Below are 72,089 nucleotides of genomic sequence, written 5' to 3'. Positions count from 1 at the left end.
CCAATTAATATGTTTCCAACGTAGAACTGGTTATACGAAGACATGTAGCGGAAACAGGAAACGGAAATGCCCATAGTTAGAATTTCGATCAGCTATCACTGCCACCTACCGATGAGTACCCCCTGCGTCAATCATTAGTCGACTATTCTAGGTGACAAATAGGAGCCGATAAAAAAACCCTAAAATACTGCACGCTTTCAACCGACTAAAGATAGTAAAATAGTTTTAAAAAAAATCTATAACAAATCTAATCAATACAAACGAAGTCAAAGTAACTGAAAATACAGCGTGTACACACAAACTAGAATATGCGCGAAATACAAAATCTGCCAACAATCCTAGCACACAAATGTCAAGAATGATATCTGACGAAACCCCAGCACAAAAATACACCGGATGTTGGATTGAAACTAGTGAATGAATTACATACACTTTGGTGTCTCAAATGATCAGTTACTAAAACACTTCATAGGAATGTGACTATCGGGTCACAGGACGTGCATGCTCGTCTGATTTCTATAGTAAATAATTAAAAGGACGTCTGGATAATGAAGTTTCTCCAGTTACTGTTAGGTGTGGCACACGATACGACTGTTAGGTGTGGCACACGACCGGACTGTTAGGTGTGGCACACGATCTGACTGTTAGGTGTGACACACGGTCTGACTGTTAGGTGTGACACAGAGTGCGATTATTAGGTGTTAGGCCTCCCCCACCCAAACCCCCAATACTTGCTGCTGGTAATAACTTGGTACTTGGTGATGCCTCGACCAGAAGCGATCAGGCCCTTTATAAGGGCCCTATGGGCAACCTAGGGAGACACTACAGCATCGTAAAGGTCTGAAATTAACGAGCTACTCTCGATTCACTAATATCAAAACCTATATTAGCTCGGCCATTTACCTTTCGACCAACCGTTCAAAATTGCGCCAAATTCCCTCAATCAAAATTGCGCACCCTTTTCTCTTTGGCATTTAACTGCTCCATTCAAATTCCATAGCACCACCACCACCCCCACCCGCCTGCTACCGATTTGATCGGGCTGCTGGTGCTCCCTTGCACCTGCCAGTGCAGGCGGTCCCTCCTCTCCCCCCCCCCCCCCACCTTTCCTGTCATGGACGGAGGAGCCGGCCAAGACCCGCTCTTGTGCCCACGACAGTTGTGCGCTACAACAGCTTGTTCTGAATGTGCACGTAAAACCCTATGACATGACATGACATAAGCCACCTCTACTCTCTAAACACTATATTTCGAATACCATGGCGACTATTTCACGTGTATTATATAATTAGTCCCTCAGTTGAATAACAGACGTATTTAAATAATCATGTTAACGGGCTAATACGTCTTTGATCAGCACGATTACTGAATTATGATATTGATGTAACTGACACTGAACGTTGTGTTACACACGTCGAGACTTAGGCTTTCATTTGTTCGATATGATATCAGACGACGGTCGCTGATCTAGCAGAGCGCTGTTGACAACATGCTAGTATCACTCAAGACTTTACTAGAACTTTCTGTAAGATCGTCCAGATGAAATGGCCACATTAGCCGCTGGTCAGTCACAATGGTATATAGATAATCGATTGACGGAATGTAGAATGGCCAAATTATTGAATGAAGCACACGAAAGGTTTTTTAGCAGTTAGGCCGATCCATCTATTATGGATAGCCTGCTTAATTAAAGATGGCGCGGCAGGAGCGATCCATTTCTTCTGTGATTGGAAATTGAATCGTAGAGGCGATACAAACAAGAGCTTCATTACTAGATTTAGGTATAAATCACGATGGCCAGACAGCTTCTCCAATCGTCCGGTCGCCACGTGGCCAAATTCTTCACGCCATCCATTCCAGGGCTTTCTTCTATACTTGTATATAGAGGTGGGCAGATTTCTAGATTATTTCCGTTTCTAGGGCTACATATCAATATAGGACATAACCAGGTCCTCTCTCAATTAGAAAGGGTGTTCGGTTTGGAGATGTTTCACTGTATATCGGGTGGGGTCCCCTACCCCCACCCCACCCACCCGATACAACGATAACTCTATTAAATAGGGAATTATTTAAACAGCATGGAAACTGTAACTTCGATATTTCAAAGCCATTACTATATGGATGTTTGCTACCTTCAGTGAAATTTAAGTCAGTGTGTCAAACAGATACAATGTCGTGTATGTAAGGTGGACTGGTTTCGGGAAACGCCTAGCCGTGTCCCAAATTCTCCACACAGTCCATACCAGCGAAAGAATATAGATACACATATATGAAGCCGGACTTTGACGCTTATAAATTATTGTTTATTAAGAAGTTGTCACATCTCGGCGATAAAATAGCCGAATAATATATATAATTAATTACTTAGATATGCTAATTGCTATCTCCTTAATATTCATGAATTAGTTACCTCTTGTTTCGTGGATATTCACAAGTTCAGCAAGCATGACCGCTCACACAGGCTTTTACTGGAAAAGATAGTGTACACTATGCCAGTATTTAGTAAAAAGATAGTCTAAGCTATGTCAGTATTTACTGGAAAAGATAGTCTAAGCTATGCCAGTATTTAGTAAAAAAGATAGTCTAAGCTATGCCAGTATTTAGTAAAAATATAGTCTAAGCTATGCCAGTATTTAGTGGCAAAGATAGTCTAAGCTATGCCAGTATTCAGTAGCAAAGATAGTCTAAGCTATGCCAGATGCCAGTATTTAGTGGCAAAGATAGTCTAAGCTATGCCAGTATTTAGTGGCAAAGATAGTCTAAGCTATGCCAGTATTTAGTGGCAAAGATAGTCTAAGCTATGCCTGTACTTAGTGGCAAAGATAGTCTAAGCTATGCCAGTATTTAGTGGCAAAGATAGTCTAAGTTATGCCAGATGCCAGCATTTTGTGGCAAAGATAGTCTAAGCTATGCCTGTATTTAGTGGCAAAGATAGTCTAAGCTATGCCAGTATTTAGTGGCAAAGATAGTCTAAGATATGCCAGTACTTAGTGGCAAAGATAGTCTAAGCTATGCCAGTACTTAGTGGCAAAGATAGTCTAAGCTATGCGAGATGCCAGTATTTTGTGGCAAAGATAGTCTAAGATATGCCAGTATTTAGTGGCAAAGATAGTCTAAGCTATGCCAGTATTTTGTGGCAAAGATAGTCTAAGCTATGCCTGTACTTAGTGGCAAAGATAGTCTAAGCTATGCCAGTATTTAGTGGCAAAGATAGTCTAAGATATGCCAGTATTTGGTGGCAAAGATAGTCTACGTTATACCAATATTTACTGGAAAAGATTATGCCAGTATTTAGTGGAAAAGACAGTCTACGTTATACCAATATTTACTGGAAAAGACAGTCTACGTTATACCAATATTTACTGGAAAAGATTATGCCAGTATTTAGTGGAAAAGACAGTCTACGCTATACCAGTATTTAGTGGAAAAGACAGTCTACGTTATACCAATATTTACTGGAAAAAATAGTCTACGTTATGCCAGTATTTAGTGGACAAGACAGTCTACGCTATACCAGTATTTAGTGGAAAAGACAGTCTACGCTATACCAGTATTTAGTGGAAAAGACAGTCTAAGCTATACCAGTATTAAGTGGAAAAGACAGTCTACGCTATACCAGTATTTAGTGGAAAAGACAGTCTACGTTATGCCAGTATTTAGTGGAAAAGACAGTCTACGCTATACCAGTATTTAGTGGAAAAGACAGTCTACGCTATACCAGTATTTAGTGGAAAAGACAGTCTAAGCTATACCAGTATTTAGTTGAAAAGACAGTCTACGCTATACCAGTATTTAGTTGAAAAGACAGTGTACGCTATACAAGTATTTAGTGGAAAAGACAGTCTACGTTATACCAATATTTAGTTGCAAAGATAGTCTAACCTATACCAATATTTAGTGGCAAAGATAGTCTAAGCTATACCAATATTTAGTGGCAAAGATAGTCTAAGCTATACCAGTATTTAGTGGCAAAGATAGTCTAAGCTATGCGAGATGCCAGTATTTTGTGGCAAAGATAGTCTAAGCTATGCCAGTATTTAGTGGCAAAGATAGTCTAAGCTATGCCAGTATTTTGTGGCAAAGATAGTCTACGTTATACCAATATTTACTGGAAAAGATAGTCTAAGCTATGCCAGTATTTAGTGGCAAAGACAGTCTACGCTATAGCAGTATTTTGGTATTCATGTTCCATGTAATAAACGTTGTTGACCCAATGAACACGATTGCAAGTCTAATTACAGATTTCTTTCACTGCGAAGGAAGCGACTTAGGAAACCTACAAGTCAGGCTATGGTTTGGATGACGTTTTATCATTTTACTGTTCGTTCAGTGAGTTTTGTAACCGATTTGGAATGAACAAACATTGGTAAAGAGGCCAGCAATCCTCCTAATCATCGTAAAAGTAATGTCAGAACTTACCGATTGTTTCGTCTAGTCGTTATCTGTGTGGCAGTACTGACGAGACATGATATTCTGGTGGGAGAAATAAACGTGAGATCAGGGTAGTTTTAATTTAATCCCGACGTCAATAAACACACGCATACATTGACTAATTTACGCAATTACGCCGATTTTATAACCACAGGACATGTGTTAAAACGAGATTGCTGCGGCCGCGGTTTTCTTCATTTTTTTATTTTATTTCCACTCCCATGTACACAGTGATTGGTATCCCCCAGACGGTTGCCATATAATCTTCTACTGGGAAAGTGCCTTAGGAAAACAAGACCCAAGCAAAGGCCCGCAAAATGAGAAAATATTAATAACGAACTCAGACGGTTTGTTGACAGAACCAGCTGTAACCTTGACCACTAGTACAATACCAGAACTGTATCGTTTTGCTTAAACATAAAACACGTCTGATAAGACAAATTAAATAACTACTTAAATGTCTTGCTTTCTCGCTACTTTATTTTCAATAGGAGATAAAATAAGAACCACATGTGTCATTCATGATTCACCGATGTTGTTTGTAATACCATTAATTAAAACAAAAACCCCGATCTGTGTCAGAACCTATTTGATTACTATAGAACATCACTGATTTTAATCTTTCATATTCATATACTTACCTTTGTACACCCAGGGGCGAGACGTTGCCCAGTGGCAAAGCGTCCACCTGATGCGCGGTTGGTCTGGGATCGATCCCCGTCGGTGGACCCATTTAGCTATTTCTTTCTCTAGCCAGTGCACTACGACTGGTATATCAAAGGCAGTGGTGTGTGCTATCCTGTCTGTGGGATAGTGCATATAAAAGATCTCTTGCTACTAATTGGACAGTCTACCAGGTTTCCTCACTAAACTTTGTTTGACACCCAATGGCCGATGTGTATTTTTGTCTTAGGGTGTAGTTAAACATTCATTCATTCACTGATTGTAAATACATAAGCTATAAGGCAATGCTACTGTTAGAGTTGTGGGGATCTTACTGACACGTTAATCTAACTGATGCTCGGTCGGCAATGACAAGGGCTAAGACCGAGTAGTAGTGTAGCAGTTAACGGCTCAGATTTACGAGAATTCTTCACATAATAATAAAAGCCTTTAAGTTGGTGTGCATGTACTTGCATGGTGTGCACGTATTGCATGGTGTGCACGTACTTGCATGGTGTGCATGTACTTGCATGGTGTGCACGTACAGAATTGATTGGTACCCAAAAGGGGAACCTGCGTATGTGCGGTCTAAATTGTTATTATTATCTGTATCGGATTAAAATGACGCTTTCCACGCAAAGCATGGTTGCTATTTGCTAATGTAGATGTTGATTCATCATTGTCAAACGCTTTAGCAAAATGTTTTTAGTATTTACATAGTGTCATGTTTGTAATTAAAAGCGATGCGCTAAGCAGAGAATCCAAAAACACATAAGGTCGCAGCTGAAATGCAGATTGTGGCGGGATGGCGTAAACATTCATCGATTGATACGCTGCAGGTAGGAGTTTTAGCGACATATGTTACTATTGTCGTCCATGGGGTTTGATTTGGTAGTATACACCCTAAAGAAATAACAGTCAATTTTGTATCGTAAATGTTTTAAAATCAGTTCAGAATAAATCAAACATGTTTAACTGTCATAATTAGACAGGGGTGTTTTGTTGAAACTTGGTTGCAAGGAAAATGACCGACATAGATAACCGATTAGAAGTAAGGAGTGTTATCGTTCCCCTGGTGATTGGATCTATCTGTTTGCACGATTTTATGTGAAGGCGTGTTTGAAGTGGACCATCAATGATGTAAAGAGTTAATGAATAGTTCACTCACGGCAGAAAATGTTTTTCCCTTCTTAAAACTGGAAACGCTCTCTCTCTCTCTCTCTCTCTCTCTCTCTCTCTCTCTCTCTCTCTCTCTCTCTCTCTCTCTCTCTCTCTCTCTCTCTATGTGGGAGTGGCAAAGGGTTCGCCTAATGCGCGGTCGGTCTAAGATCGATCCCTGACGTTGGACCTATTGGGCTAGCTCTCTTTCTGGCCAGTACACCATCTTATCTGCTGGAAGGTGCATATAAACAAATCCCTTGCTACTAATGGGGAAAATGTAGCGGGTTTCCTCTCTAAAACTATATGTAAAAATTACTAAATGTTTGACATCCAACAGCCGATTACTAGCATATCAATGTGTTCTAATGATGTCGTTAAACACAACAAATACAACTCTGTCTCTTGTCTCTTTCTGCCATACGTACACAACACTGCACACACATTATTTATTGGTCTCTTCATTTACGAAGAGCTAAAAACTACTATACGTCGGCGACTTCCCTCCATCTCTAGCTGACACTACGAGCCGATGCGCCGTACATCACACAATTAATACTTAGAACAATAATGGAGCAATATATCTCTGTAGCACATATTTCGGTCAGCATGCGCGCCGCGGAGTGTTGCTCTCAACACAATAACACAGATACTTTACTTTGTACCGGCTCATTTATGTCTTTCAGTGTCTTCTACGACAGATATATGTTATACGGAGGCTTAAATAATCCACCTGATTCACTATTGATTACTACCAATAACGAAGATTGTACGGTTTTTAGTAGACACTTGGATCCGACATTGCTGCAAGCGACTGAACTGGAATGAAAAAAAAAGTAGCTTGATGGAAGACACCAAATAACAAGATTATAAAAATGGGAGAAATGCCGATCTTTAAACCGTGTATCAAATGTAGCACTGTCTGCTGTAATGTTTGTTATATTGTTAAGTTTGATAAATAAATATTTAGTTACAATTATTGGATGGGAAAGCAAACAGATATTTGAATGTTTAATTTGTAGCTATCATGCGCAATTTATGTCTTAATACGGAATCAAAATGGTTTTACAATACGTCATACAGCGTTATATATACATCTGCACTAGTTGAAAGGACGCGACCAGGGAGGAGGGAATAGAGGACATTTCCCACAATGACCCCCCCCCCCCCCCCCAATCACCTTTTATATTTGCCTGCCGCCCCGTGACACATATAAAATACATTGTGGGTGCCACTCCAATATAAAACCCTGATTTCGCCAGTGACGTATACCATAAAATAACCACTACCACACGTTAACTGTATACCATCAAACAACCACACGTTAACTGTACACCATAAAACAGCCACTGCCACACATTAACTGTACACCATAAAACAGCCACTGCCACACGTTAACTGTACACCATAAAACAGCCACTGCCACACGTTAACTGTACTCCATAAAACAGCCACTGCCACACGTTAACTGTACACCATAAAACAGCCACTGCCACACGTTAACTGTACACCATAAAACACTGCCACCACTGCCACACGTTAACTGTACACCATAAAACAGCCACTGCCACACGTTAACTGTACACCATAAAACAGCCACTGCCACACGTTAACTGTACACCATAAAACAGCCACTGCCACACGTTAACTGTATACCATAAAACAGCCACACGTTAACTGTATACCATAAAACAGCCACACGTTAACTGTACACCATAAAACAGCCACTGCCACACGTTAACTGTACACCATAAAACAGCCACTGCCACACGTTAACTGTACACCATAAAACAGCCACTGCCACACGTTAACTGTACACCATAAAACAGCCACTGCCACACGTTAACTGTACACCATAAAACAGCCACTGCCACACGTTAACTGTACACCATAAAACAGCCACTGCCACACGTTAACTGTACACCATAAAACACCATAAAACACCACTGCCACACGTTAACTGTACACCATAAAACAGCCACACACGTTAACTGTACACCATAAAACAGCCACACACGTATACCACAAACACTGCCACACGTTAACTGTACAGCCACCACGTTAACTGTACACCATAAAACAGCCACTGCCACACGTTAACTGTACACCATAAAACAGCCACTGCCACACGTTAACTGTACACCATAAAACAGCCACTGCCACACGTTAACTGTACACCATAAAACAGCCACACGTTAACCACACGTTAACTGTATACCATAAAACAGCCACTGCCACACGTTAACTGTATACCATAAAACAGCCACTGCCACACGTTAACTGTACACCATAAAACAGCCACTGCCACACGTTAACTGTACACCATAAAACAGCCACTGCCACACGTTAACTGTACACCATAAAACAGCCACAGCCACACGTTAACTGTACACCATAAAACAGCCACACGTTAACTGTACACCATAAAACAGCCACTGCCACACGTTAACTGTACACCATAAAACAGCCACTGCCACACGTTAACTGTACCAGCCATAAAACAGCCACTGCCACACGTTAACTGTACACCATAAAACCACTGCCACACGCCACTGCCACACGTTAACTGTACACCATAAAACAGCCACTGCCACACGTTAACTGTACACCATAAAACAACTGTATACCACTGCCACACGTTAACTGTACACCATAAAACAGCCACTGCCACACGTTAACTGTACACCATAAAACAGCCACTGCCACACGTTAACTGTACACCATAAAACAGCCACTGCCACACGTTAACTGTACACCATAAAACAGCCACTGCCACACGTTAACTGTACACCATAAAACAGCCACTGCCACACGTTAACTGTACACCATAAAACAGCCACTGCCACACGTTAACTGTACACCATAAAACAGCCACTACCACACGTTAACTGTACACCATAAAACAGCCACTGCCACACGTTAACTGTACACCATAAAACAGCCACTGCCACACGTTAACTGTACCCATAAAACAGCCACCACACGTTAACTGTACACCATAAAACAGCCACTGCCACACGTTAACTGTATACCATAAAACAAAACTACCACACGTTAACTGTACACCATAAAACAGCCACTGCCACACGTTAACTGTACACCATAAAACAGCCACACCACACGTTAACTGTACACCATAAAACAGCCACTGCCACACGTTAACTGTACACCATAAAACAGCCACTGCCACACGTTAACTGTACACCATAAAACAGCCACTGCCACACGTTAACTGTACACCATAAAACAGCCACTGCCACACGTTAACTGTACACCACTACCACACGTTAACTGTACACCATAAAACAGCCACTGCCACACGTTAACTGCCACTACACGTTAACTGTATAAAACACCATAAAACTACCACACGTTAACTGTACACCATAAAACAGCCACTGCCACACGTTAACTGTATACCATAAAACAACCACTACCACACGTTAACTGTACACCATAAAACAGCCACTGCCACACGTTAACTGTATACCATAAAACAGCCACTGCCACACGTTAACTGTATACCATAAAACAGCCACTGCCACACGTTAACTGTATACCATAAAACAGCCACACGTTAACTGTATACCATAAAACAGCCACTGTACACCACACCACTGCCACGTTAACTGTATACCATAAAACAGCCACTGCCACACGTTAACTGTACACCATAAAACAGCCACTGCCACACGTTAACTGTACACCATAAAACAGCCACTACCACACGTTAACTGTACACCATAAAACAGCCACTGCCACACGTTAACTGTACACCATAAAACAGCCACTGCCACACGTTAACTGTACACCATAAAACAGCCACTGCCACACGTTAACTGTACACCATAAAACAACCACTGCCACACGTTAACTGTACACCATAAAACAGCCACTGCCACACGTTAACTGTATACCATACCATAAAACAGACACTGCCACACGTTAACACTGCCACACGTTAACTGTACACCATAAAACAGCCACTGCCACACGTTAACTGTACCCACACGTTAACTGTACACCATAAAACAGCCACTGCCACACGTTAACTGTACACCATAAAACAGCCACTGCCACACGTTAACTGTATACCATAAAACAGCCACACGTTAACTGTACACCATAAAACAGCCACTGCCACACGTTAACTGTACACCATAAAACAAAAACCACTGCCACACGTTAACTGTACACCATAAAACAGCCACTGTATACCACACGTTAACTGTACACCATAAAACAGCCACTGCCACACGTTAACTGTACACCATAAAACAGCCACTGCCACACGTTAACTGTATACCATAAAACAGCCACTGCCACACGTTAACTGTATACCATAAAACAGCCACTGCCACACGTTAACTGTACACCATAAAACAGCCACTGCCACACGTTAACTGTATACCATAAAACAACCACTACCACACGTTAACTGTATACCATAAAACAACCACTGCCACACGTTAACTGTACACCATAAAACAGCCACTGCCACACGTTAACTGTATACCATAAAACAGCCACTGCCACACGTTAACTGTATACCATAAAACAGCCACACGTTAACTGTACACCATAAAACAGCCACTGCCACACGTTAACTGTATACCATAAAACAGCCACTACCACACGTTAACTGTACACCATAAAACAGCCACTACCACACGTTAACTGTACACCATAAAACAACCACTGCCACACGTTAACTGTACACCATAAAACAGCCACTGCCACACGTTAACTGTACACCATAAAACAACCACTACCACACGTTAACTGTAGATCATAAAACAACCACTGCCACACGTTAACTGTATACCATAAAACAGCCACTGCCACACGTTAACTGTATACCATAAAACAGCCACTGCCACACGTTAACTGTACACCATAAAACAGTGCCACACGTAACTGTACACCATAAAACAGCCACTGCCACACGTTAACTGTACACCATAAAACAGCCACTGCCACACGTTAACTGTATACCATAAAACAGCCACACGTTAACTGTACACCATAAAACAGCCACTGCCACACGTTAACTGTATACCATAAAACAGCCACTGCCACACGTTAACTGTACACCATAAAACAGCCACACGTTAACTGTACACCATAAAACAGCCACTGCCACACGTTAACTGTACACCATAAAACAGCCACTACCACACGTTAACTGTACACCATAAAACAGCCACCGCCACACGTTAACTGTACACCATAAAACAGCCACTGCCACACGTTAACTGTATACCATAAAACAGCCACTGCCACACGTTAACTGTACACCATAAAACAGCCACTACCACACGTTAACTGTACACCATAAAACAGCCACTGCCACACGTTAACTGTATACCATAAAACAGCCACTGCCACACGTTAACTGTATACCATAAAACAGCCACACGTTAACTGTACACCATAAAACAGCCACTGCCACACGTTAACTGTACACCATAAAACAGCCACTGCCACACCATAAAACAGCCACTGTTAACTGTACACCATAAAACAGCCACTGCCACACGTTAACTGTACACCATAAAACAGCCACTGCCACACGTTAACTGTACACCATAAAACAGCCACTGCCACACGTTAACTGTACACCATAAAACAGCCACTGCCACACGTTAACTGTACACCATAAAACAGCCACACGTTAACTGTATACCATAAAACAGCCACACGTTAACTGTATACCATAAAACAGCCACTGCCACACGTTAACTGTACACCATAAAACAGCCACTACCACACGTTAACTGTACACCATAAAACAGCCACACGTTACTGCCACACGTTAACTGTATACCATAAAACAACCACTGCCACACGTTAACTGTACACCATAAAACAGCCACTGCCACGTTAACTGTACACCATAAAACTGTTAACTGTATACCATAAAACAGCCACACGTTAACTGTATACCATAAAACAGCCACTACCACACGTTAACTGTATACCATAAAACAGCCACACGTTAACTGTATACCATAAAACAGCCACTGCCACACGTTAACTGTATACCATAAAACAGCCACTGCCACACGTTAACTGTATACCATAAAACAGCCACACGTTAACTGTATACCATAAAACAACCACTACCACACGTTAACTGTACACCATAAAACAGCCACTGCCACACGTTAACTGTACACCATAAAACAGCCACTACCACACGTTAACTGTACACCATAAAACAGCCACTGCCACACGTTAACTGTACACCATAAAACAGCCACTGCCACACGTTAACTGTACACCATAAAACAGCCACTGCCACACGTTAACTGTATACCATAAAACAGCCACTGCCACACGTTAACTGTACACCATAAAACAGCCACTGCCACACGTTAACTGTACACCATAAAACAGCCACTGCCACACGTTAACTGTACACCATAAAACAACCACTGCCACACGTTAACTGTATACCATAAAACAGCCACACGTTAACTGTACACCATAAAACAGCCACTGCCACACGTTAACTGTACACCATAAAACAACCACTGCCACACGTTAACTGTACACCATAAAACAGCCACTGCCACACGTTAACTGTACACCATAAAACAGCCACTGCCACACGTTAACTGTACACCATAAAACAGCCACTGCCACACGTTAACTGTACACCATAAAACAGCCACTACCACACGTTAACTGTACACCATAAAACAGCCACTGCCACACGTTAACTGTACACCATAAAACAGCCACTGCCACACGTTAACTGTATACCATAAAACAGCCACACGTTAACTGCCACACGTTAACTGTACACCATAAAACAGCCACTACCACACGTTAACTGTACACCATAAAACAACCACTGCCACACGTTAACTGTACACCATAAAACAACCACTGCCACACGTTAACTGTACACCATAAAACAGCCACTGCCACACGTTAACTGTACACCATAAAACAGCCACTGCCACACGTTAACTGTACACCATAAAACAGCCACTACCACACGTTAACTGTACACCATAAAACTGTACCACTGCCACACGTTAACTGTACACCATAAAACAGCCACTGCCACACGTTAACTGTACACCATAAAACAGCCACTACCACACGTTACCTGTAACTGTACCATAAAACAGCCACTGCCACACGTTAACTGTACACCATAAAACAGCCACTTAACTGTACACCACACGTTAACTGTATACCATAAAACAGCCACTACCACACGTTAACTGTACACCATAAAACAGCCACTACCACACGTTAACTGTACACCATAAAACAACCACTGCCACACGTTAACTGTACACCATAAAACAGCCACTGCCACACGTTAACTGTATACCATAAAACAACCACTGCCACACGTTAACTGTATACCATAAAACAGCCACACGTTAACTGTACACCATAAAACAGCCACTGCCACACGTTAACTGTATACCATAAAACAGCCACTGCCACACGTTAACTGTATACCATAAAACAGCCACTGCCACACGTTAACTGTACACCATAAAACAGCCACTGCCACACGTTAACTGTATACCATAAAACAGCCACTGCCACACGTTAACTGTATACCATAAAACAGCCACACGTTAACTGTACACCATAAAACAGCCACTGCCACACGTTAACTGTATACCATAAAACAGCCATACTTTAACTGTACACCATAAAACAGCCACTACCACACGTTAACTGTACACCATAAAACAACCACTGCCACACGTTAACTGTACACCATAAAACAGCCACTGCCACACGTTAACTGTATACCATAAAACAGCCACTGCCACACGTTAACTGTACCATAAAACAACCACTGCCACACGTTAACTGTACACCATAAAACAGCCACTGCCACACGTTAACTGTATACCATAAAACAACCACTGCCACACGTTAACTGTAGACCATAAAACAGCCACTGCCACACGTTAACTGTACACCATAAAACAGCCACTGCCACACGTTAACTGTATACCATAAAACAGCCACTGCCACACGTTAACTGTATACCATAAAACAGCCACACGTTAACTGTACACCATAAAACAGCCACTGCCACACGTTAACTGTACACCATAAAACAGCCACTACCACACGTTAACTGTATACCATAAAACAGCGACACGTTAACTGTACACCATAAAACAGCCACTGCCACACGTTAACTGTACACCATAAAACAGCCACTGCTACACGTTAACTGTATACCATAAAAGAGCCACACGTTAACTGTACACCATAAAACAGCCACTGCCACACGTTAACTGTATACCATAAAACAACCACTACCACACGTTAACTGTATACCATAAAACAACCACTACCACACGTTAACTGTATACCATAAAACAACCACTACCACACGTTAACTTATACCATAAAACAACCACTACCACACGTTAACTTATACCATAAAACAACCACTACCACACGTTAACTGTATATCATAAAACAACCACTACCACACGTTAACTGCTTCACTTTTAAAATGATTTGAAAATGCAAATGTACATGCATGTGAATAATTAACTGTATTTAAAAACCAAACATACACACAAACGGAAAACCCCAACAACCCCAAAACAATAAACAATTAAAAACCAAACATACACACAAACGGAAAACCCCAACCCCAAAACAATAAACGATTAAAAAAACAAACATACACACAAACGGAAAACCCCAACCCTAACAAACAATTAAAAAACAAACATACACACAAACGGAAAACCCCAACCCCCAACAACCTAACAAACAAATGCAAAACAAAAAATATATTAGCCCTCCAGTTGTTAACTCAACTTCAACAGGTGGGGTTAGGTAATCTAATTCCATGAGGTTAAGTAAACTAATTCCGGCTTCTTAAACGATGTGCTGAACTGTCGTCAAACACTCCTCGTATTAAACGGTGTGTGTTGTGTCGCAGTGGCAGCCCCTCGCACTGACGTGCGAACATATGGGAGCGTACCGATTGGGCTGTGATCAATACAGTTTTGTTTTAGAAATCCCACGGAATCCGTCTTATTATATTCTGGCCATAATATGAGACACTTAAAAGTTTCATCAGTCAGAAATAATGAAGACGATAAATCATGGCCCCGTCAGACTGTTAGTTTATCCACCAGGAGCACGCACATCTTATTATGCCGTCCATACTAAATGAAATATCAAACAGTTGGTGCGGCGCTTTTTGGTGGAAACTCATATCAACTGACCTTGCGTGTTTTGTTATTAACGCAATTAATCTGCCGGACATTTGATAACTAACAAATAACGTTGCGGTGTCGGTTTACTATGGTTCTGTGGTCACAGAGACAAATCGTTAAAACACCTAGCTGTAGGGTCTTCCACGTAAAACAAACTCTGGACACAACAGGTCATCTAGCGAGGTACTTCTCAAACAGCTATAGGTAAGGCAACCAACACGGTGCACCATGCCACTGGCTCGTTCGACTGTATTTCTACTTTTACTACATTCTTAGTACTGACCATATAGACTGGTGTTCAAGGAAGAAGAAAGCAAATGTTTTAACGAGGCACTCAACGCATTTACGTACGGTTATATGGCGTCAGACATATGGTTAAGGACTACACAGATATTGAGAGACGAAACCCACTGTCGCCACTTCATGGGCTACTCTTTCCGATTAGCAGCAAGGGGTCTTTTATATGCACCATCCGAGACAGGATAGCACATACCACGGCCTTTGATATACCAGTCGTGGTGCACTGCCTGTGATGAGAAATAGCCCAATGGGCTTTTTTTTCTTCTTTTTTGTTGTGTCAAATGTCAAACATAATTATCTTTGTTTGACACCTAACAGCCAATGTGTATTCATGTGCTGGGGTGTCGTTAAACATTCATCAATTCATTCAGTCAGTCATTGAAATGTCAAACTATATCTTAGTGTGACGTCAGGTACAAACGGTCAAGAAACTATAATGATATAACTAGATTTATTAAAAGTTACTAAGGTGCACACGTTGCGTTTTGCGGAAACATCGTGAGCCATAAGCTAATGATAGTAATCAAAATCAACAACAGCAAACAAAAAACCAACAACAAAAAACTAATCTTAACGTTTTACATGATTGTAATCCGATTGCATGAATTGCTCAATGACTGAATTTTCAACGACACCCAGCAAGAAAAATAAAATAATAATAGGTCAAATGCATCGGTCAGAAATTCACTGATGATAGCCTCACCCCCAACAGTGTAATAAATAAATAACTTACAGATAGAGTTTTTAATTCTAATTTTAAACAGTGCATAAAAAACCCAAACATTATCCTTCTTTTATATAAACAGTCCTGTTTGCAACAATACCGGCCTCGGTGGCGTCGTGGTTAGGTCATCGGTATACAGGCTGGTAGGTACTGGGTTCGGATCCCGGTCGAGGCATGGGATTTTTAATCCAGATACCGACTCCAAACCCTGAGTGAGTGCTCCGCAAGGCTCAATGGGTAGGTGTAAACCGCTTGCACCGACCAGTGATCCATAACTGGTTCAAAAAAGGCCATGGTTTGTGCTATCCTGCCTGTGGGAAACACAAATAAAAGATTCCTTGCTGCCTGTCGTAAAACAGTAGCCTATGTGGCGACAGCGGGTTTCCTCTAAAAAAAAAACAGTGTCAGAATGACCATATGTTTTACGTCCAATAGCCGATGATAAGTGATAAGATAAAAAAATCAATGTGCTCTAGTGGTATCGTTAAATAAAACAAACTTGACTTTGTTTGCGACACCAGCAGCCTTCTTGAGAGACAAAAAGCTAAGATGGTTTTACGCCCATGCGGGTTTTGCGAGATGTACCGACTGCACCGCTTCAACTGCTGAAAAAACATTCCCATCCACTACAAAGCAATTTAGTTTGAATGAGAGCAAAGACTAAAAAAAGATAAACTCTGTCAGAATTATAAACAATGATTAAACGCACAATGACACTTGTCAGGTACTTTGATGAACCGGTGCGCGGATTTGAAGAGTTGCGATGATGGATGCATGAACTACACGCACACAGAGAAAAGCATACACGTCTGCCCCGCACCACATTATACCGCACTTACGGCACACAAAAAATGCATCTATTGGAAAACACGCGGTGATTAATTAAAACTGCCAGGATTTATTTTCCATCGTGACAAGTATGAAAAGTAAATAGCTGATCAATATTTCCGGTAGATTTGAGAAACATTTTGGGTAATAGATCACGCCAGGATGTTGACAATAGCGTATGCATTGCTCGTAGCATGGAGACATGCAATACCCCGTTTAACTTGCTGAAGTGGGTCCAGAGGTAACAGTACATCTGTAGAAACTCAGAAGCGGGTACAGTGACCTTAGTGACACAGGAGTGTGTACAGTGACCTTAGTGAAACAGAAATGGGTACAGTGACCTTAGTGAAAAGAAGTGGGTACAGTGACCTTAGTGAAAAGAAGTGGGTACAGTGACCTTAGTGAAAAGAAGCGGGTACAGTGACCGTAGTTACACAGGAGTGGGTACAGTGACCTTAGTGAAACAGAAATGGGTACAGTGACCTTAGTGAAAAGAAGCGGGTACAGTGACCTTAGTGACACAGGAGTGGGTACAGTGACCTTAGTGAAACAGAAATGGGTACAGTGACTTTAGTGAAAAGAAGTGGGTACAGTGACCTTAGTGAAACTGAAGTGGGTACAGTGACCGTAGTGACACAGGACTGGGTACAGTGACCTTAGTGAAACAGGAGTGGGTACAGTGACCTTAGTGACACGGGAGTGGGTACTATGACCTTAGTGACACGAGAGTGGGTACAGTGACATTAGTGACACGGGAGTGGGTACTGTGACCTTAGTGACACAGGAGTGGGTACAGTGACCTTGGTGACACAGGAGTGGGTACAGTGACCTTAGTGAAACAGAAGTAGGTACTGTGACACGAGAGTGGGTACATTGACCTTAGTGACACGGGAGTGGGTAATGTAACCTTAGTGACACGGTAGTGGGTACTGTGACCTTAGTGACACGAGAGTGGGTACAATGACCTTAGTGACACAGGAGTGGGTACAGTGACCGTAGTCACACAGGAGTGGATTCAGTGATCTTAGTGACACAGGAGTGGGTACAGTGATTTTAGTGACACAGAAGTGGGTGCAGCAACCTTAGTGAAACAGAAGTGGGTACAGTGACCGTAGTGACACGGGGGTGGGTACAGTTATCTTAGTGACACAGAAGGTGCAGTGATCTTTGACACAGAAGTGGGTGCAGTGACCTTAGTGACACAGAAGTGGGAACAGTGACCTTAGTGACACAAGTGGGTACAGTGATCTTAGTGACACAGAAGTGGGTACAGTGACCTTAGTGAAACAGAAATGGGTACAGTGATCTTAGTGACACGGAAATGGGTACAGTGACCTTAGTGACACAGAAGGTACAGTGATCTTTGTGACACAGAAGTGGGTACAGTGACCTTAGTGAAACAGAAATGGGTACAGTGATCTTTGTGACACAGAAGTGGGTGCAGTGACCTTAGTGACAGAAGGTACAGTGATCTTAGTGACACGGAAATGGGTACAGTGACCTTAGTGAAACAGAAATGGGTACAGTGATCTTTGTGACACAGAAGTGGGTGCAGTGACCTTAGTGACACAGAAGTGGGAACAGTGACCTTAGTGACACAGAAGTGGGTACAGTTGTCTTAGTGACACAGAAGTGGGTACAAGAGATGATACGTTTTTAAACAACGAGATGCAATATAAATAGTTTCTAACGGACATGAATGTATTGTATTTCTTACATATCTTTAAAAAAGCAGTTTTAAAGTAAATTTAAGCGCCTTTCCCAACAATAACATATTTACCGCCCTAGTCCTGGTCGTTAACGTGTGCATCAGTTGTACGTCAGAGAGTGATCGAGTTCGATCACACTTTTTGTTTTGACAGTGACAAGGTTGTATGTCTTTAAAATGCTATCGCACATGATAGGTGTTAACAATATGTGTTGTCAAAAATAACGAATGATGTTCTTTACCGAGCGTGTGAGGAGATGAAATTCATTGATTTGTGTTACGATATTTATGCTCAGATATTACGAAATTTAGCGCATTTTGGTATCTCTTAATTCAAGGGCCATAACTGTCAAAATCGCCATGCAAGTCAATCCATTCTTGATATGTAATAGTACGTGATAAGACTATAACAAAATTCCCAGCTTAATAGCATGAGGCATTCGAAAAACGTCCGAAAAGCTATATTGGTGTGCAAACCAGTCACTTCTGGCCGTTCTGGGAAGCTGTAGTAGTTGTGATCAAAATGGCCGGTACTTGTAGAATCTCAGGCGCTTTCATAGGACAACCGGGTCCTGGTAGGAGCCAGCAGACTGCCTCTTTGCAGTGTTGGTGCGATCACGTAGAGACATGTTTGTGACAACGGGCCAAACTTACGAAGCCTGGTTATTTTTTTCTTAAAAGCTGGTGTTTAAGCATTGTAAACGTATGTAGTTACACGCGTGTAAGACATAAACAGGTGTTTAAGCATTGTAAACGTATGTAGTTACACGCGTGTAACACATAAATAGATTTTGTAAATTCGGCTCATAGCATTATTATATTTGTCATAATTCAGGATATTCGCTTTCGATGACGATTTCGAAGAGTTCGTTGCTTGATGTATTCAACCAATGACGCCCAGAATGACACCAAGTCTCAGTGTAATATCGGAGGAGGTCATTGCCATCCTGAGGCCAAAAACAAAGAGTGCTGAACCGGGTCTTCGATAGTTGCAATAGAATTTGCAATGTGTATCTTAGACGTATGCAAGTTCTATTTATTAGATAAAAGCGCCTTCAGGACACGGAAGCGTTTAATACAAAAAAACATTAATGATTACACTACATCTCTCTCACGATGGCCTTGCTTGTGGTTTAGGTACAAATAGTGCAGTCATTGTCGCCATAACAACTAGTCAGTATTAATGAATGTGTATACGAATTCATTTATGAGACAACATCGTGTGCGACATTGCTTTCTATTAAATGTAATTTCAGGAAACAATAATAAAAGCATCATTTGACCCTTACATTGTTTCGGCAGTCTAATTATTGCCGAGAGACAATACAGTACCAAATGCAGCAGAATTCTTCTGCTCTGATGAAAATAGCAAACAAATGTGCACTGTAGTTTTTTAACAACACAATTACATTGTCTTTCAGGTTTTTTCACAAACTGTTCTGGATTAGTATTATATCCAGCGGGAATCTGTAAGGAACAGCAAAGCCTAGATTGGATTTAGTCACGTCGCTGGTAATTGTCATTGTCAGTTCTCCTCTTGACAAACCAAGAGGCATGTAGCTCAGTGATACAGATTGTCTGACACGTCAATGGTCAGGGGATCGACCGCACACTCGTGACGTTAAAGTCAAGATAACATATCGAATGTATGCAATGGTCGGCCACATACGCTTGAAATGAATGAATGTTTAACGACACCCCAGCACGAAAGATACATCAGCTATTTTGTGTCAAACTAAGATAATGAAAAAATGACGAACACATTTTAAATATACAATATCAGGTTACTACGTTTTGATAACGATGTAACAAACGAGCTTCGGCAAACATGTTACCGTTATTATCAAAACGTAGTAATCTGATTTGTGTGTTTTTTTATCATGCAAACTCTTTAAAGTTATATTTTGTAATATTTTTCAGTCAAAATCGGTATAAAATACTTTGATTATAGTTCAGTCTATTGTGTCACATTACATTATTTGTACCCTTTTCTGTGAAAATAAACTTAAGTTTATGTGTGACCTAAAGAAGATCTACCCATTGGCTGCTAGTGCCTGTGACGTCAGACGCTGTTCCGATGTAAACATTATTTGCAGGAAGCTACTTGCTTTTTTTGTTATAAAATGTTTAATTCAAATCGATGACTAGTTCCGAATGAGAGCGAATAATGTAGAATTGAAAAATACGAGGTAATTTGATGTTACGAGAAGTGTAAATGTTATATTTATTTATGCAGGAAACAACCTACCTGAAAATTGACAAAACCTGTTATGCGCAGAACTCATTTACTAGTAACCTGACAACATATAGCAACGCCAAGGTTATCATGCTAGCAACAGAGGTGTTGTCAGGAAGTGACATAACACTTCGAATTATCATGTAGGGCTTATCAGGTAACATAAAGGATGGTTGCATGATAATTACGGTTATACGGCGTCGAACATATGGTTACTGATCACACAAAGGAGTGGAAACTCGCTGCAGCCAAGTCAGGGGCTACACTTTCTGACTAGCAGCAAAGGATCGTTTACATGCACCATCCCACAATTATCTCGGCTGTTGTTACACCAGTGGTCATATGGTTAGCGTTAAAGTAAGTATAACCCGAATGTAATGTATGTACTGGTCTATGGTTTGTAACGAATGAATGAATGAATAAATGAATGAATGTTTAACGACACCCCAGCACGAAAAATACATCGGCTATTGGGTGTCAAACTATGACAATGCAAACAAAGTGATGATCAACATCAATATAAAAATTCTAAATTTAAATAAAAACAGTGTAAAGAACTGTGCAAAAATACAAATATCACAGATAGATACTGACTTTTACTCAAAATTTCAATTACATCTCGAAAAAAACAAGGGGATTTGTGCCATTCTCAAAGAGAATGTTACCCCCCTGCACCACGGTGAGATTACAGCACGCGCAGGGGGTTTGTAACGATTTTATAATAAAACCAACGCTAGGTTGTATTAGTCCCCTGCCAACCCACTCGGAGAAGACTCAAGGTTTCATTTCCGTCCTTCAGTGCTTCTGTTTGTGTGTCCGTCTGACCCACATATATTTTTCTGAACTTTTGTTTTCGTAATGTCTCAAGATACTGAGATGAAATGTTTCTCAATCATGTGCTTGTACAGATCACGTTTGTCTTTCGTGGCGATTTACCAATTTATTCACCGAGCTTAGGAGATACAAACATGTATTGGGCCAGGTAAGGGACATGTATTGGGCCAGGTGATGGACATGTATTGGAGCAGGTAAGGGACATGTATTGGGCCAGGTGATGGACATGTATTGGGCCAGGTGATGGACATGTATTGGGCCAGGTAAGGGACATGTATTGGGCCAGGTGATGGACATGTATTGGACCAGGTAGGGACATGTATTGGGCCAGGTAAGGGACATGTATTGGGCCAGGTAAGGGACATGTATTGGACCAGGTAAGGGACATGTATTGGGCCAGGTGATGGACATGTATTGGACCAGGTAAGGGACATGTATTGGGCCAGGTGATGGACATGTATTGGACCAGGTAATGGACATGTATTGGGCCAGGTAGGGACATGTATTGGGCCAGGTAAGGGACATGTATTGGACCAGGTGATGGACATGTATTGGGCCAGGTAAGGGACATGTATTGGGCCAGGTGATGGACATGTATTGGACCAGGTAGGGACATGTATTGGGCCAGGTAAGGGACATGTATTGGGCCAGATGATGGACATGTATTGGACCAGGTAAGGGACATGTATTGGGCCAGGTGATGGACATGTATTGGACCAGGTAAGGGACATGTATTGGGCCAGGTGATGGACATGTATTGGACCAGGTAATGGACATGTATTGGGCCAGGTAGGGACATGTATTGGGCCAGGTAAGGGACATGTATTGGACCAGGTGATGGACATGTATTGGGCCAGGTAAGGGACATGTATTGGGCCAGATGATGGACATGTATTGGACCAGGTAAGGGACATGTATTGGGCCAGGTGATGGACATGTATTGGACCAGGTAAGGGACATGTATTGGACCAGGTAAGGGACATGTATTGGACCAGGGAAGGGACATGTATTGGGCCAGGCAAGGGACATGTATTGGGCCAGGCAAGGGACATGTATTGGACCAGGTAAGGGACATGTATTGGGCCAGGTAATGGACATGTATTGGGCCAGGTAAGGGACATGTATTGGGCCAGGTAAGGGACATTATTGCTTTAGCAGTACTGTCAGAATGCTTGTTGTGTTTTACCTCACTGAAATACAGTTTACAGATCACTAACATGGTTCCATATCCATTATTAATCAACTGTAATATAATATATATATATATATATATATATATATATATATATATATATATATATATATATTCTAGTGGTAGTAAAACGCATTAAAGCAATGCCAGAGCACGTGCGTAGGTTTTATTAGAAATTCGTTACAGGTCAAGATCAATCCATGGGCTAGCATGCTTAGTCAGGTGTTTGTATCCGACTGGCTAGAGAACATAGACGTAGCGTGTTTCGTGTTTCAATATCCAGGGCAATGTTAAATACTGATATTCAGTTTCTTTTCTCTTAATAAAGGTCAAAATAATTATTATAACAAAGCACATGGCAAATAGCTGAATTTCAACAAGCGGCATATGTTCAATTTTGATCGATCGATTGTTTTGCTAGTAATTATTCACGGAATATCACAGAACACACTGGACCAATTCTGGACACTCCACGGCTCAGCTTTGTTTAATAGTTGGCTGTGATATCATTGTACGACACGCCACATCCTGTATAGGGTTTTAAAACGTAGTTTTATTTTATAATATACGTCGATACGAACATGTGTTAGCTGTCATAGTTATTAAGATACGAATTTTGATTTCTGATTCAAAACAGATTCTTTAACCATCCTTTGGATACTATTAGACGAAGCATAGTCAGTTCGTACATGTGGAGGGTTATAAAATAATGTTGTTGAATACTGATATCACGTCTGACATATTAACTGTTATATTATAGAACGAAATGACTATGGCAATATAGAAATGTGTGTGTGGCGTTAATACCTGTGACGTTCTATAACCTAATTCTAATACTAAATGTCCTCACCACAATACTGTCTACACTGTGCCGCAGCAGACATTTTCAAACGTCTTTGTGGCCCGCCAACACAACTAAAAAACCAAACAAAACATAACAATGTTGAGATGTTTCGCATGAAGGTCTTCAGAACGAATGGTGGGTGTGGCAGATATAACTCTCAGCCCGTGTGAGTTATATCTCGTGACATTTAAAACTACTAAAACGTTTTGTGATCTTATTTTAAATTTTAAAAAAATGTTATGTTTTGGCTTGTACGTTCTGAACATAAAAATAGCATATCAACTAAGGGCAATTATTCTGAAATAAGCCGAGAATATTTAAGAATTTGAACACGTTTAGAACATAAAAATAACATATCAATCACGGGCAATTGTTCTGAAACAGGCCTACAATATTGGGGGGGGGGGGGGGGGGGAGATTTAAACACGTGAATACGTTTAGAACATAAAAATAACATATCAACGATGGACATTTGTTCTGAAATAGGCCTACAATATTGGGGGGGGGGGGGGGGATTTAAACACGTGAATACGTTTAGAACATAAAAATAACATATCAATCACGGGCAATTGTTCTGAAAACAGGCCTACAATATTGGGGGGGGGGGGGGGGATTTAAACACGTGAATACGTTTAGAACATAAAAATAACATATCAACGATGGACATTTGTTCTGAAATAGGCCTACAATATTGAGGGGGGGGGGGGAGATTTAAACACGTGAATACGTTTAGAACATAAAAATAACATATCAATCACGGGCAATTGTTCTGAAATAGGCCTACAATATTGGGGGGGGGGGGGGATTTAAACACGTGAATACGTTTAGAACATAAAAATAACATATCAACGATGGACATTTGTTCTGAAATAGGCCTACAATATTGGGGGGGGGGGGGGATTTAAACACGTGAATACGTTTAGAACATAAAAATAACATATCAATCACGGGCAATTGTTCTGAAATAGGCCTACAATATTGGGGGGGGGGGGGGGATTTAAACACGTGAATACGTTTAGAACATAAAAATAACATATCAACGATGGACATTTGTTCTGAAATAGGCCTACAATATTGGGGGGGGGGGGATTTAAACACGTGAATACGTTTAGAACATAAAAATAACATATCAATCACGGGCAATTGTTCTGAAACAGGCCTACAATATTGGGGGGGGGGGGGATTTTAATAACATAAAATAACATATTTAAACACGTGAATACGTTTAGAACATAAAAATAACATATCAACGATAGACATTTGTTCTGAAATAGGCCTACAATATTGGGGGGGGGGGGGGGGGATTTAAACACGTGAATACGTTTAGAACATAAAAATAACATATCAATCACGGGCAATTGTTCTGAAATAGGCCTACAATATTGGGGGGGGGGGGGATTTAAACACGTGAATACGTTTAGAACATAAAAATAACATATCAACGATGGACATTTGTTCTGAAATAGGCCTACAATATTGGGGGGGGGGGGGGGGGGGGGGGGATTTAAACACGTGAATACGTTTAGAACATAAAAATAACATATCAATCACGGGCAATTGTTCTGAAATAGGCCTACAATATTGGGGGGGGGGGGGATTTAAACACGTGAATACGTTTAGAACATAAAAATAACATATCAACGATGGACATTTGTTCTGAAATAGGCCTACACTATTGGGGGGGGGGGGGGGGATTTAAACACGTGAATACGTTTAGAACATAAAAATAACATATCAACGATGGACATTTGTTCTGAAATAGGCCTACAATATTGAGGGAATTTAAACACGTGAATACGTTTAGAACATAAAAATAACATATCAACGATGGACAATTGTTCTGAAATAGGCCTACAATATTGAGGGAATTTAAACAAGTGAATACGTTTAGAACATACAAATAACATATTGACGGGCAATTGTTCTGAAATAGGCCTACAATATTGAGAGAATTTAAACACGTGAATACGTTTAGAACACAAAAATAACATATCAACGATGGGCAATTGTTCTGAAATACGCCTACAATATTGAGGGAATTTAAACACGTGAATACACTTAGAACATAAAAACAAAATATCAACGATGGGCAATTGTTCTGAAATAGGCCTACAATATTGGGGGGAATTTAAACACGTGAATACGTTTAAAACATAAAATAGCATATCAACGACGGACAATTGTTCTGAAATAGGCCTACAATATTGAGGGAATTTAAACACGTGAATACGTTTAGAACATAAAAATAGCATATCAACGATGAGCAATTGTTCTAAAATAGGCCTACAATATTGGGGGAATTTAAACACGTGAAATCAGTGTGTTTTCGATGTTCTCCTACTAACGAAGTTCCCAATACTCTACAGCACTACGCTGGTTTAAATAGGACGATTATTTAATCCAAATCTGCCATAAAACCTTCATTCACTCATTCAGTACTTTAATACCATTAGCCTACTTTTTTGACCACAGCTCTAAATAATGTTTTAGTTATTTCAGCATGGCTTTCTATATTGAATTATATCGTTCATTCATTCCATTCTCCTTGAACGTCGATTCTGTCGGAAACGATTGGAAACAATGAAATTGATTGCTCGTTTTACATGAACAGTTTCATACAATCGAAACTGAAATTAACATTCCAGCGAAATTACTTGCCAACGCATTAGCTAGAAAAAGATGTCTGGGGATTTCCAGGAATAAGACGTTCTTTTGGGTGGACCCGCAACACGGGAATCTAAAGTAGGAAAATCGCTCTTTAATATCGCGTACGACTGTTACGCTACATCGGACCTCTTACCCTTTACTATATGTGGTATATTTCTCATTTCTCTGCTCACAACTGACTGCGCCTAATGCACGTCTCTGACAGACGTCATACGCTTCTTTGAATTGGTCGAAATGAGGTTCATTTAATATCGGTGTATCATTGTCATTTTAATGAATGAAAATACATAGACTTAACAAACAATGCACGGTACAAATTTGAATTTGTATTTGATAGCTCGCCCAGGAACAATGCAAATGGCTTACAGTGCTGATTTATAGGAGACTGACCAAGTAGCTGACCACTCCTATACTAGAATAGAATAGAATAGTGTTTAACGACACCCCAACACGAAAAATACACCGGCTATTGGGTGTCCATTCCTATACAGTAAAAGCTAGATTTATAGTGTTTTTGAGGTTAAAATGTATGTCTGCCAACATTTATATTTCGTATTTTGGCACCCACCGTCTTGTGGTTATATGACACATACATATGAATGTCATGTTGTTTTGCTTCATTTTGTTTTCTCTACATTATTTCCTTTGGTACAGAAATGATACTTTATTGGAAATGAATACACAGCGGTCACGGGGTTGAATATCGTAAGACAAAACTGTAACACTTTTTCTTAATATGAGGTTAAATATTGTTCTACGGTGACATGATTGTGTCAGTAACAAGATGCACGACGATAACATACACTCCCAGTGTTACTGGATCGTGAAGTCAAAAACAAAATTAAAACACTACTGCAATATCAGACGAGACAAGGCCTGTGGCTAGAAGAAGCCGGAGCCTTGTTATTTGAAGATACAGAATCTCAAATAAAATGAAGTGAAGCTTGCACACAGAAATTAATAAAATTACCTCGGTAACCTGTCGTAATGCGAACTTGATCAGACAGATGAAACGATGATCTGCAATTACTGCCAGGCTGGCAGTAGCGATCTCCAATAGTTGGCTGATATTTGCCGTTAGACATAATCAACTGATATTTGCTGTTATTCATAATCTACTACGCCGCTGTCATTTCAGCGCTATCAGCGGCCCATCTACGAGCTAGACGTCAGATGGAGGTTATATCATAATTTAATCAGAGTATATACATTCGAAGAGTAAATACAAGTTATCCAAACAACTTATCTACCACTGAGATGACATGGTCCGTGCCACTGTAACATGAGCTATCCTGTTTGTTGAACAAAATGTCCATAACCCACATGACAGCAGCCGAATGAATGAATGTTTAACGACACCCCGGCATATAAAACACCAGCCAAGCTTTTCTCACAAATTGATACAAACCCAGAGCGGGGTAGAGTACTTAAATATATTATGCACTTGCATATTAATATATTTTTGTAAGATAGGAGTTTTAGATAAAGAAATAGTAATCAATAAAAATGTTAAACACTATTTCAACTGTCAAGTGGATTTGGTTTATTATACGTTGGGATTTAATGTCGATGGCAAGACAGTGTAACACAATATTTTCAGTTTTGAAAGGAATACATATATTTAACAGTAATTGTTTGTTTTTGTGTTACATTTAATTTTTGACGGATATGTTGACGCAAACTGCAGCCCAGTATGACCAATTTGTTCTACATAAAACCATTATTTTATTTTATTATTATCGTATTCGTCAAATGAAAGGTTAATTCTAGTCGCACCTTGTGTTATCCATTTCAATGCACGTTACTCATAAAATCAGAATTATTTACAAGCATGCTAAATAAAAAAATAAGAAACCTGAAAAGTTAATCAAATCTGCAAGATGATCGTTTCTTTGAAAGGGCCATATATGTAAAAGTACTACAAACACTCGTAATTGGTCAAAGTTTTGCACCTAGTAGCCGATGTATTTTTTGTGCTGGGGTGTCGTTAAACATTCATAATTGGTAGTAAGCATCCGTTTATGCACTTTTGTTTTTATCTTCGTTCGGCCAATTTGTTCTATCTTCATACATCCTTTTTTTTTACCCCACTGCCCCCTTTCCATTCTCTCCTTTAACTTCCAGCCCATGTCTGGCAACTCCTCCTATCTTTCAACTTCTTTTACTGTCCATCTCCACATCCCTGTACTTCTCTCTCCAACTGCAACAGATGCTATCTTCATACATCCCGATTGATCAATAGCGCTTTGCATAACTCGTCTTTTTGGGGGCTTTCTATGACACTCTTTCTTCGAGGCCAATTCGCTTTTAACTGTGACAAATTGAAATTACAATTATTGCTATACCGACACTTTGGCCTGTTCAGCTGTACAGTTGGTTTATACAATATGTATTGACCGCCAAATGCGCTGTATTAGGTTTGGCCAACATGCAAACAACCTACATGAAGACAGCTCCCTACCTATTACATATAAACAATATTATGTATTTAAATTCAAGGAAACTTAATAAATTAATATTTATAAATTGCTAATGAAGAATAAAAGAAGACCAAGGAAAGGAAGACAGTAGGAAGGCAGTGGACTGGTTAGATAGTTTTACATTATTCAGATATTGTTCAATGTATAAACAGTGAATGGTTCAGTCATCTTAAAGGGACATTCCTGAGTTTGCTCAAATATCAAATATATTTTTCTGCATAAAATATTAGTGGCTGTATATTAAACGTGTTTCTGATCGTTCTAATATATGTACTAGGTTAAATTTAATCTTATTTCCTAAAATATATTTTTTTCGTACGTACGAAATTATTTGAAGACAAAATCCAGTTTGGGCTTCTTATAAATATTAAAACGACTAGAAACACATTGAATATACAGACATTGATATTCTAAACAAGAAAATATATTTAATATGCAAGTTTAATCGTAGAAATATTTTATTAGTCGGAAACATCTTACAATGCAGCAAACTCAGAAATGTCCCTTTAAATCACATGTGGACCGCCTGTGGACATCTCGGCGGCCGAGCCGTAATGGACGCGGTCTGTCAAATACCGTGCGAGTCGGTGCAGTAGGTTCGAGTCCTGCCAACTGACACTTCGAGTTTTTACATTATTAATAATACAGATCTCTACAGCTATAAATATTATAAATATTTTCAGGGATACTGAGGTTAAGGTGTTTTGACATTTTTCTAAGATTATGAATGCTATTCTATAGATCGTCCCATCATCCTACAAAGATATTGTAATATAATATAACATACTTATTTATAGGACATTAAACGAGCTTCTATTTCACATCATGTTTATGTTCCGAGTGATATAATTTTCAATTGTCACGAGCTTTAGCGAGAGACATTGAACATTATTTCACGAGGGGCATAAACATGATACGAAATGGTAGCGAGTTTAATTTCCTATTTATTACCCATAATCAATCTTAATTTATATCACTCATCTGATTTTGTTGACGTTCCTGTAACTTGAAGGTTGTAGTGCGCCAGTTGATGACGTCAAACGTGTTACGACTCACTTGGCATTCTAGTGGGACGTATCACTTTGATATATACCAAGATATTTTTAACCATATGAGTAATACACATATTATGGCTTTAAAACAATTTACTCTTGTTAGCGAGGTAAATCTTTAGCATATTATCATGTTCCACTAACGTTGGCGTTTGTTTTGAGTACTGCGTGTCGCTAAGCCCACGATTGCAGGGTTTTCAATGTGAACATCACAGGAAGGTTTACTGACAGCGCTGTTGAGTTGGAATTGTGATAGGTCTCGGTCTGGCGCAACGGGAAGTAGGCTGTCACTGTGATTTGTCTCACTCGATGAATCTCAAAACGTTGTAATGAGGTAATCATGCTGCTTATTGTAAGAACATTTTTTCGACTCAGTTTTGAATGATTCGTTCATCCCTTGGACATGAAATAAATAGTATTTGATAAATTTATCCCGCCACAACACGACACGTCTACCCTTAGAATACCATTTGCAGGGAATTGTTGCTCGCAGTCTACATCCTACTCGTGCATTAAGCTAGTCCTGCTGTTATATACGATTGACAGCAAAATTAACCCGTGTCATTTTATGCCATTCATGTTACTTTTTAATAAGTTATGTTGTAAGTTACGCAAAAATCCATACTGGACGAGCGTACCACTTTATTTTGTTATTAAAACCTGTCTTATACAACGTATCGTGTTCATTTCTAGTGTTACACGTTTTTCGTTTGTTTTATTTTGCAAAATTTCACTATTGTGCTTTGCATACTTTTCCAGCTTTTCAACATAAAAAAGGGGAACTTTTATGTCTCTGTCTAGGCCTGAAGAGTTTTATTACAGTTAGACTTTTAATTATCTGACACTTTTCAAACACACACACACACATACACATAGTCGAGCACCGTTGTGTCGATATCGTGGGGACCACAAACAAATATCGAGTTAACCAAATATCAACTCAAATATGTAAACAAATTTACAAACAAAACAAAACAAATATATATAGATAGATAGATAGATATAGATATATATGTATGTATTGTTATCGAATCATACATTTTTTATTTAAGGCGATTCATATCTACCTTTTTAAATATTTTATTTATTCTAACACAATGTCATATTATTAAAATTGACACACAGAATGAATGAGTGAATGTTTAAAGGGACATTCCTGAGTTTTCTGCATAGTAAGATGTTTCCGACTAATAAAATAGTTCTACGATTAAACTTACATATTAAATATATGTTCTTGTTTAGAATATCAGTGTCTGTATATTTAATGTGTTTCTGGTCGTCTTAATAGTTGTAAGAAGCCCAAACTGGATTTCGTCTTCAAATAATTTCGTACGTACGAAAAACATTATTGTCGGAAATAAAACGAAATTTAACCCAGTACAAATATTAGAACGATCAGAAACATATTTAATATACAGCCACTAATATTTTATGCAGAAAAATATATTTGATATTTAATTACAATAGTTAAAGAGTCTCTGTTAGTCGATATCGTCTCAAACATTGCAGCAAACTCAGGAATGTCCCTTTAACAATACCAAGCACTATGGTAAACGCGACAATAACGTGATGATAAACATCATTATAAAAATTCAACAGTGAAATAAAAACACCGTGTAAATAAATGTGTAAAGATAGAAATATCACAGATAGAATACAATTAAAATTTGGAATAAAAGTCAGCATCACGTACAAACTAAAATAAGCTCCGGATGGAATCGAAATGATTCCAGCACAGTTCTGTGACCAAATATATCCTATCGAGTTTCTTTCAGATGAGTGCACTACACCAAAATATAGCATACCGTCAGAGTACACTGACAGTGCTCACACTCAGGTGGATGATCTTTCTTCAAGATAAATTAATGGGTCAAGTAAGTATGACCGATGCGAGCACGACACAAGACTATTTCATCCTTCTTGCACTGCCTATAGGAGGACTGTCACTCTCCCAAGACTGGCTTGATAGCATGAAGCTTGTTCGCAACCGCATCGTCCCAATCATGTTGCCAAGTCGAAAAGGTATATTGGGTGATACTGTGTATAAAATCAGTATAAGGCACACCAGCTCTGGCATGAGGCAAATCCCCTGATGCCAACATGTCTGGGCACCCCAAAAATACAATATCTTTATTGGCAATGGATGAAAAGACACACTTTCGTATCAGCATCCCAATTAAGGGATGATCCAGCTTTATATTGTGTAAAGCTCGCAGACATGAAAGCGAGTCAGTAAAAATTATAATTTTGGATGCAATCGAATCCTTGATTTCTTCTAAGGCTTTAATAACTGCCCAAATTTCAACACTCAAGATCGATGCTGAGTCGGGCAATCGCACTGAAATTATTGTGTCTGATGGGAAAAACTGTAGCACAAGCCACATAATTCCCACCCCGTGATCCATCTGTATAAACATGAAAATGTAATCACGGTACCTATGTTGAATTTCCATGAAAAACTGTTTGTATACAACAACATCTGTACGATCTTTCTTCAGATGTACAAGATCAAACACAATGTTAGTTGATGTAATACACCAAGGTGGTAAAACAAAATAAGAAGGATTTTCCGAAGTGTCTGCTAAATCAATGTTGGAAATCGACAAAAAATTACAAAACAAACAAAAACGCTGAATGAAAAGACCAAATGTACGAACAGCATTTGGCCTTGTATCAAACAACTTCATATATTTTTATCAAATACCGCTGTATGTGTTGGATATTTCGGAAATGATTTAAAGGGACATTCCTGAGTTTGCTACACATTTTAAGATGTTATCGACTAAAAAAGACTTTTTAACGATTGTAATTACATATCAAATATATTTTTCTGCATAAAATATTAGTGGCTGTATATTAAACGTGTTTCTGATCGTTCTAATATTTGTAGTAGGTTAAATTTAATTTTATTTCCTAAAATATAATTTTTTCGTATGTACGAAATTATTTGAAGACAAAACCCAGTTTTGGCTTCTTACAAATATTAAGACGACCAGAAACACATTGAATATACAGACACCGATATTCTAAACCAGAAAATATACTTAATATGTAAGTTTAATCGTAGACATATTTTATTAGTCGAAAACATCTTACAATGCTGCAAACTCAGGAATGTCCCTTTAATCTTGGTAGCATACTGTAGAGAAAGCTTTACCAGTCTAGAACCCAAACAATGTTCGTGTGAATCAACGTACAAGCTCTCTACACCAAGACAAAGACTAAGTCCCTGGTTGTGTATATGATCTAGCATCTGCAAGTACAACTTGCGTGCCGATCCATACACAGTGCATCCATAGTCACGTTTTGACCTAACTAAAGATCTATACAGACGGAGCATAACATTTAGGTGTGCTCCCCATTCTGTATTGCCAATAACTTTTAAAATGTGAAGATTTTTCAAGACATTCTTTTTAACATATTTAAAATAGGGCACAAATGATAGCTTCCTGTGAAATATAACCCCCAGAAATTTAGTCTTCTCCACAACTGGAATTGGATTTTTGTCCAAAAACAACTGTGGATCTAAGCGGAGACCTCTTTTCTGGCAGATATGCATACAAACCGTTTTTGCCTTTGAGAATCTGAAGCCATTGTCAGTTGCCCGTTGATGAAGTTTATTCAAACAAAGCTACAACTTGAGCCCAGCGACACCCACACAGGACGACCCACAGCAAACCCGAAAACCACCGACAAAAAAAACATTGACAGGTACAGACATCTGTCCATATAAAAGTCTACGTTGGGACCAAAACATATATAGACCCAACCGTAATATCGATTGAACTCAGATTAAAAATGATAGTTAATACACGTTTTGACCGGGACCGACCAATCATATCGACACACTCAACCAAGTTGGACACAACGGTGCTCGACTATATATATAATAACTAGACTGCACATACAAGTTTTGTGGTATTCAAGAAGGTTGGATTACTCATTCCATGTTTGTACTTTCAACATGCCGTCCGACATATTCCAGGGGTCCAGTGGCAGTCCGTTCGCCTGATACGCGGTCGGTCTAGAATCGATCCCCGCCGGTGGAGCTCGTTGGGCTGTATCTCGTTATAGCCAGTGCACTACAACTGGTATGTCAAAGGCCGTGGTATGTGCTATCTTGTCTGCACATTTAAAATTCATTACTACCAATGGAAAAACAATGTAGCGGGTGCCCTCTCTAAGACTATATGTCAATCAATAATGCTCTAGTGGTGTTGTAAACCAAAACAAAATTTTACTTTCAATATACTGCTCGCGTACACGAAGCACCTTTAACATTTTTATTCGCTAGTGTCCGAAGGTTAATACTGGTTTTAGTCTTGTGGACTGCGCTTTACCACCGACGTGGAACGGAACTTATGAACTCGTCACTAATGTCCGGAAATTGCCACACAGTACATCTGTATGGTCGCTTCGAGAATAAAAGTATCAAATGAAACGTATAAGGATGCCAGACTCAGTAGCGTAGTGGTTAAGCCATCGGACCTAAGGCTGATGGTACCCTATACTGGGCACCTCCAAGTGTGAGTACCGGCCTCGGTGGTGTCATGGACATAAGGCTGGTAGGTACTGGGTTTGCAGCCCGGTATCGGCTCCTACCCAGAGCGAGTTTAAACGACTCAATGGGTACCACTACACCGACTTCCCTCTCTCTCTCATTAATCCACTGTCCTGGACAGACATCCCAGATAGCTAAGGTGTGTTTGCCCAGGACAGCGTGCTTGAACCTTAATTGTATATAAGGACGAAAATAAGTATAAACGAATGAATGAGAATGTGGGTTTTAACAATCCAATTAGTAAGTTTGAACAGGTTAATAAAAATAAACTACAATTTGTTCCACATTCCCAATAAATCAAGTACAAGTCACCAATTAATCGAAATATTACACAACTAATGTATCTTTGTCAGTGTTTGTTTTGTTTAACGACTCCACTAGAGCACATGGATTAATCAAAGTGAGTTATAACGATAACCAATAGCCGATGATTAATTCATATGCTGTAGTGGTGTCGTGAAAGAAAAACAACCTTTAACGGTTAAATTGTTTTCAAATATGATTTTCGTTTTGTACAGTATTGGTTTGTTTACCTCATTTATTTTTGTCTTTTCAAATATTTTATTTTTCTATGTTGCGTGGATTGTTCGCAGCTGTTTACGTTCAAATTTTTTTTTTAAATGTTGGTCTTAATAATTCGGTTCGATGTTGGTTTGATTATCACGGCTCCATACACTGTTTCCGTGGTGGCTTGGCCATAGCGTTTATTGTTGTCTTTTTGAAAGTTTTATATTTTGCTTAATTATGTATTTTACAAATGTGAATTTCATTGGTGTCTACACTGTTAATAGTTTTAATATCTTCCATTGATGGTGATCATCGTATACCTTAGTTTGACACCCATTGGCCAAAGTTTGGGAGGTGTTTTGTTTTTCTTTGGTGCTGGTACATTTCTAGCCCACGTACTCTGACTGTAAGATAGCCAGACGGACATCTGGACGGTTATTAGCCCTTGCAGTCAGATACCAAGCTATTTTGTTCGCAATCGCTGCTCACCAAACGGTAGTCAAAGATTCCCGCTCTAATACCACAACAATATATATATATATGTATGTATGTATGTATATATATATATATATATATATATATATATATATATATATATATATATATAATTTAGTGTGTGTGTGTGTGTGTGTGTGTGTGTGTAACATTACATAAAATTCTTCTGTTTTTAAAATATGTAATTATGTATTATGAACCAAAACATTCAGCATAGCAATATTGTAGATGTCTTTATCATATGTCTGCATATGTTGAGAGTGTATTTAAGTCACAAATAGCAAAGTGTCATTACTTGCAGATTTATAATGTTGTTTATGTCCATAACATTAATTAACACACACACACACACGCGCACATAACTAATACTATATTCCCCTTTTCTACAGGTGAAAAAGCCTTTGATCTATGAATGGTATGGCTGCTTGGCATGTGTACCACTCTCTGTCTATTTGATGATTGTCAGGCACTTGGGGTGGCTGAAGGTTTTGTGGCTATGTACGAGCCTGGTTTCAACGAAACGTCAAATAGTGTTGATCCTCAACACTACAAGTAAGTCAGGTGGATGATTAGCTTCTGCTAATCCTGTCACCCGCATTAAATGGTACAAGTTTGTTTTGTTTAACGACACCACTGGGGCAAATTGATTAATTAATCATCGGCTATTGGATGTCAAACATTTGGTAAATCTGACACGTAGTCATCAGAGGAAACCCGCTACATTTTTTTCTAATGCAGCAAGGGATATTTTATATGCACTTTTCCACAGACAGGAAAACATACCACGACATTTGACCAGTTGTGGTGCACTGGTTGGAACGAGAAAAAAGTCAGTTGAATAGATCCACCGATGTGGTTCGATCGTGCGACGCAAGCACCTGAAGCGAGCACTCAACCGACTGAGCTAAATCACGCCCCTAGATGTATTGAAGTCAAAGGTGTAAAAAAAAATGTCTTTCCCCGACATATTTAAAATACCACCTCGAATTTCACTCCCACTTTTAAATTTCACAGCGGACTCGCTGGCTATTGTTGAGAAACGAATTCATCCATTTGACAATCATTGGCGTCTTGCGAGTCGGCTGAGCTGATGCTGCAGTTGGCGATATGAGGCCCAAATAGACGACCTCAAATTAAATCCCATAGTGCGTTTCGACCTGATTTATTGGCAACACTTTTGTCAGTGTAATGGAACACATACTCCGTGTTTATTAGGACGCATCAGTTGAATGGATCGTGCGATGCAAGCACCTCTAGCAAGCACTCAACCGATCGAGCTTACATCCCGACCCTTCCGCCGCCCCCTCGTTAAATTATTATTATTACAAGATGAAATTGAAGTTTGCATTCCAAATATAGCAATACCCATCCACAGTTGTGTTGATCTGAGAAGCCATACAGATATTGGTGTATCCAGTGAAACACAATCACAGAAGTTGTTGCACGTCCTTGTCGTCGCCACATGTATATGGAACTCCATGAAGAAATAACACTTAACACGAAAGGAAAGGGGAAGAGAAAGGAAAACGAGTGAAAACGAATGAATAAAATTTAATGTTCAACGACCATAAGCGTACGAGACAGGTGGTGGTGGTGGGGGGGGGGGGGGGGGGGGGTAACGAGCAAAACCTCAAATTCGGGCAAACATTATAGAGCTATTCGGGGAGAAATGTGCTAACCTGAGACCTTTTTATTATGTAGTTCCATCATTCTACACTCAAAAATGCATAGTGATTCGTTTTCAGCCCTACGTAGCTATTTGGTAGTAACAACAATTTATTCCGTGATTTATATTGGTCTTAAGCCGCTATAGATCGGCCAGAGTACATAATAAAATGTGAATATGAAAACAACCCCATGTACATCACTGGGTTTGTTAATAGAGGACAGTGATTCCACTTTTCTAATACTCGGAGATCGGTATACCACTAAGCTATATCACTTTCCTCATATCCATGATCCATGATAGCTTGGTGGCTAAGTATCAAACTATTTCGATCTTTAAGAACTTAATATTTGTAGTATACCCCTATTTCGACTTCCGTAGTACAGTATCGCATTACAGTTCATTAATTAGTATTAGTATAACTTTTATGTCATTTACAGAAGTTCGCTTGATCCGTATTTCATTATTCTATTTTTTTTTTAATCCAGTTGCTTAATACTTGTATCATGTAACCACCAGGATATATTCCTACAAGAAAAACTCAGAATTACCGTAGGCCTATATTGCCAGTGAATGATCAATTAATGAATGTGCTCTGTTGGTCGTTAGGGGCGCTCGCTCGATGCGCGGTCGGTTTATGTGGGCGCATTGGGCTATTTCTCGTTCCAGCCAGTGCTCCACAACTGGTGTAACAAAGGCCGTAGTATGTACTATCCTGTCTGTGGGATGGTGCATATAAAAGATCCCTTGCTGCTAATCGAAAAGAGTAGCCCGTGAAGTGGCGACAGCGGGTTTCCTCCCTCAGTATCTGTGTGGTCCTTAACCATATGTCTGACGCCATATAACCGTAAATAAAATGTGTTGAGTGCGTCGTTAAATATAACATTCTTTCTTCCTTCTTAAGTGATTAATACATGGCAAATTCGAAACATAATATAAACAATAAGAGGCGCACCTCAGTCTACCATGATCAAAATAGAATCTTAATGGCTAGTAGATCTAATGACGTCAGTTAACCAGACCAATATTTTTGACGTACTGGGAATAACAAAGTGCACGTGAGCACGAAATGACGCTGGCTCATTTCAGTCTAGTAAAGCAGACTTCCAAGGTGGAGTGAACGAATTATCGCATTCCAAGCACCAATACACGCGACTGTCGGATGCTATTATTTAAATTGGCAGCAGAGACCACTTCGAATGCATTTTACATCAGACAGGATAACACACACCACTACGTTTTCTATTGTATCCATATCATACCACTTTTTTTTTTTTAAATCCCTACCCATGCTATTCAAATACCACATAAAACCCAGGGGTCAAAATTAAACAAATTGACCCGGCGTGCTGTAAATGTTTTGCCACCTAAAATCATATCTACATACTCGTATATCTAGGATCACAACCTAGGTGGACAACCTTGCCAACAACCTACTGATTTTTGTTTTATTCGCTGTTCAATCTGATGCCCTTCTGTGAAATTCGCAGTGTTTTCCATTTGCCGAATAGTCAGTCTCTGATTTGTTCGTTGTTTAGAAAGTGTTTACTTTATGTTTTAAGTTTATTCCAAATGGATTTTGTGCTAAGGAATCCGATGGTGCTAACCGAATTTTGATACATTGTGTCCAACATGACCCCTCAGTTTTTTGCTGGGGGATCAACATGAAAACTTACTTATATATGTAAATGTTGATCGATTTGGATATGTTTTGCCTCGATTTAAATCAATTCAAGGATGACCAATTCAATAAATTAATTTTCAAAATCCAAGATGTCCGCCATTATCTCAACATTCAAAGTGGCTTCGAAAAATGGTGACATTTTCTAATGGTTTCACCAAATACAGTTCAAATTTCGTTAATATCATTATTTTATATATGTATTGCCACAGTATTGTTGCAGTTAAGTGAAAACACATAATTGTTTTTACTAAAAATGGGTACTACAAAAATAAAATGACAAACCTTCCCAGCCTCCATGAATATTGTTGTGTGTTTTTTGTCAGTTTGATTTGACGTAAGAAGAAAAGTAAACGTGTTTTCGGAAACAACTAAATTTTTCCAGACTATCTCCTGTCATTTTTGCCCGAATTTAATGTTTTGCTCCAGCACTAGGGGGCAGTTTCCCCCTGCCTCGTACGCTTATACATACTTGGTATCTTTTGTGATATAGATGTACTGTGGATATGTAAAAGACCAGACAGCAAGTAGTCATGAAGGAGTTCTGTCTTGTTTTCGGTTGTTTGTTAGTATCATTCGTAAAACAAAAGTCATCCCATTCCCACAGCTTTAGTAAGATTTGACTGAGATTCTCTGCTCACTAATTTTGTCTGGACATTCTTTGGACAAGTTCAGCTGTACTCTTTCTGAGCGATAACCATCACAAACGAGATGAAGAGTAGTAACTCAAGGTACGTCACAACCATGTGCACCTAGGATTTGAAAGTTGGAGGGCCAAGATCAGTGATGGGAATTATGCATACTACTCGCACAGCATCTACAATACTGGATTGTCTTCCCTGGATGGAACCGACGTTGATGGCTGTGAGGAAAGAAGTTGGATATTATTTTAAAAAAAAACAAAAAACAACGTTTGTTGATGTCCTGCTGACACCTCGCTTATTATAAGTAGCAAGTGGCTTGTTTTGTTATCAGCCACACTATATATTAAATAGGTCAGGTCCAGTGTTTTTCTCATAAACATCAGCAAGAATCGCAACAAACAATTATCCCTTTGTCTTTGGGTTTATTCTGTTAATTTGTAAAATGTGATTTGTTACTTTGTAACATGATCACTGTATTTGTGGCATCTGTTTCTGAAGTAGTTACAGATGGTTGTTAGGGCTCATGATCACTGTATTTGTGGTTCTGTTTCTCAAGTAGTTACAGATGGTTGTTAGGGCTCATGATCACTGTATTTGTGGCATCTGTTTCTCAAGTAGTTACAGATGGTTGTTAGGGCTCATGATCACTGTATTTGTGGTTCTGTTTCTGAAGTAGTTACAGATGGTTGTTAGGGCTCATGATCACTGTATTTGTGGCATCTGTTTCTCAAGTAGTTACAGATAGTTGTAAGGGTTCATGATCACTGTATTTGTGGCATCTGTTTCTGAAGTAGTTACAGATGGTTGTTAGGGCTCATGATCACTGTATTTGTGGCATCTGTTTCTCAAGTAGTTACAGATGGTTGTTAGGGCTCATGATCACTGTATGTGTGGCATCTGTTTCTGAAGTAGTTACAGATGGTTGTTAGGGCTCATGATCACTGTATTTGTGGCATCTGTTTCTCAAGTAGTTACAGATGGTTGTTAGGGCTCATGATCACTGTATTTGTGGCATCTGTTTCTCAAGTAGTTACAGATGGTTGTTAGGGCTCATGATCACTGTATTTGTGGCATCTGTTTCTCAAGTAGTTACAGATGGTTGTTAGGGCTCATGATCACTGTATTTGTGGTTCTGTTTCTCAAGTAGTTACAGATGGTTGTTAGGGCTCATGATCACTAAATGTGTGGCATCTGTTTCTGAAGTAGTTACAGATGGTTGTTAGGGCCCATGATCACTGTATTTGTGGCATCTGTTTCTGAAGTAGTTACAGATGGTTGTTAGGGCTCATGATCACTGTATTTGTGGCATCTGTTTCTCAAGTAGTTACAGATGGTTGTTAGGGCTCATGATCACTGTATTTGTGGCATCTGTTTCTCAAGTAGTTACAGATGGTTGTTAGGGCTCATGATCACTGTATTTGTGGTTCTGTTTCTGAAGTAGTTACATATGGTTGTTAGGGCTCATGATCACTGTTTTTGTGGCATCTGTTTCTGAAGTAGTTACAGAAGGTTGTAAGGGTTCATGATCACTGTATTTGTGGTTCTGTTTCTGAAGTAGTTACAGATGGTTGTTAGGGCTCATGATCACTGTATTTGTGGTTCTGTTTCTCAAGTAGTTACAGAAGGTTGTAAGGGTTCATGATCACTGTATTTGTGGTTCTGTTTCTCAAGTAGTTACAGATGGTGTTAGGGCTCATGATCACTGTATTTGTGGCATCTGTTTCTCAAGTAGTTACAGATGGTTGTTAGGGCTCATGATCACTGTATTTCTGGCATCTGTTTCTGAAGTAGTTACAGATCGTTGTTAGGGCTCATGATCACTGTATTTGTGGCATCTGATTCTGAAGTAGTTACAGATGGTTGTTAGGGCTCATGATCACTGTGTTTGTGGCATGTGATTCTGAAGTAGTTACAGATGGTTGTTAGGGCTCATGATCACTGTATTTGTGGCATCTGTTTCTGAAGTAGTTACAGATGGTTGTTAGGGCTCATGATCCCTGTATTTGTGGCATCTGTTTCTGAAGTAGTTACAGATGGTTGTTAGGGCTCATGATCACTGTATTTGTGGCATCTGTTTCTCAAGTAGTTAAGTAGTTACAGATGGTTGTTAGGGCTCATGATCCCTGTATTTGTGGCATCTGTTTCTCAAGTAGTTACAGATGGTTGTTAGGGCTCATGATCACTGTATTTGTGGTTCTGTTTCTCAAGTAGTTACAGATGGTTGTTAGGGCTCATGATCACTGTATTTGTGGCATCTGTTTCTCAAGTAGTTACAGATGGTTGTTAGGGCTCATGATCACTGTATTTGTGGCATCTGTTTCTCAAGTAGCTACAGATGGTTGTTGGGGCTCATGATCACTGTATTTGTGGCATCTGTTTCTCAAGTAGTTACAGATGGTTGTTAGGGCTCATGATCACTGTATTTGTGGCATCTGTTTCTCAAGTAGTTACAGAAGGTTGTAAGGGTTCATGATCACTGTATTTGTGGTTCTGTTTCTGAAGTAGTTACAGATGGTTGTTAGGTCTCATGATCACTGTATTTGGGGTTCTGTTTCTGAAGTAGTTACATATGGTTGTTAGGTCTCATGATCACTGTATTTGTGGTTCTGTTTCTCAAGTAGTTACATATGGTTGTTAGGGCTCATGATCACTGTATTTGTGGCATCTGTTTCTCAAGTAGTTACAGATGGTTGTTAGGTCTCATGATCACTGTATTTGGGGTTCTGTTTCTGAAGTAGTTACAGATGGTTGTTAGGTCTCATGATCACTGTATTTGTGGCATCTGTTTCTGAAGTAGTTACAGATGGTTGTTAGGGCTCATGATCACTGTATTTGTGGTTCTGTTTCTCAAGTAGTTACAGATGGTTGTTAGGGCTCATGATCCCTGTATTTGTGGCATCTGTTTCTCAAGTAGTTACAGATGGTTGTTAGGGATCATGATCACTGTATTTGTGGCATCTGTTTCTCAAGTAGTTACAGATGGTTGTTAGGGCTCATGATCACTGTATTTGTGGTTCTGTTTCTGAAGTAGTTACAGATGGTTGTTAGGGTTCATGATCACTGTATTTGTGGCATCTGTTTCTCAAGTATTTACAGAAGGTTGTAAGGGTTCATGATCACTGTATTTGTGGCATCTGTTTCTGAAGTAGTTACAGATGGTTGTTAGGTCTCATGATCACTGTATTTCTGGCATCTGTTTCTGAAGTAGTTACAGATGGTTGTTAGGGCTCATGATCACTGTATTTGTGGCATCTGTTTCTGAAGTAGTTACAGATGGTTGTTAGGGCTCATGATCACTGTATTTGTGGCATCTGTTTCTCAAGTAGTTAAGTAGTTACAGATGGTTGTTAGGGCTCATGATCCCTGTATTTGTGGCATCTGTTTCTCAAGTAGTTACAGATGGTTGTTAGGGCTCATGATCACTGTATTTGTGGTTCTGTTTCTCAAGTAGTTACAGATGGTTGTTAGGGCTCATGATCACTGTATTTGTGGCATCTGTTTCTCAAGTAGTTACAGATGGTTGTTAGGGCTCATGATCACTGTATTTGTGGCATCTGTTTCTCAAGTAGTTACAGATGGTTGTTAGGGCTCATGATCACTGTATTTGTGGCATCTGTTTCTCAAGTAGTTACAGATGGTTGTTAGGGCTCATGATCACTGTATTTGTGGCATCTGTTTCTCAAGTAGTTACAGAAGGTTGTAAGGGTTCATGATCACTGTATTTGTGGTTCTGTTTCTGAAGTAGTTACAGATGGTTGTTAGGTCTCATGATCACTGTATTTGGGGTTCTGTTTCTGAAGTAGTTACATATGGTTGTTAGGTCTCATGATCACTGTATTTGTGGTTCTGTTTCTCAAGTAGTTACATATGGTTGTTAGGGCTCATGATCACTGTATTTGTGGCATCTGTTTCTCAAGTAGTTACAGATGGTTGTTAGGTCTCATGATCACTGTATTTGGGGTTCTGTTTCTGAAGTAGTTACAGATGGTTGTTAGGTCTCATGATCACTGTATTTGTGGCATCTGTTTCTCAAGTAGTTACAGATGGTTGTTAGGGCTCATGATCACTGTATTTGTGGTTCTGTTTCTCAAGTAGTTACAGATGGTTGTTAGGGCTCATGATCCCTGTATTTGTGGCATCTGTTTCTCAAGTAGTTACAGATGGTTGTTAGGGATCATGATCACTGTATTTGTGGCATCTGTTTCTCAAGTAGTTACAGATGGTTGTTAGGGCTCATGATCACTGTATTTGTGGTTCTGTTTCTGAAGTAGTTACAGATGGTTGTTAGGGTTCATGATCACTGTATTTGTGGCATCTGTTTCTCAAGTATTTACAGAAGGTTGTAAGGGTTCATGATCACTGTATTTGTGGCATCTGTTTCTGAAGTAGTTACAGATGGTTGTTAGGTCTCATGATCACTGTATTTCTGGCATCTGTTTCTGAAGTAGTTACAGATGGTTGTTAGGTCTCATGATCACTGTATTTGTGGCATCTGATTCTGAAGTAGTTACAGATGGTTGTTAGGTCTCATGATCACTGTATTTCTGGCATCTGTTTCTCAAGTAGTTACAGAAGGTTGTAAGGGTTCATGATCACTGTATTTGTGGCATCTGTTTCTCAAGTAGTTACAGATGGTTGTTAGGGCTCATGATCACTGTATTTGTGGCATCTGATTCTGAAGTAGTTACAGATGGTTGTTAGGTCTCATGATCACTGTATTTCTGGCATCTGTTTCTCAAGTAGTTACAGAAGGTTGTAAGGGTTCATGATCACTGTATTTGTGGCATCTGTTTCTCAAGTAGTTACATATGGTTGTTAGGGCTCATGATCACTGTATTTGTGGCATCTGATTCTGAAGTAGTTACAGATGGTTGTTAGGTCTCATGATCACTGTATTTCTGGCATCTGTTTCTCAAGTAGTTACAGAAGGTTGTAAGGGTTCATGATCACTGTATTTGTGGCATCTGTTTCTCAAGTAGTTACAGATGGTTGTTAGGGCTCATGATCACTGTATTTGTGACATCTGTTTCTCAAGTAGTTACAGATGGTTGTTAGGTCTCATGATCACTGTATTTGTGGCATCTGTTTCTCAAGTAGTTACAGATGGTTGTTAGGTCTCATGATCACTGTATTTGTGGCATCTGTTTCTGAAGTAGTTACAGATGGTTGTTAGGTCTCATGATCACTGTATTTGTGGCATCTGTTTCTGAAGTAGTTACAGATGGTTGTTAGGGCTCATGATCACTGTATTTGTGGTTCTGTTTCTGAAGTAGTTACAGATGGTTGTTAGGGCTCATGATCACTGTATTTGTGGTTCTGTTTCTGAAGTAGTTACAGATGGTTGTTAGGGCTCATGATCACTGTATTTGTGGTTCTGTTTCTGAAGTAGTTACAGATGGTTGTTAGGGCTCATGATCACTGTATTTCTGGCATCTGTTTCTGAAGTAGTTACAGATGGTTGTTAGGGCTCATGATCACTGTATTTGTGGTTCTGTTTCTCAAGTAGTTACAGATGGTTGTTAGGGCTCATGATGACTGTATTTGTGGCATCTGTTTCTCAAGTAGTTACAGATGGTTGTTAGGGCTCATGATGACTGTATTTGTGGCATCTGTTTCTCAAGTAGTTACAGATGGTTGTTAGGGCTCATGATCACTGTATTTGTGGCATCTGTTTTGTCAAGTAGTTACAGATGGTTGTTAGGGCTCATGATCACTGTATTTGTGGCATCTGTTTCTGAATTAGTTACAGATGGTTGTAAGCGTTCATGATCACTGTATTTGTGGCATCTGTTTCTGAAGTAGTTACAGATGGTTGTTAGGGCTCATGATCACTGTATTTGTGGCATCTGTTTCTCAAGTAGTTACAGATGGTTGTAAGGGTTCATGATCACTGTATTTGTGGTCTCTGTTTCTGAAGTAGTTACAGATGGTTGTTAGGGCTCATGATCACTGTATTTGTGGCATCTGTTTCTCAAGTAGTTGCAGATGGTTGTAAGGGCTCATGATCACTGTATTTGTGGCATCTGTTTCTCAAGTAGTTGCAGATGGTTGTAAGGGTTCATGATCACTGTATTTGTGACATCTGTTTCTCAAGTAGTTACAGATGGTTGTTAGGGTTCATGATCACTGTATTTGTGGCCTCTGTTTCTGAAGTAGTTACAGATGGTTGTTAGGGCTCAGAAGTGATATTCTTCGTGATTCGCATCTTTCTGCATTCGCTTTACGCCACGTTCAGTAACCCGTTGCCTTTGTGCCTTTCTCGAAATACTGAGTCTAGCCAAAGACTGCTTTATATACACCCATCGCCCAATAGCACAAGACGGACCATATGTCTTCTAGGAGAATCCGTTTATGGATGCTTCCGTGATCTGATTCAGTGATATTTTTGGTGTGTTTGTCACCACTCAGGGATGCATTAAAACCTTTGGTTCAAGATATGCTAATAAAGAGCAGAGATTGTGAGATTTGGAATATGGACCATATTTCGGAAATCCACATATCAGTTATACATTTGGCTATTGCACCATGGTGTGGCGGTGTCAATTTTAGTTATTTATATTGTTTACTACTGTATTAAGTGTATCTGATGCCAGACTTGAAACGGCAATTTATGTTGAAAGATCTTACTTCCCATATTGCTGAACTATCCTAGTTTGCTGACAAGGTGACAACAGGTTCGTATATTATCAGGAGGGGGGTTTTCGCATGTGCAATTTAGCTAAAGCTGATATTAGGAGTGCTATAAACAACTGCTTATGGTAGCGTATACCCTGTTTTACATCCCCACTTCAGTTCCCATATCAAATTTGCAAGCAAAAAGGTAAAGGTAACACAAATTTTATTTTTTTCATAATTTATTAATCGAATTGTCGATCAGTCTCCCCTAACCCCTAGCCCCGAAAAAAAAAATGAAATAAATAAATAAATAATAATAATAAAAATCCCACAAAAATAATTCATTGTTATAATTTATACACTTAAATTACGTTCATCATCAATTATTTCCAATAAAATTCTCAACATAAAGACAAAGATAATTTTAACAAGTTTAGTCTATGTATTGTGTTGAACTTGTTTACAAAGTCTGTATATTAGATGCCATAGCTGATAACAGTTCTCTATTTGTGACGGCCATTTTCGGTAATTTTTTATTTGACTATCAATCTGCTACAAAGCTGTGGCAATAAATACTGTATACAAGATAAACACATTAAAGGAATTTGAAATATATTTGGTGAACCCATTAGAACATTTCAGCATTTTTGCGGCCATTTTCAGTGCTGAGCATAATGGCGGCCATCTTGGATTTTGAAAATTATTTTATTGAATTCGCCATCCTTGAATTGAATCGACCAACATTTACATATATAAGTAAGTTTTCATGTTGACCTTTAGTAAAACATTGGGGGGGGGGGGGGGGGGGGGTCCGAGAGGCCATGTCGGACACACGTTATCAAAAATCTGTTAGCACCATCGTACGCCCTGGAAAAAATCCATTTGGAATAAACTTCAAACATAAAGTAAACACTTTTCAAAAAGAGACCAAATCAGTGACGGACTACTGGGCAAGTGAAAAACACTGCGTGAATTTCCCAGAGGGGCATCATATTTAACAGCGAATAACAAATTTCCAGTAGCTTGTTGGCAAGGTTATCCACCTAGGTGTTGATCCTATATATATGTAGATATGATTTTAGGTGGCACGCCGCGTTCATTTTTCCAAAAAAAGGAGAGGGTTTTGCCCCCTGGGTATTCATGTTTTGAAGAATACAACGTCACTACTTGTATATCACTCAGAACATGTATATGAAAATAGTTTCAATACAATGGTAATTAGTATGTAATAACAGTACTGTCACGTCTGTATATAAGTAGAAGGGAGTGTTAAGAAAAGAACATGAAAGATGAAATAAAGTCAGTGTTATGTATGTATCAATGTCCCTCAGAAAGACCCTATCTCAAAACAAGAGGAAGTATTAAATGAGCTAGAAGGCTCAACATGGAACTAATATTATGTTAAGGACAAACTACTGCTAATGCTGATCCTTACCTTTGTGACGATCTTGGTTGAAAATAATATTTAGGCGAGTTGGTTTTTAATGTCTGTAGCAATTTTCTCTAAATATCTCCTCTTTTTTAGAAAACTGTTTTTAATGTGTCTTCAAAACCCCAAGGAAAATGGCTTTGCTTACGTCAAGTCATGATCTTTTTTTTACAAATAAAAATATATGCGTATATGAAGACCATTACTTAACCATTTGAATACAGCAATTTAAAGTGGAATCTCCAATTGCACTCGCTACACAATTTTACGCACAAGCAGACACTCGAAGAGACGACTTTGAATTGGGACAAAAAGGTTTATCACCATTGTACACAAAAACGAAATATTAACTTTCTTTCTCCACCGTGTGTCACAAAATAGGTACTATTAGCGAGAATCGACCAGCACTTAAATGAAAGTCTTCACAAATCACTTAGGTGCTTTTCAAATTAGAGCAGTATTCAGCGGTTCACAGAATGACTACTTTGAACAAACACCACCAATTCCCCGAATAATCCGAACATTGCGGTTAGTGTGAGACGTACGGCTTGCTTGTTGAGGCCTAAGATATAGCTTTACGAAGCTGTCACGTTCAGTCGACAGGGAATCTTAGACACATTTCAGCAAGACATTTCCTTCCCTCAGACTTTTTATTTCAGACCGGGTTAATACCGCTGTATTGATATTTATATTTAATGGCGTTCTCTCACTTATTACGAATATTCCTTTTCTTTCTTCACTGAGGTACACGTACAACAACCATTACACTACAGTGCACGAAGTACCAGTTCTAAATTATAAATGATATTAAAACGTGGAAGCGCCGTTCGAGTATATTTAATAAAGACAACATGCTTGGCTCTGTGGTGCCGGGATCCTGTTTGTGTGCGTGTGTGTGTGTGTGTGTGTGTGTGTGTGTGTGTTTCACGTAATCAGCGCTAATCTTAACTGGGGTAACCGAGATGTATACATCCCGCCCTCCATGTGAGAACATAATTGAATTTGGAAGATATGTGTACTTGCTACCCATAATCTCGCAAGAAACGACCTGCAGCTGAGAACATCTTTCAACTAAGAGTTCTCGGAACGATCGAGTCATTTTGGTACAAATTATACCCATCGTTTGCATTCGATTTATAAGAGCATGTAATACATAAACAAACAAGCATGCAGCAATGTTTTGCCCCAGCGGTCACTTATAACGGGGAAAATATTTTTCATATGTTCTCAGTGGGAAATATTCTGCATTGATTTAACGTACACTACTATTGGACGATTTGACGCTTACAAACCAATCATCTTGTCGGTACTAAATATGACGTCGTCACGATTTTGCAAAATACACACTGACGTCACATAGTTTAAAGAGTTTAAGTTTACGTCTTTTTATTTTCAGTGTTAAACTTGTAATAAAATGGCAGTTTAATGCAATTCATTATAAAAATGTTTTTACATAATATATAGAACTTTAAAACATATTTTTATCTATGAATCGTGTTTAAAATACACATTTAAAGCAATACCCAGAACAGTGTGTAAAATGGTTTACATCGTTTCTATATACATGGACGTGTAGCCACTGTATATCGAAAAGGAAGGCTTTGTGAAAAAGCAAATAGCTGAGGTAATACATAGAATAACAAACTCGGTACCAGTCATCAAATTTATGTCCTTCGTGAAATAATTTTCACTCGGGACATAAATGTGATAATAATTGATAGCTCGTTTATTATCCTTTATATATTATCACAGTTTGATTTGTTTTGCGATTTTATCCCATTCAGGTTTAAGCACGCTTCCATGGCACACAGCTGATCTGTCGAGAAGACGTGTTATTTGTTAACTAACGAGAGGTCAAGCGCACTGACCTTCCTCCTCAAATATCCTCTATGTCCAGTATTTGATTTGTTTTGTTTTAAAGGGATTATTCTTGAGTTTGCTGCAATTTTTAAAGATGCTATCGACTAACACAGACTTTTTAACGATTGTAATTACATATCAAACATATTTTTCTGCATAAAATATTAGTGGCTGTATATTAACGTGTTTCTGATCGTTCTAATATTTGTACTAGGTTAAATTTCTTTTTATTTCCTAAAATATTATTTGTTCGTACGTACAAAATTATTTGAAAACAAAATCCAGTTTGGGCTTCTTACACATATTAAGACGACCAGAAACACATTCAATACACAAAGACTGATATTCTAAACAATAAAATGTATTTAATATGTAAGTTTAATCGTAGAAATTTTTATTAGTCGGAGACATCTTACAATGCAGCCAACTCAGAAATGTCCCTTTAAAAACATTTCTCCATCAAAATTAGGTTTGTTTGTTGTTATTTGTTTTAGAAAAACATTTAAACACATTTCTCCATCAGTACAAAATCATGGTTGATGGACCGTATTATAATTAGGTTAAATACACATCTCCCAACATGAATATTTAAAGTAGGAAATACATGAGACCATCATGCTAGACAGGTGCGGCATCACACGGTAAGAAGAAAAGACCTATAGAGCTCCGGTATTTATTTTAATTTAAATTTTACATTTTAATAAAGGTTCTGAATTTATTTTGTGAAGAGTGCTGATAAGATCATTGCACAAAGTTTGAGGACAAGCCAGTAGAAACTCTATAAGAAGATATATTTGAAAGCAAACGTTGACGGATCCTAGACAAATCGGTAACGAATGAAATAGCGATTGTACAATTTCTCTTTAAATCTTAAAACATTTAGGAGCAAATAGATGAAAAATGTCAATGTTCATTTTTTATTTACATTTTAAAAATTTAATTTAAAAAATATAAATTATCTCAATATTAGTTCGTAAAACCTTTCCCAGAGAATCATGGTACCAAGTTTTCGAAGTATCCGATCAAAACTCTAAGAGAAGATAGACAATCAAATTTTAAATTTAAATTTTTCATAAAAATTCAATTGTGCATTCACAGAAGGCAGAAGATAGATTTTAAAGAAGAACGGAAGGGGCCGGTCAAATCAAATTTCCTTTCAGCCTGCCATGATTAATAATGTAATAAAATAAATAAATAATCAAATACAAACTACCTATAAATGGTGGGGGTGAAACATAGTAAGGTGAGTAGCTATTTTCTCCATGTAGGTAGCGTGAGTAACAACAATTTCAGTTCAGTCAATGCTGTCACACCACCTTTATCCGCACTTGTCCATAAGACACGTATACATTGTCATTTAATTGATTTACATTATGCGTTGATTGCGAGCCAAATATTAAATTAAAAACTAGAAAAAGCAATATAGGAAATAAACCCCACACGAAACCAAAAAAAGAAGAAGAAAAAAGTGTTTTGTTTTTAAAAATAACCCAAAAGATAATGCTGAAAAAAAAGCGCTTAACAAGACACGTTAAAACAATACCGTTTTAACAACTTGCAATGATGTTTACGATTCACTTGCATATTTGTTATTAGCTTGGCTAAAGAAGCGAAAGCCAATTTACGCAATGACTGTAAGTTTTAATATTCTCAAAAAGAATGCTTTATGCACAGCTGGTTATTCCACACGGTCCGGTACGTTTCGGGGATCAGGCTGAGAATGACAATATTCTTACTGATTAATCTTCAAAGGAACACAATTGTTGCCAGTGTTCCGTGTTTTCTAGACCTGAAATTATAAGGAACTAAATTAGCTTAAAGGTGAAGACGTTTAATAACAAATACATGGTCAATTTAAAAACAGAGTTTTTTAAACTCCTAGACCGTTAAGTTCCCAAAGCGTGAACTGTTTTAACAGAAAACGCGCGGGATTTGATATTATGTTTAATGTGTCTGCTTCGTTCACTTTGAACGCCTGGCATCTCTCTTGCGGCAATAATAACCAGCAGTGCAAGAGTAAGAACTGGTTAACACTTTAAAGGGATGAGTAGAACCAGGCCGTGGCTAGGATTGTCTGTGTTTGTGTGGGGGGTGGGGGTGGCAGATGTATTCTTGGAACGAACGAGCATGGAAGGCGCAAGATACTAGGGGGTCCGGGTCCCCCCTCCTGAAAAATATGAAATATAGATGCTTTGAACTACCATTTTGTAGCCATATCAGGCAGGTTACTTAAAACGTCAATATCAATAAACAGTAATTGTTTTACTTGCCCCCCCCCCCCTCCTCCCCACCCGCTAGCTACAGCCCTGATAGCATATTAATCTTAGTTTTGGTTCCTTATGATGTGTATACTCTAGAAGGCGGTGAGCGGCGGCATTTGTTCTTCATGCATTTATATTACCAACTGAGACATACGCTCGTAGGTAGCGCTGCCTCTATCTTCAACTCACGTCTCTGGTGTTCGCATGATTTCAACAGGGTCGTCCCATTAAAGCCGCACACCCTAGTTTCATCCAGCGAAAATAAATTATAATTTGGTTAATCTACAAACCTGTAACACACTTAGATCACGGTTTTATCAAATGGAGTGAAAAAGCAGGTTTTATATCGATAAATACCATGGGAATCCCCATGTCCCAATTGCTTAAAATAATTTTGAAAGTTAGTATTCTGATGTCACCGGTAGATGTCGCTCGAAACACAACAATGCCTACGTCACGACAAATTTCACAGACTTAGGGTGCGTTCGTTTCACCTCTCCTGGACATGTTCCAACTGTTCTGTCCTGGTTGTATCCCCTCTCCAGATATCGTAACTTAGCAAAATCATTAGTTTTAAGGGTTTGTAACGTTTTGTATTGAGACACTTAATTGTCTGAACTTTATTGTTACTGAAAATGTTCACGAACTGTGAAGAAAAATCTCACAAATGAACAACAACAAATCGGATGTTGATTGCGCGAACCGTGCACGAGAAAACAAACCGAACCAAAATTATAACGGTCACGTGATATACCAACGTCTGTGACATTAAAAATAGATTGGACCTCGCTTGCTTAACGGTTTTTTCTCGACAGAACGTCTTGTGAAAAAATTCAATAAATGCATTTCGTGGTTTTACAAACATCAGGATTACCAAAAAGCACTTCAGGTGAATGGAAATGTGTATTCTAAATAATAAAATGTAAGTAAAGTGCAATTTTATTTGTGAAAAATGGGGTTTAATAGCAAAAAACAACGCTGTAATGGTTAGCAAATAGCCGTAACTAGGGTGTGTCCCTTTAACAAAACATTTTCTTTATTTTATTCTGTATAATTCAAACTTGATTTGACTGTTAGGTAATTCAATGTTGAAGGGTGAGCAAAGTCCCATAATTGTGGCGTACACATAGGGTTGATTCCTGCACTGAACACTAAAACCGGCGTCGTGGCAGGCCATCGGTCTACAGGCTGGTAGGTACTGGGTTCGGATCCCAGTCGAGGCATGGGATTTTTAATCCAGATACCGACTCCAAACCCTGAGTGAGTGCTCCGCAAGGCTCAGTGGGTAGGTGTAAACCACTTGCACCGACCAGTGATCCATAACTGGTTCAACAAAGGCCATGGTTTGTACTATCCTGCCTGTGGGAAGCGCAAATAAAAGATCCTTTGCTGCCTGTCGTAAAAAGAGTAGCCTGTGTGGCGACAGCGAGTTTCCTCTAAAAACAGTGTCAGAATGACTTATGTTTGACGTCCAATAGCCGATGATAAGATAAAAAAATCAATGTGCTCTAGTGGCGTCGTTAACTAAAACAAACTTTACTTTGAACACTGAATGTCACCATGTAGCGTGTTGACGGTCTACTGAGACTGAATGAGAATTGCGCCCCTTCTTTAGCCCCCTCGAAGTAAAGTTGGTCATATTTCAAACTCCCGAGTGAATGTCACCATGTAGCGTGTTGACGGTCTACTGAGACTGAATGAGAATTGCGCCCCTTCTTTAGCCCCCTCGAAGTAAAGTTGGTCATATTTCAAACTCCCGAGTGAATGTCACCATGTAGCGTGTTGACGGTCTACTGAGACTGAATGAGAATTGCGCCCCTTCTTTAGCCCCCTCGAAGTAAAGTTGGTCATATTTCAAACTCCCGAGTGAATGTCACCATGTAGCGTGTTGACGGTCTACTGAGACTGAATGAGAATTGCGCCCCTTCTTTAGCCCCCTCGAAGTAAAGTTGGTCATATTTCAAACTCCCGAGTGAATGTCACCATGTAGCGTGTTGACGGTCTACTGAGACTGAATGAGAATTGCGCCCCTTCTTTAGCCCCCTCGAAGTAAAGTTGGTCATATTTCAAACTCCCGAGTGAATGTCACCATGTAGCGTGTTGACGGTCTACTGAGACTGAATGAGAATTGCGCCCCTTCTTTAGCCCCCTCGAAGTAAAGTTGGTCATATTTCAAACTCCCGAGTGAATGTCACCATGTAGCGTGTTGACGGTCTACTGAGACTGAATGAGAATTGCGCCCCTTCTTTAGCCCCCTCGAAGTAAAGTTGGTCATATTTCAAACTCCCGAGTGAATGTCACCATGTAGCGTGTTTGACGGTCTACTGAGACTGAATGAGAATTGCGCCCCTTCTTTAGCCCCCTCGAAGTAAAGTTGGTCATATTTCAAACTCCCGAGTGAATGTCACCATGTAGCGTGTTGACGGTCTACTGAGACTGAATGAGAATTGCGCCCCTTCTTTAGCCCCCTCGAAGTAAAGTTGGTCATATTTCAAACTCCCGAGTGAATGTCACCATGTAGCGTGTTGACGGTCTACTGAGACTGAATGAGAATTGCGCCCCTTCTTTAGCCCCCTCGAAGTAAAGTTGGTCATATTTCAAACTCCCGAGTGAATGTCACCATGTAGCGTGTTGACGGTCTACTGAGACTGAATGAGAATTGCGCCCCTTCTTTAGCCCCCTCGAAGTAAAGTTGGTCATATTTCAAACTCCCGAGTGAATGTCACCATGTAGCGTGTTGACGGTCTACTGAGACTGAATGAGAATTGCGCCCCTTCTTTAGCCCCCTCGAAGTAAAGTTGGTCATATTTCAAACTCCCGAGTGAATGTCACCATGTAGCGTGTTGACGGTCTACTGAGACTGAATGAGAATTGCGCCCCTTCTTTAGCCCCCTCGAAGTAAAGTTGGTCATATTTCAAACTCCCGAGTGAATGTCACCATGTAGCGTGTTGACGGTCTACTGAGACTGAATGAGAATTGCGCCCCTTCTTTAGCCCCCTCGAAGTAAAGTTGGTCATATTTCAAACTCCCGAGTGAATGTCACCATGTAGCGTGTTGACGGTCTACTGAGACTGAATGAGAATTGCGCCCCTTCTTTAGCCCCCTCGAAGTAAAGTTGGTCATATTTCAAACTCCCGAGTGAATGTCACCATGTAGCGTGTTGACGGTCTACTGAGACTGAATGAGAATTGCGCCCCTTCTTTAGCCCCCTCGAAGTAAAGTTGGTCATATTTCAAACTCCCGAGTGAATGTCACCATGTAGCGTGTTGACGGTCTACTGAGACTGAATGAGAATTGCGCCCCTTCTTTAGCCCCCTCGAAGTAAAGTTGGTCATATTTCAAACTCCCGAGTGAATGTCACCATGTAGCGTGTTGACGGTCTACTGAGACTGAATGAGAATTGCGCCCCTTCTTTAGCCCCCTCGAAGTAAAGTTGGTCATATTTCAAACTCCCGAGTGAATGTCACCATGTAGCGTGTTGACGGTCTACTGAGACTGAATGAGAATTGCGCCCCTTCTTTAGCCCCCTCGAAGTAAAGTTGGTCATATTTCAAACTCCCGAGTGAATGTCACCATGTAGCGTGTTGACGGTCTACTGAGACTGAATGAGAATTGCGCCCCTTCTTTAGCCCCCTCGAAGTAAAGTTGGTCATATTTCAAACTCCCGAGTGAATGTCACCATGTAGCGTGTTGACGGTCTACTGAGACTGAATGAGAATTGCGCCCCTTCTTTAGCCCCCTCGAAGTAAAGTTGGTCATATTTCAAACTCCCGAGTGAATGTCACCATGTAGCGTGTTGACGGTCTACTGAGACTGAATGAGAATTGCGCCCCTTCTTTAGCCCCCTCGAAGTAAAGTTGGTCATATTTCAAACTCCCGAGTGAATGTCACCATGTAGCGTGTTGACGGTCTACTGAGACTGAATGAGAATTGCGCCCCTTCTTTAGCCCCCTCGAAGTAAAGTTGGTCATATTTCAAACTCCCGAGTGAATGTCACCATGTAGCGTGTTGACGGTCTACTGAGACTGAATGAGAATTGCGCCCCTTCTTTAGCCCCCTCGAAGTAAAGTTGGTCATATTTCAAACTCCCGAGTGAATGTCACCATGTAGCGTGTTGACGGTCTACTGAGACTGAATGAGAATTGCGCCCCTTCTTTAGCCCCCTCGAAGTAAAGTTGGTCATATTTCAAACTCCCGAGTGAATGTCACCATGTAGCGTGTTGACGGTCTACTGAGACTGAATGAGAATTGCGCCCCTTCTTTAGCCCCCTCGAAGTAAAGTTGGTCATATTTCAAACTCCCGAGTGAATGTCACCATGTAGCGTGTTGACGGTCTACTGAGACTGAATGAGAATTGCGCCCCTTCTTTAGCCCCCTCGAAGTAAAGTTGGTCATATTTCAAACTCCCGAGTGAATGTCACCATGTAGCGTGTTGACGGTCTACTGAGACTGAATGAGAATTGCGCCCCTTCTTTAGCCCCCTCGAAGTAAAGTTGGTCATATTTCAAACTCCCGAGTGAATGTCACCATGTAGCGTGTTGACGGTCTACTGAGACTGAATGAGAATTGCGCCCCTTCTTTAGCCCCCTCGAAGTAAAGTTGGTCATATTTCAAACTCCCGAGTGAATGTCACCATGTAGCGTGTTGACGGTCTACTGAGACTGAATGAGAATTGCGCCCCTTCTTTAGCCCCCTCGAAGTAAAGTTGGTCATATTTCAAACTCCCGAGTGAATGTCACCATGTAGCGTGTTGACGGTCTACTGAGACTGAATGAGAATTGCGCCCCTTCTTTAGCCCCCTCGAAGTAAAGTTGGTCATATTTCAAACTCCCGAGTGAATGTCACCATGTAGCGTGTTGACGGTCTACTGAGACTGAATGAGAATTGCGCCCCTTCTTTAGCCCCCTCGAAGTAAAGTTGGTCATATTTCAAACTCCCGAGTGAATGTCACCATGTAGCGTGTTGACGGTCTACTGAGACTGAATGAGAATTGCGCCCCTTCTTTAGCCCCCTCGAAGTAAAGTTGGTCATATTTCAAACTCCCGAGTGAATGTCACCATGTAGCGTGTTGACGGTCTACTGAGACTGAATGAGAATTGCGCCCCTTCTTTAGCCCCCTCGAAGTAAAGTTGGTCATATTTCAAACTCCCGAGTGAATGTCACCATGTAGCGTGTTGACGGTCTACTGAGACTGAATGAGAATTGCGCCCCTTCTTTAGCCCCCTCGAAGTAAAGTTGGTCATATTTCAAACTCCCGAGTGAATGTCACCATGTAGCGTGTTGACGGTCTACTGAGACTGAATGAGAATTGCGCCCCTTCTTTAGCCCCCTCGAAGTAAAGTTGGTCATATTTCAAACTCCCGAGTGAATGTCACCATGTAGCGTGTTGACGGTCTACTGAGACTGAATGAGAATTGCGCCCCTTCTTTAGCCCCCTCGAAGTAAAGTTGGTCATATTTCAAACTCCCGAGTGAATGTCACCATGTAGCGTGTTGACGGTCTACTGAGACTGAATGAGAATTGCGCCCCTTCTTTAGCCCCCTCGAAGTAAAGTTGGTCATATTTCAAACTCCCGAGTGAATGTCACCATGTAGCGTGTTGACGGTCTACTGAGACTGAATGAGAATTGCGCCCCTTCTTTAGCCCCCTCGAAGTAAAGTTGGTCATATTTCAAACTCCCGAGTGAATGTCACCATGTAGCGTGTTGACGGTCTACTGAGACTGAATGAGAATTGCGCCCCTTCTTTAGCCCCCTCGAAGTAAAGTTGGTCATATTTCAAACTCCCGAGTGAATGACCTCGCATGGCTCTTTTCTTCTAACATAGAATATTAAACATTGCGTGACCAGTTCAGTTGCTACATAGGCTTCTGTTTGTATGGTCGACTGCGTAAAAAATAACAAACTAAACCCTTTTTACCCCCCCCCCCCCCCTCCCACACACCAAAAAAAAGAAGAAAAAAAGCAACAAATATAATAACTAAAATAAAACAAAAGCAATAGTGGTGAAATATCAGTAGATTACAAATAACCACGACTGGCATATCAAAGGCCGTAGTGTGTGTCTATAGGGTGGTACATGTAAAAGATTCCTTACTGCTATTGAAACAATGTAGCGGGTTTTCTCTCTAAGACGATATGTCAACATTACCAAATGTTCGACTTTTCAACAGCCGATAATTAACAAACCAATGTGCTCTAGTGGTGTCGTTAAACAAAAAACCCCAACCCTTTAACTTTGTTGTTTAGCTAGAAAACCGATGGTTAATTTGCATTGTGAGACGAAACCAAGATAGCACGTGTTCGCAGTGAGATCACGGCGGCGTGTGCTACATTCACTTCATCAGATTATTACACTGCATGATTTCTAATAGATGTTCTCACATTTCCTTATTTAATAACATTGTCAACTACTGATTCTAACTTTAACTTAAGTGTATGAAATAAAGTAATCCCGCCTACCTATTAACCCCCCCCCCAAAAAAAAAAAAAAAACAAAAAAAAAAACAAAAAAAAACAACAACAACCCAACAACAACAAAACAAAAAACAAAACAATGAATTCATGGTGCTTGTGTGTGTGTGTGTGTGTGGTGTATGTGTATGTGTGTTTGTATGTGTGTGCGTGTCTATCTCTGTGTGTCTATCTCTCTCTGTGTGTGTCTGTCTATATCTCTGTGTTTGTGTGTCTGTCTTTCTCTCTCTCTCTGTGTGTCTCTCTCTCTCTCTCTCTCTCTCTCTCTCTCTCTCTCTCTCTCTCTCTCTCTCTCTCTCTCTCTGTATGTGTATGTGTCTGTGTGTGTTACATTGAACAAACAAAAGTGAACATTAAGTATTCAGTTTGAATCCCATTGTGTTTTGTGTTTATTAAATTATCAATGTCTTGTAAACATTATCGGCCCATCTTGACAATCTATTTACAGAATTAATTTTATCAACTGAAAAAAAAAAGAGTATTAAACTATTCATAGATATAAATTTGAACTGTTCAAAATTTAATTAATATTCTTACACACACACACACGCACGCACGCACGCACACTGTAAACATCTGAGTGGTTTACCGGGGTCAGCGAGAACATTGGGTAACGTGGTTACATTACAGCGTTTTATGCGTCTACAATATGTCTAGCCGTCATAGAAGTGCTTTTCAAAGTGCAGATGCTGGTCGATACGAAAGGTCGCCAGAAGAACAACCATGTACACGTAAAATGTATTTTTGTTCAGAGCACATTGAATTAGTAATCATCGGCTATTGAGGAAAAAAGTTAAAGTTTAATTTAACGACTTCACTAAAGCACATTGATTTATTAATCACCGGCTATTGGATGTCAAACATTTGGTATTTGTTATATATATAGTCTTAGAGAGGAAACGTGCTACATTTGTTTCCCATTAGTAGCAAGTTTTGTTTGTTTTTTTGCACCATCCTACAGACAGAATAGCACATACCACGATCTTTGTATACCAGTCATGGTGCACTAGCTTGAGAGAGAAATAGCCCAATGGGTCCATAACGAGGATCGATCCTAGACTGACCGCGTAGAATGAATGAATGAAAGTTTAACGACACCCCAGCACGAAAAATACATCGGCTATTGGGTGTCAAACTATGGTAATGCAAACAAACAAAGCGATGATCAACATCAATATAAGAATTCAAGATTTAAACAAAAACACAGTGTAAAGAATTGTGCAAAAATACAAATATCACAGATAGATACTGACTTTTATTCAAAATTTCAATTTTTTGCTGTATTGGCCATTCACAAAGAGAATATTACACACCTGCACCACGGTGAGGTTACAGCACGCGCAGGAGGTGAGTGCTTTACCACTGGGCTACGTATGTGTCCCGCCTTGCGCTGTTTATAAACAGTATCTTTGTTTAGGATAACCAGGTAGGTCTATTTACTTTGTTTCACGAAGCGCGCTTTAACCAACTATTGGAGGAAGAATTATTATTAAAGGGACATTCCTGAGTTTGCTGCAATGTTTGAGACGATATCGACTAACAGACTCTTTAACGATTGTAATTAAATATCAAATATATTTTTCTGCATAAAATATTAGTGGCTGTATATTAAATATGTTTCTGGTCGTTCTAATATTTGTATTGGGTTAAATTTCGTTTTATTTCCGAAAAAATATTTTTTTCGTACGTACGAAATTATTTGAAGACGAAATCCAGTTTGGGCTTCTTACAACTATTAAGACGACCAGAAACACATTGAATATACAGACACTGATATTCTAAACAAGAAAATATATTTAATATGTAAGTTTAATCGTAGAAGTATTTTATTAGTCGGAAACATCTTACTATGCAGCAAACTCAGGAATGTCCCTTTAACGTTTTTAGTGTGGAGAAGGGTTGGTTACTTTTTAACTGCAATTGTATTTTAGAAAGGCGCAAATGCATAATGCATGACTGTTTGTTATAAATATTTTTATGAACATCTTTGCCCCTGTATGTTTTTAATGGTATATTATTATTATTATTATTATTTTAAATAGAGATTATTACACGAGCTTATGTGTCATACTGATTTTTATTACACACCAGTGTAAGTTATTAATCATCTCATAACAATTACTGAATATCTAACTGGTGTAATATTGGCACGCGCAGACGACTTGCTGTTTTTTTTTTTTTATTTGAATGACGTCGGTATTCGAATGACGTCACTTTGCATCTCACTGCAATAAAATAAACTGGGTGCATGACTCTAGAAAACATTGCGAGCAAAATTGCTGTTGAAAATGTTTGTTCGAGTGATTATTAACGTATCTAACCGTGTTTGTACAAAATGGTGTAATTTAAAAGTGTGGCCATCAATTGAAAATGCGATAAGATAGGCCGTTATATTTGGGCCTATTGTGTACGAAGCCAAACGATGACGACCTGCTACTCTTTAAAAACTGCCCCTATGTATAAAATGTCAGCGTCACATCTAGTCAATCCCATTCACTCAGCTCAATCTGCTGGTCCGATCAACAATTCAGTCATTATTGTGAATTTCGAAACCTCATTAGCTAACACTTATTCATAAATGCAAGCTTCGCGCCAAAATCTAAACTATATTCATGACGTTTCGTTGCTCATCGTGACGTTGTTTTCGTCTACATGTGACGTAGTTCACTTGCTGAACCAATTCGTAAACAAAAAATAACGTGTAGTAGGTCTCGACATCTGTTTACTTCTGCGTTGCGGCTTGTTTGCAGTTGGTTTGTTATAAATAAAATACTAAACTAGCTTGCCTATCATACCATTTTTATGAAACTCGTGAACAGTGTTGGTATCTGACGAGCGAAATGGTATGAAAGGCAAGCTCGTTTAGTATTCTATATTACTAAAACGTGCGTCAAGATTTTTGTATTGCCAGAGCGAGAGCGAGGGTAATACATGAATCCTGACATGAGTTTTGTAAACTGAGTACGACTTACACGCGAGTTTAATGATTTCTTGATTATCCATATTATTGTTGTTGTTTTCTTTATGAATAATAAGACCCAACTCAAAATGTTTCAACCACAAGTAGAAGGAGACTACAAAATGACGTCATTTTTCAAATGTACAGTCTGAGCTAGGACTGGTAAAGCAACGTTATGTTATGACGTCGCTTCCCAAAATTACGTCATTACACTTGTTATTACACGTGTGCTTCGTATCATTATTATTAACTCGGTTATGTTGAACTATATGGATAATAATTAGAGATTATTATACGAGGATGTGTGTCGTACTGATTTTACGATACGAGTGTCAGGAGTGTTGTATTGCCCGAGCAAGAGCGAGGGTAATACATGAATCCTGAAACGAGTTTCGTAAGATCAGTACGACTCACACGCGAGTGTAATAATTTCTTTATTATCCATATTATTATTGTTGTCTTTATGAATAGCAGACCGGCCTCGGTGGCGTAGTGGTTAGGCCATCGGTCTACAGGCTGGTAGGTACTGGGTTCGGATCCCAGTCGAAGCATGGAATTTTTAATCCAGATACCGACTCCAAACCCTGAGTGAGTGCTCTGCAAGGCTCAATGGGTAGGTTTACACCACTTGTACCGACCAGTGATCCATAACTGGTTCAACAAAGGCCATGGTTTGTGCTATCCTGCCTATAGGAAGCGCAAATAAAAGATCCCTTGCTGCTAATCGGAAAGAGTAGCCCATGTAGTGGCGACAACGGGTTTCCTCTCAAAATCTGTGGCCCTTAACCATATGTCTGACGCCATATAACCGTAAATAAAATGTGTTGAGTGCGTCCAAAATTAAATATTTCTTTCTTTCTTTCTTTCTTTATAAATAACAAGACCCAACTCAAAATGTTTCAGCCACAAATAGGAGACGACGAAATGACGTCATATTTCAAATGTACAGTCTGAGCTAGGACTGGAGAAGTAACGTCATTTCACCAAATTACGTTATTACACGTGTTCTTCGTATGATTATTATTAACTCGGATATGTTAAATGACGTCATATTTCACATGCACAGGTCTGGGCTAAGACTGGGGAAGCAACATCATGTTATGACGTCATTCCAAAAATTACGTCATTACACTTATTACACGTGTGCTTCGTAAATGATTCGTAAATAATTTTATTATTCATATGGTTCAACATGAATATATGAATAACAAGGACCGTCTCTAAATGTTTCAACCACAACTAGAATGAGACGACGAAATGACGTCATATTTCACATGCATATATATATATATATATATATATATATATATATATATATATATATAAATAAAGAAATTATTACACTCGCGTGTGAATCGTACTGATTTTACCAAACTCGCTCCCGCTCGGGCAATACAAACATCCTGACACTTGTTTCGTAATATCAGTACGACACACAAGCTCGTACAATAATCTCAGTATTTATACTTGGTGAGACTCAAATAATATGTCTGGATGTTGTTGTTTTTTTACATTCTTACACTAAGCTAAGAAAGATTTTTAGAAAAAGCGTCATGAACATATTTATTACATGGGTGAAATAAGTAAATTTTATGTATCTAGGCAATTCCTCTGACAAGATAGTACATACCATAGTCTCCGTTACACCAGCAGCTGTCGAGCAGTGATCGTAACGAGAAATAGTGCAATGGATCCACCGTTTGGGATAGATCCTAGACTAATCGCGCAATAGATAAGCGCAGTCGCTAGAAGAAACCATTTATTGTCTGGAAGGTGGCTCGTTTCACATTATTGCCCAGTGAGCTTCAAATCCAAATTTGCTACTACACGAATTATTGCTGATATAACCGTGTATCAAACTGAGAAAGGAAAGCCGCTATAGCTGGGAAGCCACAGCGTATAAAAGTTGCAGTACCATAAACAGTGTTTGTTGGTGCGACACCAGGAGGCTTTGTGCATAGGCGCACGGGCTCCCATTTTTGTAGGGGGCAGGCTGGCTTTTGTCCGAATTAAAATAAAAGGGCCCGAATCTGGATAACAACATTTATTTATATTAGCATTACTACCAAACAACCATACAGAGTTGCAAACGAATCACTACGCATATTTACATGGATTACAGCTAACTTTGAGGGTAAAATGATGGAAATACACGGTAAAAAGATCTCAGATTAGCACATTTTGCCCGAATTTGAGGTTTTTCTCCCGCGCTAGGGAGGCAGTTGCCCCTCCCTCCCCCTGTCTCGTACGCTTGTGGCTTTGTGTATTATTCAAACAGTTTTTAGTGTCAACACGAGACCGTCAAGTGGTGGAGCGGGATGATGTGATGGTCTTGTGTGATTTACAAGATTCAATAATGTCAGATAAGATCTATAATGTTCAGGATCAGTTTATATTACTTTTATCATTCGAACATTATTGTGCGAGAACATAACCTATGTCTGGCAGGATCGTTATGCGAGACAGAAATCTTATCAACACCGAGAATCCACTCTGAAAGGTTTCATTGCCTTGCAAAAAAAAGAGACCATTATCGGTTTAATAGTGTGTAAATTCACATTTTTATGAACGCTAGAAAGTCATTGTACTTTCAAGACTTTAGCGTAATATGATATATATCACATTACGCTATATATCGTTATATATAGTAAACACGTTGATATCTTGGAGAAACATCTTAAAGGGACACACCCTAGTTACGGCTAGTTGTTAACCATTACGGCGTTGTTTTTCGCTATTAAACCCATTTTTCAGAAATAAAATTGCACTTTACTTACCGTTTATTATTTAGAATATACATTTCCATTGACCTGAAGTGTTTTTTGGTAATCCTGGTTTTTGTAATACCACAAAATTCATTTTTCGTATTTCATAAATCGCACGCACGTCTGAGAAAAAACCGTTGAGCAGACAAGGTCTAATCTATTTTTAGAGGGGATATTTCTATTTCAATGTCACAGACGTTGGTATATCACGTGACCGTTATCATTTTGGTTCGGTTCGTTTTCTCGTGCTCGGTTCGCGCAATCAACATCCGATTTGTTGTTCATTTGTGAGATTTTTCTTCACAGTTCGTGAACATTTTCAGTAACAATAAAGTTCAGACAAGTAAGTGTCTCAATACAAAACGTTACAAACCCTTAAAACCAATAATTTTGCTAAGTCTTACGATATCTGGAGGGGATACAACCAGGACAGAACAGTTGGAACATGTCCAGGAGAGGTGAAAGAAACGCACCCCAAGTCTGTGAAATTTGTCGTGACGTAGGCATTGTTGTGCTTCGAGCGACATCTACCGGTGACATCAGAATACTAACTTTCAAAATTATTTCAAGCAATTGGGACATGGGGATTCCCATGGTATTTATCGATATAAAACCTGCTTTTTCACTCCATTTGATAAAAATGTGATCTAAGTGTGTTACAGGTTTGTAGATTAACCAAATTATAATTTATTTTCGCTGGATGGAACTAGGGTGTGCGGCTTTAAGGTTAACAAAAACATATTAATATTACATAATTAAATGACACTAGCGAACTGGCTGTTCAAACCGTAAACTTTCCATTTAATCAAGTACATTTTCCGTCCCTTTAGCCTTGCTCATCCATCTTCCATCCCCGCCTTGAGTTCGCAGAGTGCCAATACATTTAGTTTCAAATGAATGTTGCCCTGCATGATCGTAACAATAGAACTTAATCGCAATTGGCCAAAGGGACGCAACACCAGACTGTGCGAAGAAATGTGTATGTTGCAATGACGATATAAAACACAAATACATGTACACAAACCTGGTCTTTTAAGATGCGCGAGTGCGACCGCGCTCGTACAGCGCACGTAATTTCAATTTGGCGAGTGTAAAAAATAACGCACGTTACACTTAAGAAACGGCCCACGTAAAATAATTGTGTATACCTACTGATCGCCACTATTTACTTTATGAAAGACCCATTTCATAATACCAGAAAAAAAGTGACGTCAACGATAGCGTCCATGCAAGCTTTTAATATATAACTGGTACTTATCGGTGCTATACAAATTGGAAAATCTTCGAAGACGTACCAATCCAATCAAAACTCCTTTGCCTATTTAATTCTATTATTAATTCGAAACAGTCCACTTGTGTAAGGTAATAGGTCACAACGTCTGATAAGGTAAACTCATATATATATACACACACTGTTCATATAGTTATGAAAAAAGGAATTGAATTAAATAGTGGCTTCTGTAGCCTACACAAATGAACTGTTAGCCTACAAAGCTTACGTGCGGTCCTGAAAATGGCAAGCGTGTAACGTTCTAGTTTCATTAAAAAAGAAATGAAATATAGACGAAGACAATTCAAAAGTAGACGGAATAATAAAAAGAAGGAAAATAAATGATAATAGGTATGTAGGAATAGGCATAGGTCTCATTTACAAAAATAAAAGTATTGTTTTTACTTCATTTAAATATTTGTATTTCAACGAGAGGTCAATGTATGTACATCTGTTATTTATATATGTATATATGTACACAATACAGTAACAGTAATCAATGAACATAGCCGACTATTTCATTTTTGTTTGTTCCAATACGTTAGAAAGTCACAGACCGTGTGCGTGGGACATGATTTGATGCGCAGTACTCTGTGGCATATTGACCAATCAGAGCTATCGGGGTCAGATTATTTTTACTCTTGGAGCTCTGGCTGCACGCACACGCTGGTCTACTTGACAACTTGTTACGCATTTTTGATGGTGTCTAAAATTATGATTGTTTTTAGATTATTTTTATTATGGCATCATATGTTTAGAATAAATCCTTTGTAAAGACAGATTTTGTCGGAGTTTATGGGTGGTTTTTTTTTATCAATAACCATGGGACCGTTCTAGATCAATAACGTAACGGTGACGACATATATGTCGTAGCCGTTCGTAACTGGTAGTGGTAGTTCAAATGACGTGTTACAAAATAATGAGGGAGGGAGACTGGTTGCGTAATTGTTGAATTAAAAATGTCACGTGAATGTCAATGCCCCAACCACCAATATCAATTTAACTAACTGTAGGCCTACGTTAAACGAGTTATTTAATGCACACCTGAGATGCTTGGGTCGTATAGTTCTAATTGAACCACCTCCTCAGAGCCAGTGTTTGTTTGTTCGATGTACATAATAATGAAATTCAAGATAAGTCTATTCGTACACGTTTAGCTGCACGTTCATCAAGCCATCTGACACTCTAAAGGTATATATACGTATGCGTATCAAATTATATGTCTGCATTGGTGTATGTCATAATTATATTTCTATGGCACTGTTCGTGACATGTTTTTTAATAACTCCATTTCTGAAAGGAAACAGAAGTCAAGACTAAACTAATGAACCAAAAAGCAAAATTAATTGGTTCATTTTTGCAACATGTCTCTACATTTACATGTACCAATTACTTCATAAATTAATGATGCATGGTTTTCACTCACCGTAGCATTTTCATGAATGTAATTTTTAACTCGCCTAAGCCTTTTGAGATGCGCAATTTTTCACTCGCCATAGTTTTTCACTCCCTAAGGACTGATGTACATGTATTTTGCAACTAGTAGAAGTGGTTATTCGTCATCTACTGGTCCAACACGAGGGGACCCACGATAGGCTTCGTCACCTTCCCACATAGTTTTCAGACTTTTGTCTCAAGATATTCAGCTGACATATAGCTGCTACAGATTACGTTTGACTTTCGTAGTGATTTCCCCTTTTTTGACAAGAATTATAGCCTTTGAACTTAGAAAATACCAGTTCCTCGATAAACACCAACTACGTATTTAATCGGAACGTTATTCAAAGTGGGTGCTATAGGGTTTCTTTCTGTAGTGTGTGTATTAGCGATTAAAGGAACATTCCTGAGTTTGGTACATTGTAAGATGTTTCCGACTAATAAACTATTTCTACGATTAAACTTACATATTACATATATTAACTTGTTTAGAATATAAGTGTCTGTATATTCAATGTGTTTTTGGTCGTTTTAATATTTGTAAGAAGGCCAAACTCGAGTTTGTCTTCAAATAATTTCGTACGTACGAAAAAACATATTTTAGTAAATAAAATGAAATTTAACCTAGTACAAATATTAGAACGATCAGAAACGCATTTAATATACAGCCACTAATATGTTATACAGAAAAATATATTTGATATGTAATTATAATCGTTAAAAAGTCTTTTATACTCGATAACATCTTTAAAATTGCAGCAAACTCGGGAATGTCCCTTTAATATGTGAAAACAATTGTTGTTAGAGAGATCGTAAATGATCGATGTAAAGGTATTTAACGTCAAACATAGGATATTTGTTGTATTAGAGCGTGAATCTTGACTACTGTTTGGTTGGCAGAGATTGCGCAAAATTTATACAGATTGGTCTGGGACGGTTAGAGAGCGCTGTTACTGTCCAAATGTCCGTCTAGCTCTCTTACCGTCAGAGTACTCGGGCTAGTGTTTTTTTTGTTTTTGTTTTCAAATATGTGGTTGTACTCATTTCACAGTTTTTTTGTTTTCCATTGCCTCGGCTTATACGAGGTTTTAACAGCACAAAGATGGCCAAATAGATTAAATTTTTCTGCTTCTGCTGAAATAAAAACCTGAAAATGGCCAAACGTTCTGCAGACGTTTTCTTAGTTCATATGTTCCGGGGAAGCATTACTCAACCCTCCAATAAACTTCACTTGCCACAGTCTAGATCCCCACAAACCGTAAAATTCCTGCATTCGCGCCAGGTGTTACAGTGTTTGGAAATAAATTTTAAAAAATCAAACTTTCTTTCTATCTCTTGCCTTTTTATTTAAATTTTACATGCTTTCATCATGATGGTAGCAGAATTCACAAAAACTGACGCAATTACCATTAATATAATTTAGTTTCCGTTGCTTACATGCAGATAAACACGTTTGTTTGCCCTCCTATTCCGGTTTGGGCATACGTATGTTACTATATTTAGCTTATTGCGTAATCTTTAATAAGGGCTATTGTATTATACTTTTCCCCACAGCGCCTTACACTATGGTTTACATAATTATATAAATATTTTCATGTACATGTAGTTGTGCGTGGATGTGGTAAACATTCATTCATTAATTTATATTTTCTCATTACCCCCCCCCCCCCCCCCCCCCCCCCCCACACACACACACACACAATTTGCAGGCGTGTTTACAGTGGGAGTGTTTCGGGGTTCGAAACGTCTTCCTGCTCAATCAAATTTTCTTCTTTTTTTAAAAATATATTTTCTGGGGTCTTATTCCTGCTAAAGCAAAGTTTTTTTCTCAATATATTTTCTGGGGTAGAATGACTCAATCCCCTCTCCCATAAACTTCGGTCACCAAAATAGACACCCCCCCCCCCCCCCCCCCCCCCCACCTTGCTATAATTCCTGCACACGCGTCTGATTTTTCGTTCTGAAGTCCCACAAAAGTGATGATTATTTTCACAAATATGTGATATTCTAATTCCATATTAGTGTATAGGGATCATTATAAGATAGTCCCAAAATTATGTCGCCAGCCTTTAGGAGCTAATTTGTACAATACTACTAACACGATTAAAGGGACATTCCTGAGTTTACTTCATTGTAAGATGTTTCCGAAAAATAAAATATTTCTACGATTAAGCTTACATATTAAATATATTTTCTTGTTTAGAATATCAGTGTCTAGGAAAAAATGAAATTTAACCTAGTACAAATAGTAAAACGATCAGAAACACGTTTAATATACTGTCACTAATATTTTATGCCTAAAAATATATTCGATACGTAATTGCAATCGATAAAAAGTCTCTGTTAGTCGACATCTTAAAAATTGCAGCAAACTCAGGGATGTCCCTTTAATAACTAAATAGTAACACAGTATTTGAAATCATTGTTCTACACACCCCTGCGCGTGCTGTAACCTCACCATGGTGCAGGGGTGTAACATTCTCTTTGAGAACCCCTGCGCGTGCTGTAACCTCACCGTGGTGCAGGGGTGTAACATTCTCTTTGAGAACCCCTGCGCGTGCTGTAACCTCACCGTGGTGCAGGGGTGTAACATTCTCTTTGAGAATGGCCAATACAGCACAAAATTGAAGTTTTGAGTAAAATTCAGTGATATTTGTGTTTTTGCACAGTTCTTTACACTGTTTTTGTTTAAGTCTTGAATTTTTATATTGATGTTGATCATCACTTTATTTATTTGCATTACCATAGTTTGACACCCAATAGCCGATGTATTTTTCGTGCTGGGGTGTCGTTAAACATTCATTCATTCATTCATGTTCTACACATGTCATTGTTTATGAATGTGTGTGTGTGTGCTGATGCTATCACGTGTCAGCAAAATGAACATGTCGCCATGTATAGGGCGAAGCAATATATCGTCAGGGCTATCATCGATATGGGTGGATACTTAACAAATGAATACATTGTTGGTATTATTCAGTTATTTCCCTCATACTACAGTATGTAAACATCAATTTCATTTACTAAAAATATTTTGGAGACAAATGTTACTCTGTCGCTAAGTTTCATGTCAGTACCATAACGCGACATTAACAGAGCCAACATAAATATAACATATATATATATATATATATGTTATAAATACAGTTATTGTGTGATCATTTCAAAGTTCTCATTAACACTGTTTTATGAGCCCCGCAGGCAAAATCGTTTGGGTGATTACCAAGTTTTGGCCAATTTGCTACTGAAGGTGGAACTGGTATGTTTATTCAACGTCAGTATCGTAACGCAAATTCGCAATGGCTACTGTGAATTTGGCGGTTAAATAAGGAAGGAAGGAAATGTTTTATTTAACGACGCACTCAACACATTTTTATTTTACGGTTATATGGCGTCAGACATATGGTTAAGGACCACACATATTGAGGGAGGACACGCGTTGTTGCCACTTCATGGGCTAGTATTTTCGATTAGCAGCAAGGGATCTTTTGTATGCACCATCCCATAGACAGGATAGCACATACCACGGTCTTTGATGCACCAGCTGGAGCGAGAAATAGCCGAAAAGGCCCACTGACGGAGATCGATCCCAGACCGACCATGCATCAAGCGAGCGCTTTACCACTGGGCTACGTATCACCCCTTAACGGTTAAATGGTCGCATGGCTATATAAAAAGGAATGCGTGTTGGATAGGGCACAATTGTATAAAGCTATGCATTTTAAAGGGACATTCCTGAGTTTGCTGCACTTTTTAAGATGTTATCGACTAACAGATACTTTTTAACGATTGTAATTACATATCAAATGCATTTCTGTGCATAAAATATTACTGGCTGTATATTAAACGTGTGTCTGATCGTTCTAATATTTGTACTAGGTTAAATTTCATCTTATTTCCTAAAATATTGTTTTTTCGTACGTACGAAATTATTTGAAGACAAAATCCAGTTTGGGCTTCTTACAAATATTAAGACGACCAAAAACACATTGAATATACAGACACTTATATTCTAAACAAGTTAATATATTTAATATGTAAGTTTAATCGTAGAAATATTTTATTAGTCGGAAACATCTTACAATGCAGCAAACTCAGGAATGTCCCTTTAAGTAAATAGTGTCATTTCTGTAAAATGTATTCAGTGCCGTAACATATTTCCCGTTACGGTACTGACATAGTGTTATGGGCAGTTCGTACTTTGATTGCGAACCACATGCGAAACGGATTTTATCAGGTCGACACACTGTAAACTAAAAGGCATTGAACGAACGCGCACCAAAATTTAATATAAACGTTAAAGGGACATTCCCGAGTTTGCTGCATTGTAAGATGTTTCCGACTAATAAAATATTCCTACGATTAAACTTACATATTAAATATAGTTTCCTGTTTGGAATATCAGTGTCTGTATATTCAATGGTTTCTGGTCGTCTTAATATTTGTAAGAAGCCCAAACTGGACTTTGTCTTCAAATAATTTCGTACGTACGAAAAATAATATTTTAGGAAATAAAATGAAATTTAACCTAGCAAAAATAGAACGATCAGAAACACGTTTAATATGCAGCCACTAATATTTTATACAGAAAAATATATTTGATATGTAATTACAATCGATAAAAAGTCTCTGTTAGTTGATAACATCTTAAAAATTGCAGCAAACTCAGGAATGTCCCTTAAAACTACACTGACTTCACTGACAAAATGAGGATTAGGTATGATGACCTGGTGACATATGATGACCTGGTGTTTATTCTATCAAGTCATCCAGTAATTTAAACAAAATAGTGACTTTTTAAAAAAAGTAAAAGCCTGAATTTGAGACATTAGCTGATAATAATCCATAGATAAATCTCAGCGCTCTATCGATTTCGTACAGACAAATTCCTAAAACACCTTTACGTAAAATATGCATCGACATACCACGTTTCTCACCCTAGAGAGTTACTTTTCACGAACGTCACGGAATACAGATTTCATTATTAAATGTTTCGCTTCTAATAGTGTCGATTCTAACGTTCATCCAATGGACGCTCGCCCCGTTGTATTCATACTATCTCAATTATTCACACGGACGTCCCGGAGGAAAACAGTTCCTCATATTTATGCCATAAAGTTTG

The sequence above is a fragment of the Gigantopelta aegis genome, chromosome 15, assembly GCF_016097555.1.
Source record: "Gigantopelta aegis isolate Gae_Host chromosome 15, Gae_host_genome, whole genome shotgun sequence".
Taxonomy (NCBI): Eukaryota; Metazoa; Mollusca; class Gastropoda; order Neomphalida; family Peltospiridae; genus Gigantopelta; species Gigantopelta aegis.
Note: the sequence above shows the minus strand (reverse complement) of the source record.